The sequence below is a fragment of the Choloepus didactylus genome, chromosome 2 (genome assembly GCF_015220235.1).
Source record: "Choloepus didactylus isolate mChoDid1 chromosome 2, mChoDid1.pri, whole genome shotgun sequence".
Lineage (NCBI taxonomy): Eukaryota > Metazoa > Chordata > Mammalia > Pilosa > Megalonychidae > Choloepus > Choloepus didactylus.
Genome location: NC_051308.1, coordinates 101,459,114 through 101,531,202, shown reverse-complemented (window position 1 = coordinate 101,531,202; position 72,089 = coordinate 101,459,114). Strand labels below are relative to the sequence as shown.

Genomic DNA, 72,089 nt, shown 5'->3' with positions numbered 1-72,089 from the left:
GGATAACTGCATTTCTAATCTTGTCTTCCACTGATATGGATGACTGGATCCATGTTCAGGCACACACTCTTTAGCAAAGAGTGGTTCAGTCAAACCCTTACAAGGAGCCCTGACAGTTAGGGACTCCATTCCTGACAGCTCAGGGAGACCCCTGATAGAGTGCTTCTGGTCTTAGTGTCTATAGTAGTTTTATGCTATATGTATCCCAGAAAACATGTTATTAACTTGAGTACAAAGCTTGGGTGTAAACCATTGTAAGGGGGATCTGATATAGTTTCCTAGGCTGCTAAATGCGGATAACATGAAATGGGTTGGCTTATAAAAATGGGAAGTTATTAGCCCAGAAGCTTACAGTTTTGAGGCTGTGAAAATGTTCCAATCAAGGCATCATCAAGTGATGTATTCTTCCTGAAGACTGCTGCTGGTCTTTCCCTTCTTCCAGGTTTTGTTGATTTCAGCTTCTTGTTTCCGTGGCTTTCTCTCTCTCTCTGTAGTCATCCCTTTGATAAAGGACTCCTGTAAGAGGATTAAGACCCATCCTGAATGAGGTGGGTGTAGACCCATTGTAAGTAGGATCTTTTGATGAGACTACTTCAGTTAAGGTGTGACCCACCTCAATCAGATGGGTCTTAATCCTTAATTCTATTACTGGAGTCCTTTTTAAATGGAATGAAAAGAAAGGAAGAAAGGAAGAAAGAAAGAAAGAAAGAGAGAGAGAAAGAAAGAAAGAAAGCTGAAATCACTGAGACCTGGAAAAAAAGGGAGAGATCAGAGTATGCTACCATGTGCTTTGCCATGTGACAGAGAAGCCAAGGATTGCCAGCAGTCTTCAGAAGGAAAGCATAGCCTTGATGAATCATTGATTTGGATATTTTCCTGTCCTCAAAACCATAAATAAATAAATTTCCATTATTTAAGCTGAACCATTTCATCATATTTGCTTAGAGCAGCCTAGGTATCTCAAACAATCTAGCTAAGTATTTTTCAATTTTGTTGGTTTTTTCAAAGAACTAATTTTTAGTTTCATTGATTTTTCTCTATTTTTTTTTCTATTTCATTGATTTCCATTTTGATCTTTATTATTTCCTTCCTTCTTCTTGCTTTGGGTCTGATTCCACTTTTCTAATTTCTTAAGGTAGACACTAATGTTTTTAATGGGATATCCTACTTCTTTTCTGATATGTTGCTGAAAGCCATACATTTTCCTCTAAGCATTGCTTTAGCTGCATCCTATAAATTTTTATGTGTCTTGTTTTGTTTTCAATCATTCAAAATATTTAAAAATTTTCCCTTGTGATTTCTTCTTTGAACCATGGGTTATTTATAAGTGTGTCATTTAATTTCCAGCTATTTTGGATTTTCCCAGATTCCTTCCAGTTGTAGAATTCTAAATTAATTCTGCTGTGGTCATAGGATATAATATAATTTAATTTTTATTAATTTATTGAGATTTATTTCATAGTTGAGCATGTCATCTATCTGGAGAATGTTTTCATAGATGCTTGAAAAGAATTTGTATTCTAAAGACTTTGGGTAGAGTGTTCTGCAAATGTCAGTTATGTCAAATTTGTTGATAAAGTTGTTCAGGTTGTCTTTATCCTTGCTGATTTACTTTCTAGTTGTTCCATCAATTATTAAAAGTGGGTATTGAATTGCCTATTTCTTATTTCAATTATGTTAGCTTTTCATTTCATGTATTGTGGGCCAGTGTTTTCCAGTGAAAATGCACTTATAATTGGTATATATTTCTGATTAATTTACTCTTTTTTCATTATAAAATATTCTTCTTTATGGCTAGTAATATTTATTAACTTAAAGTCCCTTTTGAGTAATATTAATTAGCTACTTCAGCTCTCTTATAGTTATAGTTTGCATGATGTATCTTTTTCCATCCTTTTACTTGCAGTCTATATGTGTCTGTGAATATCATGTGCATGTCTTGTAATTGGTTGTTTCTGCTTCATAGTGCTGGTACTGTTTAAATATACTTTGTTTTTTTTACTGTGAGCATATCTTTGCCATTGAGATTACATGGATATAAAATTCTTGGCTGGCGTTCTGGTTTGCTAATGCTGCCATTATGTAAAATATCAGAAATGGATTGGCTTTTATAAAGGGGATTTATTAGGTTACAAATTCACAGTTATAAAAGTGTCCAAACTAAGGCATCAATAAGATACCTTCACTAAAGAATGATTGATGGTCAGCTGGGAAGGCACATCACAATAGTGATACCTTCACTAAAGAATGGCCGATGGCATCTGGAACACCTCTGTCAGCTTGGAAGGCACGTGGCTGGTGTCTGTTGGCCCTTTGCTCCTGGATTGTGTTTCAAAATGGCTTTCTCCAAAATATCTCTGGGATTTTGTCTTAGTTCCTCTCTCTCAGCTCCTGCGTGTCCTTGCTTCTTTCTCCTAGGACATTTCTCTCTAAGCATCTGGGGATCCTCTCTTAGCTTCTCCAGGGCAAACTCTGCGCTTCATCTCTTAACTTAGCATCTCCAAACATTCTTCAGTTTGCAGCTCCCTGCATCTCCAAGCATCAGCGAGCATCTGGGTCGGCTCTTGAGTTCTCTTAAGAGATCCAGTGAGCCAATCAAGACCCACCATGAGTGGGTGGGGCCCACACTTCCAAGGAAATAATTTAATCACAGGTATCACACACAGTTGAATGAGTCACATCTCCATGGAAACAATCAAGAGGTCCCACCAACAAGATTGGGATAAACAATCATGATTTTTGTGGGGGACATAATATATCCAAACTGGCACAGTTGTATATAAAATACTTAAGTCATAGTTTCTTACTTTTAGACCCTTATGAACATTATGCTGTGGTACCAAATGTAGCTTTACAGATGCCTGGAGTTAATCCCATTTTCCTGCTTTGGAGATAACGTTTGTTTTCCTGCTTAGATGCCTTAGAATCTTTTTGTGCCTTGCGTTGTCTTGCTTTGCTTGCCTGCTTGACCCCCTCTTGTGCTCTCTCTCTCTGTCCCCTTCCCTTCCTCCCTCCACTGTCCGGCGCCCTCTCGATCTGTCCCGCGCGTCCTGTCCTCGGCCGGCGAGGAGAACAGAGGGAGAGAGAGAGAGACACAGACAAACTAACACTCGAGGCACACAATGGCTGTGAGCGCAAGCCTTTTACTGGAGTCAGGAAGAAACTTTCTCTGTTACATTTCCCACACGAGGCCTCATACCCCGTGGGAGAACAACCTCTGTGCGGCCGTCAGGCACGGCTCCTTGTGGGCTGTCTCTCCGAGGCTAGCCCGGGTAATCTCTTATATACAATAGTCACAACCAATAAGCTGGCACTACGTAAGCGTGTACAATAGGCTAGCAGCAACCGCTGCCTCATGCGTCATATGCGGAAGCAGGATGTGAGCGCCATCTTGGCTCACTCGATGGGAGGGGTGTACTCTAGAGCAGGCTGCAGCGTGTCCACTAGGCCCTAACCCGGAAAGCGGCTCTCCACATCTCCCCCTTTTTATTTATTTCAACCCAGTGTCTCCATTGATGAGTGTACTCCCGTGGGCCTGAGTGACCCACTACATGTTTTTGTGCTTTGGGGAGTCTGGACTAGGCCCCTGCCATTTTACGGCGGAACCTCTGGCACCGACCAGAATGCTTACCTCATATAGAGACCGGAGAGCCCGTGAGCTGGAAACAACGTGACTCTCCGTGCAGTACTTTACCTCGCAACTGGGGAAAGACGGTTGGGGCAGGAGAGTGGCAATCAGCGTCAAGGACGTCACTAGGCGTCTCTGTGCAATGGCCAGAGTCCAGTCTGGCCACAACTGGAACTCCACCTAAGAGACTCGCCTGAGACAAAATTTAAGACTGCTGGAGTCATATGCTATATCCGGGATACGGCCATGGACTTTGCTGCGAACCTAGCCCCAGAGCGCCCCACCCCGAGTGGTTGGGATGGGGATTGATCAATAGAAGCTACTGTCAGGAGTATTATGGGTTGAAGACATAGCCATAACGCGCAGTCGCTGCTGTGCTTGAAACAAACGTTCTAACAGGCATTTAACGATTACTAAACCCACCAACAATCCTATAGCGAGGAGAACCCAAGAAGTCAGATTGGGCCATGAAAACCAAGAGGTGACTTGGTCCCACAGATTTTTTACAGTCTCGCCCAGTGTGGAAAGGTCGAAACTAACAGGCTTCAATTTCCTAATGTTCTCAAGTCCCTGAAGGTCGGATTTCACTTGGTCGGAGAGATTGGTGAAGTTGGGGAGATAAGTGTCCTTGAGCCACTCGGCGACATCTTGCTGCTCCTCTGTCAAGTTCACCCTAACCGGGGTGACACAAAGCCTCCCGAATAACCATCGGGTATCACACGTCTGCTGGAGAACTCTCCAGAGTCCATCTATTTCTAGTCCAAGTTCATCTATCTCCGCTAGGAGTTTCTGAATGGCCTGGAAATTTAAGTTCAGCATCTGATTGTGGCGGCGTAGCACGTCTCGGGTAAGGTATGCCTCTTGGACGCCTAGACTTAGAGAAGGGGATATTGTTAAGTGAAACAACTTGAGAAACAGGGCCAACCCAGTCGGTTGCCTTGACGGGGAGCCAGACATAACTTGGGCGATACACTAGGATAGCGGGGCGGCGAGGCATCCGGGTCTTTGGAACGGTTGCAGACTGTAGGAGCAAACCCCGGAAGGAAAAGGCACCTTTGAGTCTCATTTTTACTCAAGATCCCTTCACAAGACTGGCGGCTCTTCCCTGTAACGTTAAGAAATTCAAGCAAGACTCCCTTACTTAACTCGCCATTACCAGTTTCACAAGTAGCATTCGCCGCAACTGTGGTGTTGACAACCTTGACAGAGAGGTTAGCAAAAGAGAGGATGGAGGAAATATTTCTGTCAGAAGGCAGGTGGTGGAGACCTAGAGACAGGGTACGAGTGCCACTAAAAAAAGAAAAAGGCAGATGTGGTCAGTCCTACTATTATCGTCTTGTCGGTCGTCGCCATCATCAGCAGGGTCGGAGGCTTGGTCTAATGGTTCAGGTTGTATATTCGTTGGCGTTTCTGACAGCTGTTCCTTGGCTTCTTCAGGTGATGTCACGGTTCTCACCAGTCTTTCCGGAACCCACACTGGTTGACGTCCTGGTTCCTGGGGAAAAACACAAACAGAGCCTCTGGCCCAGCTGAGCACCGGGTCAGGGCCTTTGTGGCAACGGCCACACGGCCTGGTTACTGCACCTGGTTCGCCAAACCGTTGAGTGGCAGGGGGCTGACGTCTATTGGGACAATCTCTCTTAAGGTGCCCTGATTGGCCACAGCCATAGCACCCGTTAGACTTTGCCCCTAAGGTTCTCGGGCCTTTTGTAGCCACCTGTAGGGAGCTAGCTAGCATGGCAGCTAGACCTGCATTAGTTAAAGGGCTGCCAGTATCTCTACAGAGCCTGACCCACTCTGTCAAATTTTTTGCTCTGTTTTGTGCCAGGATAACTTTGCACTCCTTGTTGCACTGCTCAAAAATCATTTGCTTAACCACAGTCTCTGCTACTCCTGGATCTGAGAAGATTCTCTCAGCTGCGGTTTGCATCCTGGCTACAAAATCCGCAAATGGTTCTGTGGGGCCTTGGTGTATATTGCTGAGTGAGGCCTGAGCCTCTCCCTTACCTGTTAGCTTTTTCCAGGCACCCACAAAACAGCGGAAGATCTGGGCGTAGACCTCTTGTGGGAAACCCGTTTGGTTCTGGGCATGGGCGCCTCTCCCCAACAGCATGTCAGCATTCCACCCGCCACGTCTCCCCGCCGCATTCCTTGCGGCCTGCTCTTCAGCTAACTCCTCAAACCATGCTTTCCAATCTATGAATCGGCCTGACGGCAAGCAAGCACGGGCTAGCTGAAAAATATCTGCGGGTGTATGATTTAGAGCAGAGAGGTTCTCGATCATGTTCAAGGTATAAGGGGCATTGGGACCGTACTGATGAACGGCCTGCCTCAGCTCCTTCAAGAGTTTGTAATCATATGCCTCATATTGGTTGTTGCCTTGGTGGCTAATAATGACCGGGAACATTTCTGTGGTTGATTCAGGCTTAAGCGGTTGATACCCACCTAGTACACCGAAAGGTCTAAAGGTTAAAGAGGGGACCCATTTCCAGAAATGCCTCCTCCCATCTTTTATTGATATGGGGTCTAAGGGGCCTGGGTACTCTGGTGGGGGAAGCAGTTGTGGATACCCCTCCCCCGGCCCGTCTGCAAGGGGTTCCCGGCTCCGCAAAGGCGGATCAGCGAAATTACCGGATTCGGGCACTAGGGGGAGCCCCCGGTAGGAGCCTTTAGCGGGGCCGCTCAACCCGCCCACCGGAAGCTGCGGCGTTTTTTGTGACGCGGCGACAGATGCCGGCGGGGCGGAAGGCCTCGTGGGTGGGGCGGAAGGCTCCTCCCAATCAATTAATGGAGGCGCTTCCGCTCCCTCACCGTCATCGCTATAGGCAGAGGTGTCCGAGCTACCACCACTCAACTCTGGCTGCTTGCCTTTATGGGAGCCAGCCGCAGATGACACCGACTGGGCTTCCTGGAGAGCGTGCCGCGCCTCTTGCAAGGCGGAAGACGGAGTTAGGCCTGTAGCTGACTCCAGTTCAAGGACCGCGCGGACGGTCTCCCATATAGGGACTAGAATCGGATCTAAGCAAATGCCCGTCTGACGCGCCCGGTCTATATCGCGACCAAGCTTCATCCAAGAGGGTAGACTGAGGCCGCCGGTGGAGGGAAACCAGGGGGCAAAAGTTTCAATATCATCAAGAAACCTCTGTAGGGAGTTTTTCTTAACTGAGATACCCCTCTGCTTCAGGAGGGTTTTTAAAGGAGCTAACAGAGGTGAACTTCCAGACTGCCCCATGCTTGCAGTCGGCACTGTACTTTAACCACTCGGAGAGCTCTTCCGAGTCCCCGGGATCGCCTGAGAACCCACGGGCCCTGACCCTCACGTAAAAGAAACACTCACCCTCTCGCGCTGATCAGGCGCGGGAAGTCCGCTGGTGCCGAGGTCCCCGTACGGGCCACCACTTGTCCGGCGCCCTCTCGATCTGTCCCGCGCGTCCTGTCCTCGGCCGGCGAGGAGAACAGAGGGAGAGAGAGAGAGACACAGACAAACTAACACTCGAGGCACACAATGGCTGTGAGCGCAAGCCTTTTACTGGAGTCAGGAAGAAACTTTCTCTGTTACATTTCCCACACGAGGCCTCATACCCCGTGGGAGAACAACCTCTGTGCGGCCGTCAGGCACGGCTCCTTGTGGGCTGTCTCTCCGAGGCTAGCCCGGGTAATCTCTTATATACAATAGTCACAACCAATAAGCTGGCACTACGTAAGCGTGTACAATAGGCTAGCAGCAACCGCTGCCTCATGCGTCATATGCGGAAGCAGGATGTGAGCGCCATCTTGGCTCACTCGATGGGAGGGGTGTACTCTAGAGCAGGCTGCAGCGTGTCCACTAGGCCCTAACCCGGAAAGCGGCTCTCCACACTCCACTTCATTCTTTCTTTCAAATTCAGTTACTTCACTATAATCTGCCCAAGTGTTGATCATTCTGAATTAACTTTTCCTTGGATCCAGTGTATCTTTTAAATTACTTAATTTCATTCTTCGTGTGTGTGTGTGTGTGTGTGTGTGTAACCGTGGGTTATATATATATATAGGATGCTATTTTTGAAATTTATTATCTATCTAATAACAGTTTCCTTTTATTCTTTCCTATTTCCTTTTAAGGTATTTTATCAAGCCTACACTCTGTATCACTGATCATAATTTTTTAAATCACTCTGTTATTTTTTAATGCTTCTAATTTGACTTTTTTTGGTAATGTTTTATTTCTATCTTCCTTTTTTCTGTAATCTCTGCCAGCTCAGTTCTCATTCTCTTTAATCTTCTGAATCTATTTTTAGCCGATATTTGCAGAGCTATATGCAAATTTATTTATTTCAACATTTAAAATTTTTTTTTTAAGTTTTGTTTCTTTGGAGAGGATATCCTTATTCTACATTGTTGCTTTCATCTCCCTATTTTGATAGTAATTATACATATTTTCTGTTCTGTTTTTAATTTATCTTTGAACAGGAAATCCATTATTTGTGGAAGCAAAGTATGGGGAGGAGGGTCAAGCTGGGGAAGACAAATGCTGAAATTTATGTATTGTCTCAAGCACTTTTTCACAAAATCTTCATTGTTCCTCTGCTCTGGGAACATATCTTTCAGTTTTCATATTTCTTCCTCTGAGGTAAGTAAAAAATGAACATGGCTCACAGTAAAACTGTATGTATCAGAGGTTCCCCAATGAAAGATTTACTGATTTTGGCCAACTACTGCAAAGTTATTTGTTGTTACCCTTCTCAAACTTTCCCTGCTTCATCTTGAAGCAGTTTCTCTGTGTAGATGGCTAAGTCAAAGAAAACACTGGAGGAAGTCTGCACAGTGCCCTTTTCAGCCTTACACTTACAGTGTTTGAGCTGGAACCTGGTCTTTATAGAAACATTCCCCCAAGCTTCCCCTATCCTCCCAACTGCCCCCATTGCTGCTTATGGGTCCTTCATTCCTGCATCTCATTGATTCAATTAAAGAGTCACTGATGAGCTTTCAGGGCCATGCCATTTACTTTAAAAATAAATTTATACCCTAGCTGAGGTCTAAAATAATGACTATCCAATCCTGACCTCTGAAAGTTCCTGTTTGATCCATGCGATTGGATTACGTCCTATAGCTTGTGGCTACAAGCATCAAGTATCCGACAAGCACTTACAAGTCCCTTTTGGCCAAAGATCTATCCACCACATTTCTTCCATATACTTTCTGAATAGGCAAGCAGCATGTGTTGCTTTAATAGGGCTCACCTAAATTAATGGAATAGTCATTCAATCAGTTTACACCTTTGTATAACTGTTGTGGTGCAATCATAGTCTGGTCAGCCTCTCAGCATGAACTTCATTATATTTCAACCATAACCTTCACATTAATTTGTCCAAATGTTAATGAGTTTAGTGGGTTGACTTCATATTTTAAGACTTCCTTATGGTCTTTCTTCTTTTTACTAATGATGGAGTTTTATTCTAAATTTTTCGTTGTTGTATTTCCAGTGCCTTTCCTGCAGGGAGATTAGTAACTTGAAGACATAAAATTGATTTTTAATGTTTTCTGATCTTCCTGATAATTGATCACCTTGTAAACCTATAGCCAGAAAATGAGTTAAATTTTTCCTTTGGATCTAAATAAATTTAAAAGCACATAGTTTCTATAAGACCTACTTTTTCATTTCATCTTATTTTCAAGTAATAGATACAGTAAAACCTATAAAGTTAGGTCCAAGAAAACACTGAACTTACAGCTCTGAAGTTATGTCCAACAGTTCTCTACTGTTTTCAAACAAAAAACATAATGTGCAAATGTAATCTGCATACTTGGGATAGAATAGAAAAGATAGTATAAGACAATGTTTTGAGGACTATGTGGTGTAGTGAAAAGAGCTCTGGACTAGAAGTCATTGTCAGTCATTTGGTGTTGCACTGTGTAGCCTGATTTTCAACATCATGGTTCTGGCAGAGATTACCAAACATGTCTATGTGGACAAATCCAATGATGCTTTTCAAGCCTTACCTTCCTAGACCTCACTGCATTTAACATTGATGACCACTCACTTCTTAAAATTCCACTCTCTTCTTTAGCATCTATAACAATACTCTACTGATTCTCCTTTTTTCTTCTCTGATTTTTTGTGATAGTTGTGTGTGTGTGTGTCTGATTTACAGGTTTTTAACCAGAACCCAATAGTCTTTGCTATTTATACAGCCTCTTCAGTAAATTCATCTACTCTGATCGTTATAACTAAAACCTATTGATTGATGACTCCCGCATACCTAAACCTATTCCTGATTCTATCCTGAACTTTAGATTCACATATCCTGTTGGACTAGTCAACTTGGATATCCCACAGGCACCTCAAATTCTTGTTCAAAACTGAATTCATTTTTCATTCCTAACATTTTTTTATGCTCCAGATCTTAGGCACCAATCAAATCAGAAACATGGAAGCAATCATAAACCCCTTACCTCTGACAATTCTACCTACTGCTATTTCTTCAATCTGCATTTCCTTGGCATTCCTACCAAAGATCACTGTTCATATCACGATCTCATCATCTCTTGGACTAGATGCTCTGGTCACTTTTCCTACCTGGTCACATATCCTCTATTCTGCAACCAGAAGGTGAATTAAAACTATATGCATATTTATTTTCAGGCTTAAAACCCTTAGAATACCCCATATTACTGTTCTAAAGAATAGAGCCCAAGCATTTGCCAATGTTGCCTTACAAGATCTTTTATCTCTCTAGCAAACCTCTTGCCACCTCCTATCTCAACAATTTCTTCTTGTTAGTTCCTATATGCTCAATACCTCTGTGCCTTTGCTCCTATAGTTGTCTGTCTTTCTGGAATGCCCTTCCTAATTTTCTTTGTTTGGCCAATTCATATGTCATCTTCTCCAACAATGCTTTTCAGAAAATCCAAGTTGGGCACTTCATACATGTGTCTGTCACAAAACCTATGATAACTTACTCAATTTTTAAATTAGAAGAATGCATAGCTCTCCAATAAGATAGGAAGCTTGAAGGTAGTTACTGTGTTGTTTTTTTAAATCTTTGTTCCCTGAGCACCTAAACACTTGACACATACTAAGTGCTTAATATAATTTTGTTGCACTAAACTGAATTGAGATGTTAACTCTAAACTAATCGTCTGAACTTGGAAAAGTCAGTAAGTTTCTGAGCCTTGTTTTTCCAAAGTTTAAAATGCAAGAGTTGGGCTAATTGATCTTTTAGGTCCTTTTCTGATATAAAATTCTGATGATATAGTCCTATTATCTTCTGGCTCAATGCAACTGTAGCCCATTTTATATTTAATTTCACAAACAACATCTGAACATTATTTCCTTCTGCATAAATCTTGCCAGAATCATTGCAAAAAATTTCTCCATTGCTTCCTAAGCCATACCAATGTATTTATGGAAATACCTCTTTATAATAATCTAAATATGCCTTTATTTGTTGTTAGAAGAGGTTTATTTATTCTTATAATAAATCCCATATTAATATTATGTTCTCCTCTCTCATGGCAATAAATTCATATTCAAGTATCTTGTCCAAAGACACCTGTAGCTCATACAGAGAAAATGGAGGTCTCAAAGATCTCAGACTTTAGGGTTTCTATCATTAAAAGAGAAAAAGAGAATTTCAAATACAAGAAAAGGCGCTTCTCTCAATTCATTCATAACTTCACCAAATAAAGGATGCATCTGATATTCTGTGAAATCACCCCAATCTAAAGCCTGCTACTTATCATGAAGTTCAGTCCTAAAAGAGCTATGTACTTAGAAATATCACATGAACAGAATTCTTCAGGTTTATGATTAGGGCGGAAAAGGCCAAAATTCTGCTTATAAATGGCAACCACAGGTGTTTAATAATTAAAAATAAAAGAAGGGTTAAGGCAAACTCCAGGTTGTTCTTCTGCTCCACAGATTTTACAGGCTTAACCAACTGAATCAAATACCACATGGATCCCCAGTGCTGCAGATAGTTTCAGAGCATCCATTCTGAGAAAAAGAAGCCTGCACATTTAAAAAACCAGGGTCCTCCATGGAATCATAAAACTGTATGCTACTGCATGTCAAATATTTACAGTGTACCTTCATTATTTTATTTTATGTTTTGTGAATTCCAAGGATAAAAGGCATAAATTTGCCAATGCAATCTCCTTTCAAACTTAAATGGAAATGATTTGGATGTTATGCAACATTTAGGGTTGGACTCATTTCTACTTCACCCTTACTCATTATTTTGAAAAATATGGGGTTTGAAAAATATGCCAATAGGCCCAACATAGAATAACCACCTTATTTGTAGGGCCAATACACAGATTCTTTGTGATATGTACTAAATAATATTAAGAGAATATACCATGTGTTTAAGTTCCATCAGCCAGGTAATTCTGATAAGGAAATATTTCAACCATATTGGTCTCCTCTCTTTCCACTCTTCAATCCTTGACTGGCAGTAAAAACACTGGCATTAGTGATCTGGAAAACAGGTTTAGTTTAGTTTTTCCATTTGTAATTTGCTTCTGAATAAGTTTCCTTTGTTAGAAACAATATTTTGTAAGGAACACAGACATTTTAAATACCATTTAATTATTTATCAAGGTAATCTAAGGATATTATGGTAATTTGGAAAATATGCAAGAGCACAAAGAAGTTACACAAAAGTTATCCTTAATCTTATCCCAGGAGGCAACTACTACAAACAACTGAAGTTATCCTGTATATAAAATGTTATGCTCTGCCTTTTTAAAAATGTAATAACATATGTGAGCATTTGCTTTTTAACAGCACTTTAAATAAAAAGAAGCAAAGATTTTAGGTTAAAAAAAAGAACTTTAATAATAGGAAAATAACCTGTTCTATTAATGAAACTAGTTCAAGAAATAAACACATGTGTATTTTGAAAAAAGGGGAGGGCTTGAGCTATTTCCTAAAACAAAAACAAAAAAAACAAAACAAAACAAAACAAAAAACCCAACCCATAGACTCAGAAAAGATAGTGTTGGTCTATTAGTGGGAAAACCAGAGACATTCCTCTATACTACAGGGACTTTGGAAACCAAATGATATGGAACATCATTTAGGATCATAACACCTGAAAATTATGTTAGCTGATTCAACATATATATGTAGTCCAGACATCTTCCTCATCAAAATACCCACCAATTCAGCAAAGTCTGCTTCAGATAATAATGGTTAACATCTATAAAATGATTATTACAAGGCAGGCACTAGGCTAAGCAATTTAAATGGACTAACTCATATAATTCTTAAAATAAACTTTTGAGGGCAGGATCATTTATTATTTATTATTTATTTCCTCATGTAACAAGGAGGCAGATTCAAAGGGGCAATATGATTCCAGAGAACCTGGCATTGACCTCTATAATATACTGCTTCCCAGATGAGTACACGTGCAGTTGCTCTCTCTTACTCCCCCTTTTCCTCTTCGCTGTATGCTTCTAACTTTTTACCCTTTTGTGTATCACCACACCCAACCCCAGTTTCTTGGACCCATTCTGGAGGGGCATCTTCAGGGCAGCAAGATTTCAGGCAAATATCTTGGCTCTTTTCTTGATTCATGATATCAGATTGAAATTGCAAGTCATCAGAGGAGGCTGTGGGTTCTTGAAATCTTCAGAGAATGGTATTTCCAAGAAAAAAATGCCTTTCTCTTGCTTATACTGAATGCCTCCTCATTATACTAATCAAGCCTCTCTCTCACTTTTTTTTTTTAACAGATCTCTCACAGAAATGGGCATAGCAGAGAGAAATCAAGAAGGCAGAAAGAAAATTTCATCCTGCTACAAGTGTAATTGAGAATAAGGAGCAATATGAAACATTTTCCCAGTAGTTTCATACAAATACAATTTACTTATAACCAAATTTTTGATGACCATATTATTCTGAAAACATTCATACAACAGAGGAAATGTTTATTTATTTTATTATTTTATCTTATTATTATTTTATTTTTATAGTATTTTATTTTGCTATTTTATTTTACTTTATTTCTTTTAATTCATTTTATTTTAACTTATTTTGAACTGAGAATTGTTGTTTGCTGAGTCATTAGGAAAATCTCCAAGATTTTCTTTGCTTGCTTCTTTGAAAGAAAAATACTACAGCTACAATTTCCTGTCAAATGTATTCTTTCTAAAAACCCAGATAGATTTGTAGATAGGGCTTTTTATTTCTTTCATTTCGTTTGTCTCATTTATTTAACAAACATGTATTGAGCACCAACAAGATGCTAAGCATGATGCTAGGAATGAAGGGAAACAGGAGAAAGAGATGATATAAATACACACACACCTGTATCAGTTCATTTGGAGTGGTAGGACATGTACATGTGTGCAGTCTAAGTGGAGAGTGCAGTTGTACAACCTTGGAAGAACAAATTGTCTTCTTCTATCAGAGGAGTGAATTCTCTTTAAACAACAGCTCAGTGTTTAAAATGCCAGTCTTCTTTCTTTTATTGCTTTAGATTTTAAATATTGGGAGGAGAAGGCTGTGGAGAAGCCAGTTGTGGAATGGCAACTCACCTGCCTCCCTTCTTGCATGTCTTTCTCAAACTTTAGGTTTTTGCAGTACCACAAGAAGAGTGCCCCTGAAGATCTCCAAGAGGCCAATGAAGGCTAATGGAGGTGGCCTGTGGCAGGAATTTTTGGTTTTACCCCAGCTCTGCCACTATAACCTAAATATATTATGGAGGACTCCTATTCTGTCTCAGCTGCCTCATTTTAAAAACGAGGAAAATTACAACAGCACAGTGTTATTACTCTAATGAACAACTGAGAGAACATGTGTGGAAATGCTTTGAAAAGCTGGAAGGACAATACATGTGTGCCAGTTTGGATGTATTATGTCCTCCAAAATGCCATGTTCTTTGATGCAATCTTGTGGGGACAGACGTATTAGTGTTGATTAGATTGGAATTCTTTGATTGAGTGTTTCCATGGACATGTGACTCAATCAACTGTGAGTGAAACATTTGATTGGATAATTTCCATGGAGGTGTTACCCCACCCATTCAGGGTGGGTATTAATTGGATCACTGGACTTGTATAAAGGAATTCACAGACAGAAGGACCTCACTCAGAGCAACTGAGAGTGACATTTTAGAGAGGAGCTGCAGCAACTTACAGAGACATTTTGAAGACAGCCGTTGAAAGTAGAGTTTTGCTGATGCTTTGGAGGTACTAGCCCAGAGTTTGTCCTGAGAAGCTGACACAGAGACATTTTGGAGAATGCCATCTTTGAAAGGCCACCTGTGAGCCAGCTGACACCAGCCACGTGCCTTCTGAGCTAACAGAAGTTTTCCAGACGCCAATGGCCATCCTTTAGTGAAGGTACCCTATCGTTGATGCCTTATCTTGGACACTTAATGGACTTAAGACTGCAACTTTGTAACCAAATAAACCCCCTTTATAAAAGCCAATCCATTTCTGGTGTTCTGCAAAACAGAGCAACATGTACAAGGTGCTATTCTTCTGCATTGATGGAGACTCTAAAATGAACACTGGGATATTTTCTCCTGGAGAGAAACTATCTTTGGGTCACTGGAATGAAAATATTCAGAAATAATGGTTTGGATTCTCTGTTTTCTAGTGGCCAGAACTATGACTTCTGAGTAAACATCATTACCCTACCATTTTGATCTAGTATGTGCTATACTTTGCTAACTAAAAAACAAAAGACAGTTGTCTTTCATCAATTGTATCCTCAGTGTTTCAAATTAAAATTTTATTGGCATTGTTTTAGGAATATTTTGAGAGGTGTCAGAAATGAACCTTTCTAAAATGACTCATACGTGTTTTCTTTTTAAAAAGAGCATACATTACTCCAGAATATCCCACTTTCCACTTTATAGTTTCCTATGCTGGCTTCATCCACCATTTATACATATTATATTTAACTTTGATGTCTCCCATCAGTACGCAGTAAAACTCTCCCCTTTCTAAGAGAGAATGACAGGCAGAAAGGAGAGGATCACTGTGATCTTCTTCCTTATGGTGTTCTAAGGCTTGGAGAACAGATGGAATGGAGAGCAATGGACTTGTAAGAGTCAGAGTGTGTCATGCTGTGTGTGGAGGTCACCAAAACACCTCAGAGCTAAGTTCTAAACAAGTGTAATTTTCTCAGTGTCCCCAGACATTGAGCCAAATATTTCTATACTGAATATTACTGGTCCTGATTCTGGAGTCTGTGATTTAGCTTCCTTCAGTTTCTCCATCTTACTTTAAATTCACAATCTCTTAATGCTCAAGCACCAACCAAGCTATCAAAGTCCTAAACAAAATAATTTGATAAAAATGTTAGGTGATGTGCCTGACCATTCTATTCGTCCTTCATGCTGAAATCTTACTTTTCTGTTAGCTCTTTTAAGGTGGACGGTGTTTTAAGAGTTAACAAATGACAGATGTGATTGGCCTCAACAGGATTCATGGGCCTCATGGAAGATTCAGCTTGAGAGAAGGGGAATGTCACCTCTATCTTATTGTAAATAAATCTGAAAGTTTCACAAAAGTGAATTCAGAACAGTATTAAAATAAAACAAAGAAAGAAGTGCTGCCAAAGATGTTACCCAAGCAGATCACTTAAGAGCTTGTCTTCTGGGAGTGATAAAATCACGTACATTTGCTTAAAGCCTGGAGGGACCCTACTGTGTCACAGCTGTGCACTTACCAAGTTTATTAACCCTGAATACAAAGTATGAAAATAAACCTAAGACATAACTCGTGTTGTGCTGTGCATAGAAATAAGCTTGAAAGTAAACTGCAAGCCTGGTGAGGAAAAACAAGGGAACAGGTAGATTTTCTTCAGCTGCAAATCTATTTTAGAAAGCCAGCACTGGGGACAGAAATGAGTTTGAAGAGAAAAGATGCGTATAAATGCAGCTATTAGTGATCATTCAGTTTTGAAAGAAAACTGCCAAAATAGGGAGACATTATCTGCAAACACACAATTTCAACAATGGTGGTTATTTCAGACTTCGACAGGGGACAGGACACTTCCGATAACTGTTCCTCTTGGTGCTATTTTCAGAGGACAAGTTTATCATCAAAATTTGTGGCCTATTTTACATAAACAAACAGGAGATAGGATTCTAGGAGACAAAGTCGAAAACAAGTATCCAGAATGACTACTTACACAGAATAAACCATCCTATTACTATTCAACTGTCCCCTTAACTCTGGCTTTCACAGCCGATGACATAAGTGCTCTGTTAGTCTGTTAAGCACCAGGCATCCATGAAACTCTTTGGTTCACCAGCTGAGCTACACTTTCACTTTGCTTGGTCAGGCCGTAGATAATTAAAGAGAAATACATTTTCACTTAAAAATTACCCAAAAGACAACCTGAGCTTTCCTAGGGGACCTGATCCAGCCATGTGACATTTCAGTTAGGAAAGAAATCTAACATTACTTTGGTAGTGAGGAAATCAATTAAAGGCAATATTTTGCCCCAATATTCCAAACATTAGCTTCTTGGTTTTTCCTTCTTTTTCATTCCAGATTTATTTTTTACAAAGAGAAAAAAGTGAATAGTTTGAATAGCATCTTCACCTGTGGTAGTGAAATGAAGATTAGCTACTCTGGGGCTAAAGGGGAATAAGCAATAAGTAAAATAATAACTCCCTTAATAATTAGTATTAGTGAGTACCCTGCTGTGAGCCAGGCAAATGTTGGTATTTACTCATAACCTCTAAGCCTAACAACAACACTGTTAATCTCTTTTATAAACAAGGACACCAAGTTTCAAAGACAGGAAATAACTTCGGATCATTGTGGGGGTGGGGAGAGGATGCAATTTTGACTCAGAAACTTTTCACACCAAAGCTTGTGATTTCTCCCTTTACTGTATTTCCTCTCCACTAAATACATTTCTTAAGAAACAGATTTTCTTTTGTGAATGAAGACAACACTAATGTCCTCTGCATTTCTCTTTGACGGTGATTGTTTTGGGATAATCCTTCACACTTTCCCTTGCCTTATTGGTGTGCAGTGTCACCCTGGACCAAAAACCTTCAGCAGCCGTCCAGCATCAAGTCCAAGCTCATTAGCCTAGTCAGACATCTAGCCTCCATCCCTTATACCTCTGGCCAGGCTCCCATGAAAGGGCTCCACCTTACTTTTCCAATCTTTTCTCCCATTATTTCCATTTAGCCACCCAGGCCACACACAGTCAAACCAGATGACTAGCCTGCTCTATCTTCCTCTACACTTTCCATCTTTATGCCTTTATTTAAGCCACGCAACCTACCAAAAATGTCCCTTCCCCTACCACATTCCCATGCCTTAACCCCCCAACCTTCGCAGCTCAGCTCAGATGCTTCCTCTGGTTCTCATGACAGGAAGCTATTTTCTCTTGTGGAATCTTTTATAGCATCCTCTCTGTATATTTTCCATAAATTTACCACTTTCCACTTTGTAACTTAGTTATTTAAATTTAGTCTCATTTGACCCTCTAGGCAGGATCTATCTATGCCTGGTTTACTGCTTTATCTTCTGCAGAGCCTAGCTTCTAATAGTAGGGTTGCCAGATTTAGAAATAAAATAAAGTAAAAAAACAGGACAACAAATTAAATTTGAATTCTGGATAAAGAATGGGTACTTTTTTTAGTACAAGTATGTCCCTGGGGTTAGCGCAGACTTCACAGTTTAAGGGCACAGACACACAAGACTGTCCTTATTTCAGACACCATTTCGGGGGTTCCCAGGCCACCCACACTTCTGACCAAGTGGCTACAAATTCAGGGGTACTCCCCACCTCCTTATGCTCTATAATTTGCTAGAGTGATTTATGGAACTCATTGAAGGCACTATATTTTTTATTAATTTTCGTACAACAAAATGAATACAAATAAGAAGAGACACATAGGGCAAGGTGTGGGAGGGTCTCACATGCAAAGTTTCCATGTCCTATCCTGGTAGATTCAGGAAGTATCACCCTCCTGGCAACTGATGTGTATTACCAATCAGGAAAGCTTAACCAAATTTCATTGTCCAGAGTTTTTGGGGGGTTTCATTAGCTACGCATGATTTATTGAATCTATGCCCCACCTGGTTGAACTTACTCTCAAGCCCCTCCTTTCCCCAGATATGGGGCTGATACATTGTGGCTAAAAGCTCCAACCCTTTAATCACTTGGTTGGTTTTTCGGGCCAGCCCCCAACCTAAGACTGCCAGTGTGACTGGCCCCACCCTGAGTCATCTCCATAGCATAAACTGTCAGGTGTGGAGTCAGGGGCCCATCACGAATAACAATCCAGAACTTTTAAGGAGGTAGAGGTTATCCCTCAGTAGCCAGGACAAAGGTCACACCTTCTATTGGAAGCCAAACTCATTATTATATACAACCCCCCACTAGCCAATACTGAATGAATTTCATCTAAATGTTCTAATGCTGTGACTATGGTATCAGACTGAATTAACCTCAAATGGTCATAAATTATAGATACCTTGGAAATGATCTTGATAGTCATTTGGTTCAGACTTCTGGTATTAGGATTATTATTTTTTTTAATGGGGATTGCTCAGAGACTTGCTCCAAATTACATAATTAGCCAATGTTCTACTGCACACCTTATCAAAACAGGAACTGTTGAGAATGTAAAGAAGATCATCAAAGCTTCAGAAGGCTACAAGATGAAGAGAAATTGAACTGTACTTCGGAATGTGCTCATTAACTCAATTTGAGGCTAGCAATTGCAATTTTATAGGCCCTAGTTTTATTGATCTATGTCCCTCTACACATTTGTACACATTGCTTCAAATTTTAAAGTCTTGAGGTATGGATTGTCCTGTCTGTTAGGGCACTGATCAATCCCTCCTGCTAAATGAAATTCAGTTATAAAAAGACCCCCAAGATATATCAGTAGAACCAGGGCAGACCTAGATAAAATTACCTAGATCACAATTTTGGTCCCCCTTCACCATACTTCTAGCAGCACTTTCTTTTACATCCCATATATTTCCCCTTAAGATACTCAGTGACCCTTGCCTGCCAGGTTTTCCTCCCTGTAGGATCTTCTCTCTCTGGCACCTCTTCCTTCTATCAGAATATTTCTGCCCTGTTCTCATCTACCTGTCAGGTAGAAAAGCAACCTGGTGAACTAATCTGAACAAATGTGTTAAAAGCTGATATGGATTAAACAGGCTTAATGTGCACCTCTTCCAAACAAACTCAAATGTCATATTTTCTATGAAGACTCTACTGATTTCCTCAGGAGGTTAACTGCTTCCTTCTGGGAGCTACCACCACACTTCTATCAACCCTCTATTTTAGCACTTCTTTGGTTGAAATATAATTAGCTATTTATATACACATGCATACATGCATACACGGAGAGAATGACTTCTTCAAGGACAGAGATGATGTCTTTTTCATCTTTATATTTCCAACCCCTAATACAGTATCTGCTTCACTATATGCACTCAATACATATTTGTTAAATAAACATTTTTGTTAAATTTATTGAAATAGGGGTTTTCTGGATACTTAACAGGAAATGCAATGACTAATGATTAGAGAATCAAACATTGGGAATAGCCAATAAGGAAAACTTTTATTTTAGATCTTGAAGTCTGACAAGTAGTGTCCCTAGTATGTCAGCCCTGAAGATCTCTTCAGGCACCTTCTGAGAATAGGATTATTACTGCTTCAGGGATATTTACAATGCAGAGTGTTATAAACCGTAGACTGTTTTCTTTCCTCTAATTACTGTCTCCAACAGTGCTGTTGGAGATTGAATCATGTCCCCCACGAAAGTCATGTTCAAGTCCTAACTTCCACCCTGTGGGCACCAACCCCTTTGTGAACAGGACCTCTGGATATGCTATTATCATTTAAGGTGTGGATCCTTTTGTGACTAGGATCTTTGAAGATCCTATTTAAATGAGGCCAAATTGAATCAAGGTCGGCCTTAATCTATATGACCTGAGTCATTATAAGGCAAAGGAAATTGGGACATAAAAGTCAGAAGTCAGAATTAGCCAGAAAATGAGGCAGATCATGATGTGATAAAGGCAGAGATGCAAGTCATAGAAACTTGAGGATTGTGGAAAGCCAGCACCAGAACACTACAGACTCCAGGAGAAAGCATGGCCGGTCGAGTCCTTGACTTTGAACTTCTAGCCTCCAAATCAATTTTATTGAGGTATATTCACAAACCATACAATCATCCACACTGTACAATCAATTGTTCACAGTACAATTATATACTTGTGTATTCATCACCCTATTCAATTTTTGAAACTTTTCATTAACACAAAAAATAAGAATAAAAGTTAAGTGAAAAAGAACACCCAAAACATCCCATACCCCCATCCTCCCTATTATTCATTTACTTTTTGTCCTCATTTTTCTAGTCATCTTTCCATACACTGGATAAAGGGAGAAGGAGCCACAGGTTTTCACAATCACACAGTCACACAGTATAAGCTATACAGTTATACAATCATCTTCAAGAATCAAGGCTACTGGGTTACAGTTCAACAATTTCAGGTGTTTCCTTCTAGCTATTCCAACACACTAAAAACTAAAAAGGGATATCAAGATAATGCATATGAATAACTCCAGAATGAGCTCTCAGTTCTATTTGAAGTCTTTTCAGCCACTGAAACTTTATTTTGTTTCATTTATCTTCCCCCTTTAGGTCCAAGGCAGGCTTCTCAATCTCAAGATGCCAGGGCCAAGCTCATTCCCGTGAGTCATGTCCCATGTTGCCAGGGAGATTTACACCCCTGGAAGTCATGTCCCACATAGGGGGGAGGGCAGTGAGTTTACCTGCAGAGTTGGCTTAGCTAAGCAATAGAAGAGGTTCCCTGGGGGTGAGTCTTAGGCACAATTATAAGCAGGCTTAGACTCTCCTTTGTAGTAACAAGTTTCATAAGGGCAAGCACCAAGATTAAGGGCTCAGCCTTCTAAATTGGTAGTCCCCAGTGCTTGAGAGAATATCAGTAATTACCCAAGGTGGGGTGGGGTTAATATTTCCACATTTTCCCCCAGTCCCTCAAGGGGGCTTTGCAAATACATTTTTATTCTCTGCCCAGATCACTCTGGGATGTATCAGGGCTTTACACTAACCTGTACAAACCAACCAGATTTCACTCCCTATTCAAAGTTCCATGTAATTATGGTGTTTGAAAATACTGACCATACAAAATAAATTATATAGTGTGCTACAAAAAATATAGATTTTGCACCTAACAAACATCACTTTTTTTGATCTCACATAGAAGTTGAAGTTTTAAAACACTGTCAATATTATCCTTTACCCTTTTGTCTGATTTACCTTAGTCCTAACTAAGTCCATTTCATTCATATCTCTAATTGAAGTCTGATCTCATTTTCAGACTCTTTAACATTTGCTGTATAGGGTAATGTTGACATTCATATCTGCCAGATTGTGGCAGTGAGTCTCAGGTGTCACACAGATACCCAAAGTTCCAGGGACCAACCAGGTTATACACAAAGAGCTCAGCACCTCAGAATTTAGAAATAGCCATTACAAGTCAGGAACAGATGTAACTGCTGTAACAGCTTACAACCTAGGTATCTTTACAATTAGCCTTCCCCTGATACTTGTACTTATATTCTCAGAGTTTGCACATTAAAGTTAGTCCATATTAGTGAGGCATTATAATGTTTGTCTTTTCATTTTTGGTTTATTTCACTCACCATACTGTCCTCAATGTCCACTCATTTAGTTGCATTACTCATAACTTCATTCCTTCTTGTAGCAGCTCAATATTCCATTGTATGTATACACCATAGTTCACCACTTCGTTCATCAGTCAATATACCCTTAGGCCATCTCCATCCACTGTGAATCGTGAACACTGCCACCATAAACCCCACTGTGCAAATGTCCATTCATATCCCTGTTCTCAGTTTTTCCAAGTGTACACCTGTTTCGGTTTGCTAATGCTGCCATCATGCAAAATACCAGAAATGGATTGGCTTTTATAAACTGGGTTCATTTGGTTACACAGTTACAGTCTTGAGGCCATAAAGTGTCCAAGGTAACACATCAACAATCGGGTACCTTCATTAGAGGATGGCCAATGGTGTTAGCTGGGAAGGCACGTGGCTGGTGTCTGCTCTGGAGTTCTGGTTTCAAAATGGCTTTCTCCCAGGACATTCCTCTCTAGGCTGCAGTTCCTCAAAACTGTCACTCTTAGTTGCTCTTGGGGCATTTGTCCTCTCTTAGCTTCTCCGGAGCAATAGTCTGCTTTCAAAGGCCATCTCCAAAATGTCTCTGCAGCTCCTCTCTCAGCTCCTGTGTGTTCCTCAAAGTGTCCCTCTTGGCTGTAGCAAGCTTGCTCCTTCTGTCTGAGCTTATATGGTGCTCTAGTAAACTAATCAAACCCCATGCTGAATGGGCAGGACCATGCCTCCATGGATATTATATAATCAGAGTTATCACCTACAGTTGAGTGGGTCACATCTCCATGGAAACACTCAAAGAATTACGATCTAATCAACACTAATATGTCTGCACACACAAGATTGCATCAAAGATAATGGCATTTTGGTGGACATGATACATCCAAACTGGCACAATACCCAATAACAGGGTTGCAACACCATAAGGCAAACCCATACTTAGCTTCCTGTGAAACCACCACACTACCCTCCAGATGGGCTGCACTATTCTTCTTCCCCACCAACAGTGATTAGGTGCATCCCTCTCTCCACATTTTCTCCAGCACTTGTATTCCTGTTTATTTTTTAAACAGTTTTATTCATACACCATACATTCCCTCCTAAGTAAACAATCAATGGTTCTCTGTATAATCACAGTTATGCATTCACCACCACTATCTATATGAGAACACTTCCATTACTTCCACAAAGAAAGAGGAAGAGACAAAAAAAGAAAATGAAAGAGAGAAATGGTGACAAAAAAAAGAAAAAAGAAAAATACAATACAATACAATAAAAAGGTCAGACAACAAGGCCAACACCAAGAATCCCATACCCCTCCCTCATATCCCCCTCTTATAGACATTTAGCTTCGGTATATTGCCTTTGTTACAATTAATGGAAGCATATTACATGTTACTGTTAATTACAAACTGTAGTTTACATTGATTATATTTTTCTCCAATACCATCCCATTTTCAGCACCTTGCAAAGTTGACATTCATTTGTTCTCCCTCATGTAAAAACATTCTTTAATTGTTCATTTAATCATAATCATTGACCACTGCAGGTTTCACTAAGTTATACCATCCCAGTCTTTATCTTCTCTTTCCTTCTGGTGTCCTAGATGCCCCTAACCTTCCTCTTACAACTGTACTCACAGTTATTTTTGTTCAGTGTGCTTACAATATTGTGCTACCATCACATAGTATTGTGCTATCTGTTTCTGGCTCTATACCTGTTGAACATTCTGTACTCCTTCAGTATCAAATGCCTGATCTTTACCTTCTTTCTATCTCCTGGTATCTTCATTTCTACATTCTTTTCCAAACCTCTCTTTCCTGTCTTTTCCTATCTGTCTGTAGCATTCCCTTTAGTATTTCTTGTGGAGGAGGTCTCCGGTTCATGAACTCTCTCAGTGTCTGTTTTTCTGTAAATATTTTAAACTCTCCCTCATTATTGAAGGACAGTTTTGCCAATATAGGATTCTTGGTTGGCAGTTTTTCTCTTTCAGTCTCTTGAATATATCATACCACTGCCTTCTCGCCTCCATGGTTTCTACAGAGAAATCCACAATTAGTCTTATTGAGCTTCCCTATATGTGATGGATTGCTTTTCTCTCGCTGCTTTCAGAATTCTCTCTTTGTCTTTGACATTTGAAAATCTGATTGTCTTGGAGTAGGTCTATTTGGATCAATTCTGTTTGAGTTACACTGCACTTCTTGGACCTGTAATTTTATGTCTTTCATAAGAGTTGGAAATTTTCAGTAATCATGTTTTCTGCCCCTTTTTCCTTCTCTTCTCCTTCTGGGTCACCTATAACATGTATATTCATGTGCTTCATGTTGTCATTCAGTTCCCTAAGCTCCTGCTCATATTTTTCCGTTCTTTTCCGTATCTGTTCTTTTGTGTGTAGGATTTCAGATGTCCTGTACTCTAGTTCAGTAATCCTTTTTTTTGACTCTCCAAGTCTGCTGTTGTGTGTCTCCATTGTGTTTTTCATCTCTTCTATTGTGCCTTTCATTCCCATGAGTTCTGCCATTTGTTTTTTCAAGTTTATGAATTCTTCCTTATGGTCAACCAGTGTCTTCTTTATATCCTTCATCTCTTTTGTCACATTTTCCTTTAACTCACTGATTTGATTTAGATTTGTTTGAACATCTTTAATTAGTTGTTTCAACTCCTGAGTATCAATTAAGGTGTTAGTCTGTTCCTTTGACTGGGCCATACTATGTGTTTCCTGGTGTGGCTCATGATTTTTGCAATCTAGACATCTGATTTTCTTGAGTAGTGTATTCTGCAGGTTGTTTCCTTTCTTTTGCCTTGGGTTTCCTTGTTGGTTTTCTTTCATTTCTATATTTCTTTGTTTTTCTCACTGGCCAGTTGTCAGATTGGCTCTGCCCCCCATTTTTCCCCCAAAATCAGGCACCCACCATGGCCTGCCACAGGGATGGGAGGTAGGCACTGGGCACCCTAACAAATTCACTCTGTGTGGTAATATAGACCTGCTGGCTTCCAATGGTGCTGTTTTCCACCAACCAGCAAGACCTGGCTTTGTTTTAGAGCCCTACTTTAACAGTTGGGTTGTCCGTATTTCTCAGCCAAAACAGGGCTGGGATTCTGTGAAGGGCATGTAGATCAGCTACTGTTGTCCTAATAAAGGGTCTGGAACATCTTTTTAAGTGTTTCTATTCCCTTGCACTTTCCAGACTGTCCAGCAGATGGTGCTGTTCGGTAACTTAATTGTCCTCAGAGGCTGCTTTGCCTCTGAGCACAGGCTGTGTCTACACAGGTGAGCTGAAACTGCAGGATTCCTATGTCTTCACTTTGCCAGCCAAAATCTGGCTCGATGGAGTGCTATACCTGTGGTAGAGTACTACCTCAGTGGACCTAGTACTCCAGCTGTCCTAAAGGCAAGGAAACGGCTGTCGTCTGCTGTTTCCCTCAAGGGTGGGGGAAAGGTTTTCAGACCCAGAGCTGGAATCACAGTCTCTGTCTACATTTTCTCAGTCTCTTTGTCCCACAGTGACCTGGGCCTTGAAATGTTCTCCCCTGTCTCCCGGGTCTTCAAACAGTGGGACTATTTCTCACTGCTGTAAGAGATTTTAAAATATGTGTCCCTTGTGAGAAGGGACCTGTCTGCTGATTCTGTGCCTTTTCCACTCAGAGACCGAGTCAGGGGGAGGGGAGGGACCGGACCGGCTGGTCTGGGATGAAGATTCATACCTGATATTTCTTCTTTTTCTTCCATTTGGCATCTGAAGGGTCATTCTCTGGTCTATATCCTCCTCCACAGTTTCAAACAATTCAGAGCTGTCTTTTTTTTTATTGAACCTCTGGAGAGTTTTTAGTAGCTGTTTATGTTGCCATGTTGATGATGTCACCCTTCTTCACATATGCTCTTTCCCCCAATTCCTTGCCAAGCTCTCCCAAGGATCCTCTCACCATCTCCACTGTGCTCCAGTGGGGCGTGTTCCAATGGGGTCTCCACACTGGGCCTCTATGTTCTCCAGATCAGCAAGGAATGAGAAATCAAACTCTCCCTTGTGTTGACATCTCTACCTCTATCCATGATTCTCTTGGAGTTGGGATGGAGGATAGCCCTCCCTCTTCAGTCCTCTCCTTATAATGCCAGTTCTGCCAACCCTAGTTGTTGGTGGCTGTCTTTAGAATGGAGTGGAACAGAACAAATCCTAGTCATCATCCTATTAAAGAATCATTCTCTTTACTCCTATATGGGCACTTGCTGCACTGTATTGAAATTACCTGTTTAACTGTTTAGAGCTTCTGCAAGACCATGCTCACCATGAGGAAAAAGACTGTGCTTATCTTTTTCACAGCTTTTACTGTTACTCTGTTACTCCTCATTTCAATTTTATCTTTGTTTATTCACTAAGAGCAGTTTTAGAATTCACAGACACTGTCAGTCCTGAGAAAATTAGGGTCATCCTTTATGCTCTTTTAAATGAAACCTTACTTCTATGACAGAGAACCAAAGTGTCACTGATTCAATTAACATAATATTTGTTCCCTTAGAAGATATCCAGACAGTGCTTTATTAAGAGCTGTTTCTATGAAAATTAAAATGAATTACATGTATTCAGCATGTTGCACTCAAGGGGCATTGGTAATTTAAAGTAAGTGATTAGTATTCAATTTTAAAGGGGTGTGTAGATTCTGGGATCATATACTAATCTTTTGGGAGCAGATCATTTGTCCTGGCTTGAGTCCTCAGGCTATTTATAGATCCTGCCCAAGAGGAGTTTTGGTTCATGATGCTGTCAACATTGCATTATTTCTAATCTCTTAATTTCTGAATTCATATACAAAAACCACTCACCTCACACTTGGGAGCCACTCCTATCGGGGTGAGGCTAAAACAGAGGAAAGAGCTGCTCAGATCTGATGTGGTAAAGCCACTTGAAGGGTGACTTCCTCAGCCTTCCGTCTCTAGCTCCTGCCATCTCTCTCTTGCTCACCCCCTTTCTTAGCCAAAGAGATGGCTTAATATCCAGTAAAAAATGATTCCAGTAGCTACTTTACTTATCCATTTAACTGAAATGAAATGGCTTTCTCCAACATAAACCTAAGATTGTACATTGTCAAAGTGGTAACTAGTTGGGGAATTTAATCCAGTCTTCTCAATTTTATTTGGGAAGTAATAATGAGAATTCTTTTTTCCAGCAGGAAGGACCTATCAAATAATCTAGAAAAAATTCCTCATTTTACTAAATAGAGAACCAATACTCAAATGTGCTCTAGTCCAGTGATCTTTCTACCTGGTCCCTTGCTGTTAAAAATGGAAGAAACAGAAGAAGACTGTAGGGGTATTGTAATTCAATTAAGATAATCAAATTTACCTGCATGGACTAACTCATGAGCAATATAAGAGAGTACATAATTACATGGTACAGATAGTAGGTACGTATAATGGGAGATGAAATAAAAGTGGAAGAATTGGTACCTGAACTGAATTTAGGTAGGCAGGAAAGAAGGAGAAGAGAATACCAAAACACACAAGGGCAAAAGTGAGCTACTGAGGGTGACAGTGATGTGAGCTGGAATTGTAAGGAGACCGATCTGATTAGAACAGAGGGTATATTTTAAAAAGTAGTGGAGAATTACATTGGATAAGAAAGGTGGATTTGGATGATGTGAGAAATGACATACTAGATTAAGGAATCTGGACTTGAGCAGATACAAGGGTACTGTGGTTTTTCACATAGGGAAGAATCCAAAGTTAAAATACCACTTTGTGCTGGCAAATAATTTGTCCTAATTTTTGGTTCTGACACATTCAAGTACTCAGTGAATTCCTATTGATGGCATGATGGCCTATTGATGGCACAATTACATTTATAAGCTTTGTAAAATCTTTGCAATACCTATCAAGTCTGACTTATAGTGGGTTCAGAATTTTAGTTTGAATTTCTGCTTGCTACTTAGCCACATGTCTGCATGCTCTGTTAGTCTGCTTTCTATCTCCAAGCCTAAAATGAAAATGTAACAGGATGAAATAAAATGTCCTCATCCCCCCTATACCACTTACCTCCTTGCTTTGGCTAGGGGAGAAACAGTCATTTAAGATAAACAAATTAACTATAATTCAGGATAGGAAAGGTGGGAATATTTTCTTAGCCTAATACAGTCTGGCTTATTCCCAAGAAATAAGGTCAAAATTATGTTAATGTAGTGGTTATCGATTTTTAACGTATAGTATATAGGGGTTTTCTTAAGGAAATTAACTCTCAGGGTAGGATAAATGTGTTGAATGTATTTTGATTTATTTAATATTAACTCCAGGAGAAAACCAAAGGCTTACCCTTTCCACAGGAGAAGCAATCAGACAGCGAATCCCTTTAGTCAATGAGTAGAACCAGAAGCAACTGGCAAGCAACAAATAGCTAAAACTGTAAAATGTTCAGGATAAAGGAAGAAACTAAGAGAGCCTGAAATGTTATTTTCTCTTTGGAGTGATGGGAGAAACCCTGGACGCTGCCAGGAAGTGTGGGAAAAGAGGGTTAAGGGACTGAGACAATACCAAGAAGGACAGTTCTGAAGCTCTAGGGACAACCAGCCCACCCAGGGGTCTGGGAAGGGAGAATTCATCCTTTGAACAATACAAGGGAGCAAAGCAGCTAGATCAAAGAATCCAATCATCTAAATGTATCCCAGAAGAAATGCTTAACCCTTCATAGGTCTCAGTGATTAACTCTAAAAATACTCTACACATACATATTTAAGCTTATCTTTTTTTTTTCCCCTATGTGTAGAGTATTTGCTTCCAAGTCCTCTAGTTGCTTCTTTTTCTTTTTCTATTTCTTTGTTTGTTTTTTGTTTTTTTTTGGTTAGGGTTGGTCTGTAGCAAAAAGCAAACAAACAACTTCAATACCCTTGCATTCCCCTTTTCATTCTTTGAGTACTCTCTCTTTCTCCCCAGATATCCAGAATCCAGGACCCCTTCTGTTAGGAGTAAATGTACTGGCCTTCTCCACTTCTTTCTAGTCTCATAGTCTCACAACCACTGAAGAGATCATTTTATAACCCTGTTCCATAGCTGAACTCTTTCTCTTTTATTGCTATAACCACAGCCTCCTTGCCTGTCACCTCTACTACCTGCCAGACCTGCCCCCTAATGCTGCTCTCTCCATTACTCCAGCTTCCTCCATTTCCTCGGTCTATTTAACTTATGTGTCATCTAGACCACCTATTTGGCCTGAACTTCATTGTCTGCTACTTTAGGACTTCTCTCTCTAGCATTCTAGCTTCAGTTAAACACCTTGACATTCACCTTGGACCAATATTCTCTCTCCTAGGACTGCAGGGGATTGCTGAATGAAACCAGAATGCAAGGCTGGCCAGGCCCACTGCACTAAAACTTCATGTCCTCAAACTTCACCTAGGTCCTCATTACTCTTAGTCTGTTGAGTTTTTTTCAAAATTATTATTTTTTTTAATTTTACAACAAAAATTACTTTTGTGATCATTTTGTGTGTATTATAGGAAGGTGGTAGAAGATAAGAGGTGTCTAGGGATAAAACCCTTGCTAGAAGGACAACCTGTGGAACATAAGAAGAAGGGGTCTCCTGCACAGGTTATAAAAATTACAAAAATTCCCAGTGTTTTATTGCCACAATACTGTATCAAATGAAATATATCCAAGTGCCTGAACATCCTAACATTGTACACCTTGGGTAGAGTTGAAAGGAGCTGGAGAAGTGCAAAACTATCAAGCATGTAAAAGCTACTCATGTGATAGCTTCTGTGACCGAGAAAATGACTCAAAGTGTTTCGTAATTTTGGAGTATAAACTCAGCCCCTGGGTGCTGACGGCTCCTAACTTCCAGAAAAAAAATGACGACAAAAATTAACACTGCCCCCAAAAGTTGCTGTTAAGGGTTAACATTTGGCAGCATAGTAGAGTGGCTAAGGACAGCACTTCTGCCATTAGATTATTCAGGTTCAAATTTTGGCTCCCTAGTTTACTAGACACATGACCTTGAGTAAATTAAGTACTCTTACATAATTTAAGATTTTGGTTTTTCACCTGAAAAATGGGAATAGAAACTACTTCATGCATTTGTGAGGATTAAATGAGATAACACATGTAGAGAACACGGCACTTAGTACTGCTGTAAATGTGAGCTATTATTATTATCATTTAAGTACCATATGCAAAAGGTACACATATGGAAATTATCTTAATGGGGTATCCTAGGAACATTATTCAGGTATTAATTTTGAATTTATATGGAGAACTTATTTTACAAAGCACTCTGAGACTGCTTAAAGAACAGTAGGAAAAAACTGAGAGGTGACATTTTTTCAAATACCAAGCATTAAATCAGATGTTATTTGGTATTTATATAGAAATGCTTGGATAAAACACTCTGATAGAGTTTCCTTTTTGAGAGAAAACAGGATTCAGAGTTATGAAAAGAAGATGTTGAGAAATTAGATGTGATTTCTTTCTAAGGGCTAATAAAATAGAGTCCATATTAGGTGATTTATTATAGATGAGAGAAATCACTAGCATAAAAGCATCCATGGGATTAACATGACCCCAGTGGCTAAAAAAAATGTATCCCCAAACTTTTCTGATTTATGATACTGTTATCATTGGTTTCAATTGTTAATATCCAAAATTGATGTCATAAAATTGATTAATTTTAAAATTAGAGTTCATTAATATTAATAACTGACTCCTGGGAATCTCATTAACTCCTTTGAAATAACTGGAAAACCATAGGATACTGTAATAGCAATATTAGAAATACCCAGAGTCTACAAATTGAATTTTAAAAACAGAACTGGACAAATATTTTTGTCAATATCCAATCTGTTTGGGGTATTAATTCCTAAGATTTTCACAAATGTATTAAAATGATACAGCTTGTTGTAAAAGTTGGAAAAGGATAGTAAAGGGATTTAGGCATAACATACGAAACGTTTGCTCCCTTGAATCTGCTTCAGAGTTCATTACAAATTAGCAAAAGACATATATTTTATGGTTTTAAACAAGAAATTCCATTTTAGTCCTTAACAAATACACTGTCTAAAGTTTCCAAATCCGATAATAAAGATGAACACAGCTAAGGAGTGAAGTGAGCTGGAATGATTAAAGGGTAATAAAGAGCGCTTACAGCTACTTTGAATTCAATGCTATTTTTCTTCTTAGGCTTGAACTCTAAGCATGCATTTTAAATCTAATAAATTTAGAATCTATTTTTTTAACCCAGAACATTTTGTTCAATGTTTATTACTTAATTCTGTTTACTTATGTTAAAGAAAATGAAACTTTCAGTTTGTAAGGCTAATGTTAATACAAGAGCGCCACCCAGTGAACATGCTGTAAATACAAAAATGTTACTAGAATTTACCATTTTCCTTAAATATTAGTGTATTTTTGGTATATTTATAGCTTCTTTTTACATAAAATTAAACACTAAAACACTAATTCAAAAACATATAAAAGCATTATACATTTTTACCTATTTATTCATAATTAACTATAGTTTGGACATTTAAAGGATATTCCTACACTTCTGAGTAAAGGTTTTTGCATATTAAAGATTACCTGTATAGTAATTAAATGTTAACAGCAAGCAATTAAATGTTTGCTGATAAGAGAAACACATCATTGTTTCCTCCCACATGAAATGTTAGACATTATTTTAGGCATGTCATAAAATGATGACCCTCCTTTTCTTAAGTAGGTTTCATCTACATCTCACAATACATTCAAAGATTTTGTCTGATGCCATGATTATAGAATGCATGTTCATGGTTCCACTTCAGCCTGTGATCCATAATTTTTAAGATGTCATAATTTTTAAGAGGTCACTAAACATTATTCAGTATTCACATAAGTGAAATGGATGATGACATCAATGATACTGCCACAGAATTTGTAAATCAGTTGATAATGCGATGTGGCCAAAAATGCAAATATGATCTCAAAGAGCACTAATATTCCACCCTATATCGATCAGTCCATAGTTGGAGTATTATTTTCCGTGCTAAGCCCATACAAATTGAATGAACATATTTTTGTCATCTTTTTATCTCATACAGGAAATATAAGGTCATGGGGTGGGGGGGAAGAACCAAAGTATATACAATAAAAAGAAAACTGTTTTCACTCTGACCCCTATTTCCCTCTTCATAGGCTAACATTATAACTAATTTCTCCTGTTGAATGCAGGATGCTTACAAAGTAGTGATTCAGCTGGACAACAAACACTGACTGGGTGACCTCCTTGAGGCAGATACTGTGTTAGATGCTGGGGAATCAATGTAATCATGAACCCTGTGCAGCAGTGGAAACAGACACAACACAGACCATTTCAATATTATATAACCTTTTTATTTTTTTTAATATGTAAAGAAACTACCCCGACAAGAACTATACACCCAATTGCCATACATGTGCACACTGTCATGTGAATGTCTCACTGGCATCTCGAGATAGACACACCCAACACTGCATCACCAGTCATCTCTGTAAATGAGTTTGCCTCTGTTACCTAAATCTGAGAATGGCACCTCATTTCTCTAGGTGCTCAATCCAGAAAACTTTCCTTCATGTCACAAATATTTAGAGTATCTACAATGTGTAAGGGCTTGCGTTATGCTGTGGGTATATTATGGCAAATAGGGTAGTCTCTGTCTTCACTAAAGCTTGTTTTATGGAGCTCCATCCTTGATTCACCCACTTCTGCACTCCCGATTCAATCAGACACCAAGTTCTGCCACTTGAACTTCCTAAATTCCACTGGAATCTATCTCTATCCACAATGGTAACATAGTATAGTCTGCCAGCTTCTTTTCCATGGATTACTACAATGATTTTCTAACTGGCTTCCCTCCCTCTAGTCTTACCACTCTTCATCTCCTTTTCTTCATGGCAACTGGATTCATCATCTGAAGTATACAACGAATCAAGTTGAAATCCTTCAAAATTACTATTACCCTTAGGAAGAAGTCCAAACTTCTTAACATGACTAGTGATGCTCTTCATGATCTGGTCCATGTTTACCTCTCCAGCCCTAGGTTTAGAATCTCTAGTTCCTCGACTGCTCTCTTCTCAGGTCTGGGTCTTCATGTGCTTTGTTAACTCAATCTGTAACCCTTTAACCTGGTTATTCTTAAAAACACAGAATCAACCAGACTGAAGTGAATTTCTTTTTATTACATGTCTTTCTCCCCTACAAGAATACAATCTCTGTCAGGTCAGTTATTAGATTGGTTATTACCACATTTCCTTTTTCATTATATTCCCAGTATCTAGCTCAGTGTATGGTACAAAATAAGGTGCTCAACAAATATTTCTTGAATGAATGAATACCAAGAAAGCCAAATGGATGCCTGACTCAGCTTTTGTAGTAAAGAAAGCTTCTTGACAACTGAAAAATAAGTAATGATGAGTCAAGCAAAGAAAAGCAGGACAGTCCAGACAGAGTTCACATGAATGAAAAAAGGTCTCAAAATATAAAACAGCCTCAAGTTTGGGAAGTGAGTATGATGGGAGGAGAGTGGAAAGATCAAGAGAGGCATGTACAAAAAGTACAGAGGCAAGTACATAGGATTCCAGGCGATGGAGTTGGACTTTATCTTGGAGGTGATATGGGGAGGAAGGGATGTAGAGATTTAAGTTGGTGAGCAAAATTGTCAGATTTACAATTGAGACCAGCCATTCTGGCTGCTACTATAATATGGATTTGGTGGTGCAGGTATGTGTGTGTATGTTTAGGGGTTGGGATCCTGGTGGGGAGGGTGGCAAGACTGGAGACAATGAGATAGAACCGGTAGCAGTGGAAATGAAAAGACAAATTTGAGTTTAAACAGCTCAGGAGCCATTCCAAAAGGACCCATCCAAAAGTATGCAAGTAAGTCTGAATCTCAAAGAAGAGGTCGGGGCTAGCAGCAGTTCTGAGCAAACAGGTTAAAACAAAAGAGTGGATGACACTGCTCAATGTGTAAGATACAGACAGAAAACCAACTTAAGGTTGGAACTTTGGGAAATACTGTTCAAAGGGCAGGCAGAAATAGTTCCTTAAGAAGTATGAGGCAGGTAGAAGGACCAAGACAAAAGCAAACGGAGTTGGATTTCAAGGAGGGTCTGATCAATGATATGAAATGTAACAGAGAGGTCTAGAAAGAGAAGCATTGAGAAATAGCATACATGGAGGAGCTACATTTAATCTTCTGAGACAGACAGATGCAGTAGATAAATATGGCAGTGAGGGAAGTGGGTAGGCAGGAAATTAAGGTAAAGGTTGTAGGATGGCTTTAGTTTTCCCAATTAACCAGGAAAAAGGCCCCTGAAGATGTCTGTGGCCCCTAGGGAATCTTTATTCAAATGAATGAGTTCCTTATGGTAACTAGAGATTAGGACCCTGTTTTAGTATGTGACCTATTCCTACCACACTAGACCAACTGAATAAACTTTTCATCCTTACTGATCTGCTAAAAATAAAGCAGAAATAACAATTCCTAAGACCTGTCTCTTTAAAAAGACATTTGTTTGTTTTAACCAAAAGCACTGGCACCATAGAACACCATTTGCATTAAACATAGAGTCCCTGCTGCAGGCAGCCATGGTCTCAAAGAGCATCCCCATCTTGTTACTCAAAGAGTCACTCAGTCCTTATAGGTCTGTCACCCAGCCTCTAAAGTACAATCTAGAAAGGAAATATAGAATTAAAATTAGAAAGTAAACAGGCATAAAAAATTGCAGATGCATGTGGGTGTGAGTTAAGTACTTGAAAAATACATTAGACTATCTTGGTAACTTTCTAATAAAGAGAGAAATTAAGGTTGGGATGGGGGTTGAGGAAAGTGGTAAATTCCTGAGAAATCACTGAAAGTTGTAGGACAGAGAACTGGTCAAGGATAAATTAAAGCACTGTCAAGAATCAGAGGGCCCAGCTGAAGTTAGAGATCAAGACGTTGTGGTATGTCACTCTGTGTAATTTTCTCCACAGTACCCAGCTAGAGATTTACTGGATAGAAATATGGTTAACACTCTGGAAGACATATGGGTCAAAGGCATCAGACATAAGGTTGTCTGGATGCTGATAAACCACAGACTAGGCTGGGAAGGGAAATAATGGCAGGGAGGGCTGAAAGGGGAAACAAAACAGAAGGAGCTGAAAAATAAGATGACACTGTCAAAAAGAACACTGGAGTTTGATTTTCTATTATAGTTAGTGTCTTCATGTGTGATTTAAAAAAATCTCCAGAAAATCTAAAGTGAGAATCCTGCTGTTCTACCCTCCACCTCACACTGTTCACTACTAGGCAACCAAACTGTTAAAAAGACAGATTTATCCTTGCAATTGAGATAATATAAACAAACACTCAATAGTTTTTTCCCATAATTTTAATTCTAATTTAACTACCAATTTGCGATATCGATAGTAAAATTATCCCCAAATAACCAATTATTTTATTGTAGACACAGTTGTCCTGACCTTTCTTCCTTCACCTCATTTTTCTGTCTCCCTGTGGTCTACTCTATTCTTGGCTTATATATGGGTCACTGTTTCTTGTTTAGACTCTCAACAACAGTTCAGACTTATGTTGAGCACTTACCGTTTGCAAGTTATTTTATTAGGGACCATGTATAAATAATTATGTTAAAATAATAGCTAATACTTGTCAAGTGCTCACAATTCTGCCAGACACTTTCAGCACATTCCATGAATTAATTCATTCAATCCCATAAAGCAGATAGGACTTTTATCACTATTTTTAAGATGCAGAAACCAGCTGAGTCGGTTTAAACACTTGTCTAAAGCTATAAAGGTGGAATGGTGTAACCAAGGGTTTAAACTGAGCTCTTTCAGACTCCAGAGCACTGCTTTCAGCTACTTTTCCTGCCTCTAAAGTGGGGGGTTTGCATGCAATAAGTAATATCAATATCAATTTGATTTTCAATAAGAAAAGTCTCTTTTTTTCCCCCTCTTTTCTTCATGGATTCTGATATCTTCCTATCTATTTTCCTGATCTACTTTTGAGTTTTACTAGTTTCTGGCTTTGAGACGTGCACCAGTAAATGGATATGGAAAGGGAAAAAGAAAGGTATAGACCTCTATACTAATTGGTATAATCCTTCAGCCCACACAACAAAGCACCAAAATTTGTGTCTATTTTCAACCAAACCTTTCTAGTATTTTTATTTCATCTAGTGCAGACTCCCCATCTAACATACAACCTTCACCAGATAATGCTCTACCTATAACGATATGCAAGTCCTAGTTTGTTCTCAAATAAACCTCAATAAAACTTGGGGGTTTCACCCCTGACAACTAGTTCTGTCATGTTTTCCGCTGCTAGACCTTGACGTCTGATATATAAAGTGCGGTGTTTCCACTCTTGCCTGGAAACTCATGTAAAAAATATAGATTTGTGGGCCTATTATTCAAAGTCTAACTCACTCGGGTATAGGCAAGTTTGGGAAACAACTCACGGTGGAAAGCACCTGGAGTGCCTGGCTCCTGAGGAAGGATGAAAGAAGGGAGAGAGAAGCCAGGATTAGCAGATCTGGGGTTTACTCCAAACAGTGCTACTTACCGCATAACGGGGAACAAATCAATTCCTTTGAGCCCCAGTGTTGTTGCTTGTAAAAGTGAGATTTTACCAAACGAACTGTTAAGTTCTTAACACTTTTCGATGTCCTGTTTATGAACGCTGAATCAGTGAACTTCAGTTCCCATCTTGGCTATGCTATTTGTGACCTACTGTGCGCGGCCCTGGACGGGTTGATGATGTCCCTGTGATTTCGAGTCCTCGTTTGTAAAAAGCACATAATGACAGTATCTATCCGCAACCTTCGCACCCCTTTTTTAAAGAAGCCCCAAAGAAACAATGCCTATGAATCATTCAACACAGAACTGGGCTCATTATCAGTGCTTAACAAATATCGGTAATATTATTATTACACTGCGACTCTCTGACTTACCCCTGACCCCCTAAGAGACCCACGTCCTCTTTCCGTTGCCACTCTGAGCTTTGCCTAAGTATCCCAAAACCCTCCATTAAATTCTGCTTTTCATCTCGGACCCCAAAGGTCTGGAAGAACACCGGAGCAACCCGGAAGAGATCCCACTTCCTGCTGAATTCAGGTTCCGACTAGACACCAAATCCGCGGCAAATTGTTCCGCCCTGGGTTTTCCCACCAACGCAAGATCCATTTGCTTTAAGTGTATTGAGCCCAACAGGCATCCGGCGCAGGGGGGCGGGAGTGGGCTTGCAGGAACGGGGCGGGGCTTCCCGTAGGAGGCGGCAGGTTTGAAAAGTGACAACGGTCGATATTTGTTGGTTTTTTACTTCGCCGGCGGCTGTTTGCTGAAGTCGCCGCCTTCCTGTTGATCACTGGTGCGGTAGGTGAGAGCGAATCGGCGCGAGAGGACTGAGGAAGGTAGAATAAGGGCGCCCTCTCCCTCTGGAGACATGGGCAAGAGTCAGGATTCCTGGCCTTGCATGTTTTCGTGGCGCTCAACAATGAGGTGAAGGCTGGAATCCAGCTTCTGGGAGGTGGATAGTTCCTTTTTATTTTATTTTAGCTACAAAAACAACTCGAACTCAGTTCTTTCGAAACAAATGGATGCAGTATAGACAGTAGTAGGAAAAGAATTGACCTGATGCTGCTCAATTTAAGCTTGTATTTTTAAATCCATTTATTTGGAAGGGTGGTGGTAACGGGGTTTATTCGGTTGCAGATGCTTATCAGCTTCCTCCTAGATCTCCGTTGCTCAGGCATTGCTTCCACAAATCTAAAACCAAGAATCAAAAAGCAAAAATATCATACTTAATCCAAAATTTAAAGGAAGAAAGCGATGTATGCATGGAACTATATATGCCGGACACGATCATTTTCCCTGAATGAGTTCAAGGAACTTGTTACTTAATTCATTGAGGCTGGACGTTATTTCTGTTCTCCTTTTAATCTCTCCCTCTTGGAATTGTATTTTCACAAACCAATTTATTTTAGCAAAGCATAATGTATAAAACTTAACAGCTGTTCTTTCAATACTTATTCTGCTCATCATCTTGGTGTTGCAAATGAAGTGATAATGAGCAGTTAATCTCTGCTACTTACGAGGCAGTCTGAGAATCACTTTAATCATTTATATACTATTTAGGTAAGATTTAATAATTTATATACTTTATCCTACTAAATAGCTAAAATTGTAGTTGGAAGATGTCTTTCAATCTCTCTCTCTCCTTCTCTCCCTCCCTCCCTCTCCCATCTCCTCCTTTACATACGTGAATGAATCAATTGGAACTGAAATTGTACTATGAAATAAAGATAGAAGTTGGATACGGAAAGAGATTCCAAACAGAAACACTGGAAGTTTGGGAAAGGAGTTGGAGGAAACTAACTTCGAGCTGAAAGTTCATTAGGCTATTAAATTGTAAAAGGTTTTAGAAACCAAGCAGAAAAATTTGTGTTTGATGTGGTGGGTAGGGGGAGTAGCTGAAATATTTTTGTATGGACGTTATGGGATGCATTCAGTGTCATATAGATTAATGTGATAACACCATACCAGACATTGAGAAGAGAGGAATGTATGGTGTTATTAATTTTGAAGATATTTTATCCCTACTTTTTCTCTCTACTATAACAGTCTCCAATCCAGATGTAGTCTGTTTAAGAAGAGTGACTTTTTCTGTGGTCTTTCTTTGGCCCATTCCTATTTCTACAATTTTAAATCTATGACTTAGATGAAAATATAGAATATGTATTTATGATGAAATGTACATTTAGTATGTGAGGTGGCAGAATCTAGATTCAAAAAGATCCTGACTTGAGAATAATAGCTTGGAATTATTAAATTTAATAGTAGAAAATGCAAACCCTTGCTCAAAGTTCAAATAATCAATTAGTAAGAAAAAAGATGCGGAAGGTCTGGCTTTTTATAAGTGGGTCACATTGAAGAAGTCCTGGGGTTTAAACTGATCATACATATATATTTGTCAGCGATTGCCCACGGGAGCACATTGCCTCTTGTATTAATACTGTGCCCTAGGCAGACCATATCTGGAATTTTGCATTCATTTTGGGTATTGCATTTTAAAAGACATGGTCAAAAAAAGTGTTTTAGAGGCAGGTGAGTAGGATAGTAAAGTTTCAGAAATAATATTATATGAGTGTCTATGCTTAAAGAAATTATACTCAGCCTTAGAGAAGAGAGGACTGAGTAGAGGCAGGATAGCTTTCTTCACATTTTGGAAAGTGGTATCATGTAAACAAGGAATTTAATATATTCTGTGTAGTCACGGTGATTAGAAATAGGACTAGTGTATAAAAGTTATAACAAAGCAGATTTTCTACACTGCATGAGGAAGAGTTATTTACTTACTACAACCATTCTAAAATGGAAAAAGTTGCCTTCTGAGTTTAAGCAGAACTGAGAAGTCATTTGTCAATCATCTTTAGAATAGATTTCTCCATTTGTTAGAGGTTAGGCAAGTTGCTAAAGCTTCTTTTTAATCCTAATATTCAAAGAAATGTTAGCAGCCTAAAGAAATCAATTTTCAGAATTATGGGTTATTTCAATTTGTTTGCAAAACTCAGTATATTCACACTGAATCTCTGGGATCATGCTGTTTCCCGAAGAGTAAGGAGAGCTGTAAGAATAGGTGTGTGTTGCCTGAGTGGCTAAGGCAGTGCTGCTGCTACTGTGGCTGCTCTTCCTCTTCCTCCTCCTATTACTATTCTAGTAGAATATTCTGCTGATGGTATTGCCTCTAAGCCTTGCTTTGAGGATTCTCAGGGTCTGCTTAACCTTCCTGCTGCTCAAGTTGAGGAAGAACAAAATGAAACACCACATGGTTTCTCATATGTCTATTCAACCAAAATCCTTCTTCCCAAATGAAAGAGAGCAGCATTGGGAAAATTAGCAGAAAATTACTGTGTCATTTTGGAAAAGAATTTTCTGTTTATCTTGCTAGGATATTTGATGATAATTAGTACTACTATAATCAAGTTAAATTTGCCTTGCTAATTTTGTCTTCTTATCAGCTTCCAGATAATGAAAACTGTGTCATGCTTCTCATATATGTTTATTACTCCTTCAGACCAGCAGGAAACTCCCAAGATGGAAACTTTGTCTTTCCCCAGATATAATGTAGCTGACATTGTGACTCATGTTCGCAACAAGATCTTAACAGGCGCTGATGGTAAAAACCTCTCCAAGAATGATCTTCATCCAAATCCAAAGGTAAAATGTGGTGGTAGTTACATGTGGTATGATGGTATTTGAGAACAAAGTAAGCTGCTAGGTCTGTAGTGCAGCAAGAGAGCATGTACCCTACTCTTTGCTACAGGCCAGTCATTTTAATCCAGAGAAAATCTCTCACATAGTGTAATATAAAAATAACATTAAGTTTATTCATGGTGCTGCTTCTTTATTTCCATTAGGAATTCAATTCTTTAATATGGTTGTTTTCTTTAAAAATAGTCCCTAAACCTTAGACCTATTAAGGTATATTAAATTTTATTATTATTACTGTTATGGAAGTGATGGTCTGAGTATGTTACTTATTGGTAGGGCATGAAGGAACTTATTCCAAGTAGTTTCCAACCACAAAAACACAAAACAATCCTCTTTGGAAAATTAACAGATTAATTTTCTTGCATTATATCCCAGGGGTGAATTGACTTGTTTTGATAGGCATTGTTCTTTATCTCTTTAGTTATCCAATGCAAAAATAAACTATAATAATAATAAACTATTATTTCTCTAATAAAGAAAAAAAAAATTTAAAAAAGAATTAGAGAAAATCCCAAAGTCTCCTTCTAGTTTCCTATATTGGTAGTAAAAGCTGGTTTAATGATATAGAACTCAAACCTTTTTGGCCTTGGTACCCATTAATTCTTTAATATAGAAGTAATATTCTCAGAATAAAGACAGGTCTTTAAATTGAATAAATTCAACTTTATTAAAAAATTACTGTATTTTTCCTAATTTTTCACTTTACTGCTCACCCAATAGAACAGGTTCACAGGCTAGCATTTGGGAACCACTGATTTAGAAGATCAAACTAAAAATTCCTGTTTTAACCCTGTTAAATTTATACCCCTTTCTTCAAAGTGTTCACTTATAAATTTTAACATCTGAGGCATCAAGCAAGGTTTCTCATGGCTTTTTTTGAAAATGCATCTTCACTGTGCCATTATTCCTGCCACCTGCTGACTGCCTGTTCTGAAAGACTAACCCTGCTTTCTCAATTCCCTAACACAGATAGGTTGCTTAGATTGGATTTGGATATATTTGCTCATATTCTGTATATACACTTAAGCAACTAATCTCTTTGATATCTTATTACATTGAGCAAACTGAAAAGTCCCATAAAGTGTTTTAAATTTTGGAAAAATTAAGAAATATTTCAAGGGGAATTTTAGATTCCCTTTCCTTCTTTTCATTCACTTACTACAATATTGGATGGTAATGATGACAGAAGTAAGACTTGCAAGTCATTCATCAGAGTATTGAAAGTTGTTTTCTCTTATAGCCTGAAGTCTTACACATGATCTACATGAGAGCCTTACAAATAGTGTATGGAATTCGACTGGAGCATTTTTACATGGTGGGTTTAAGATGAGGGAAAATTATGTTCTTTTGCTGCATTTCTCCTGTTCACAATGCATTCCTGATTTGCAGGAGAGGGCGCTCCTGACTATTGAAAAGTTTATTGTAGTAACCTATGTATTAACAAAATCTTCTTTTTTTAACTATTCTTAAGTATACAAGTCAAGGGAATTCATTACATTTATAACTTCACTTTATTTTTAATGAATTCAAAGACTTCTGTAAAATTAGCATCAACTTGCAAAGGAATTTAGCGTAACAATGGTTTCTCTACATTTATAGCTTTAGTTTACTTTTAAGCTAAGATGAAAACTATAGTAAAAGACCAAAATGATGCTTACAAATTATTCATACTATACAGTTATTTTCACATTTACAGGTTTGTCTTCAGAGATTATAGTAAACAGCAGCAAAACCTTCATAGATATTGTTCTCTTCTCAGTAAGGACTCACAAATTAGAGTAGAAGATAGGCAGCAAGATTGAGAACAATTGAAATGAGGCATCTGTACTTTTATCAGATTAGGTATTTCCAGTAAGAAAGATCATTATTTATAATCGTTCTTGTTAAATCAACAACACATCATCTGAAGATGCACTAAAAAATGCAGTGCCTTTGGTATCTTATCAATATAATTGCGTATTGTTTAAAATCAAAGGCTTTCCACTTACTAGCTTTGAAATTGTTAAGCTTAGCTTCTTTGTCTATAAAACAGGGGTAATACTGTCTCATGGGGTTCTTGTAAATACTAAAAGAAAATATATGTAAAATGCTTGGCATAGTACTTGATACTTAGTAAATGCTAACCATACTTTTATTTTTTTATTCAGTTAAAAAATCTTTATTGAGCACCCACTGTGAGCCTAGCATTATTAATATTCATGGGTACTCTAGCTTTGTGTTAATATCTTTGTTAATTTTTTTTAAATTTAATGATAAATGAATATATTTTCTTATTAATGTATGTTTAAGATTTCTTGAGGTTGAAAATTTTTTCTCCTTTTGTTTCAATGTGTAACTTGGATTTGTGATTTATTACAACTAGATGCCAGTGAATTCTGAAGTCATGTATCCACATATAATGGAAGGCTTCTTACCAGTCAGCAATTTATTTATTCATCTGTGAGTAGAGAATGGTTTATTGTCTTAAGCTACAAAATTATTTACATTATATTAAGCTTTCTTAATGACATGATTTTCTTTGTGAAGGAATTTCTCCCATCTCCTGCTCCACTCCCATTTGTATACATTTAAAATTGTAGACTTCTACGCAGCATACCTAACTTCCTCAACTGCCAGCAATTTCTCAGGATACTTTCAGTTGAAGTTCAAAGATGTTGTGAATCTAAAATTGTTTCCTATCTTTGTGGAAGGTTTTTAGTTCTTAAAGAGGCTTAGTGCCTACAAGAGCGTATGTTGTTTATTAGAATATATTACAGAAATACTTGTGTAATATTCAGAAAATAGATTTCTGATTTCAGTGCTATAAGATTATGCATTGTAATAGACTCTGACTTAGTCGTTTTACATTGAGAAATATATTCATAAATCTCTTTCTGAAAATAAATGTTTATATCCTGTGGCTTAGTATATAATTTACAAAACATTTTTCAGTATTCTTTCTCCGTTTTATCTTCAAGGGACTCATTTCTGCCCATCTGTCGGGTGAATGACTTTGAGATTGCTGATATTCTTTATCCAAGTAAGTTAGAATTTAAAAGTTTTTAATATCTAATGTTTCATCCTTTCATTGATAAATATTAAAAAAAAACTTGGAGGAAACTACCATGTAGAAATTCATATTTATATCACTTATTTTCTCTAAATGATTGTATCTATAACTGGCACATAAAGATACTCATAAATGGAAGCTAGGTAGAGCTTTAGACATGAACCATTCCTTGGTTTCAAATATAACATTAGCATTTTATATTTTATGATATTTTAGAATTATTTTCTAGGATAGAGTGCTTATTTAAACTGGCTTTTAGATAGCTTGTCAAATTCTTAAGGATGATTTTTTTTGTATATTATTGGAATTTTTTCCTTTATGTATCCACATAAAAGCTGTTTTTGTGATTATTTTTTCTTAACTCCTTTCATCTAAATAATGTTCTGTAAATTTGAAAATATGAATAATGTGTAAAGTGTGATGTTGCACAGTAGTTTCATCATACCAATTTTATCAAATGTAACAATTCCTTTTTATTATCAAGAGTATCTTTTAGCATTGTGTTAAGAGTAGTCATGATATATTAGAATGTAAAATTCTACCTCTATTTAAGTGTCCCTTAAATTGTTTGACTCTGATATTATATATACATTATTTTAAAAGAGATTTGTGTGCTATTTTTAAAATTTGTCTTTTATTTTTCAGATCTCCTGCTTTATTTTTTAGTTTTATTAATGTATAATTTACAATATTTTCCAATTTTCTGTCTATAATTGGATGAGTTTTAATAAATGTATACATTCATGTAACCACCACTATAACATTTCCATGACCTCCAAAAGTTCTCTCAGATTCCTTAACATTTAGTCTTCTGCAGCCACGCTCTGGTCCCTACCAACCATTCAGCTGCTCTCTATTACTATAGTTTGTGGTTTTAGAATTTCATATAAACAGAATCATATAGTCTGTAGGTTTGGCTTCTTTAAGTTAGCATAATGCTTCTGAGATTTCATCCATGTTATTGCCTTTATTAGTACTTTTTTCTTTTTATTTCGAAGTAGTATTCTATTGTGAATATATACTATGATTCGTTTATCCATTTTTGGACTTTGAATTGTTTCCAGTTTTTGGCCATTATGAACAAAGCAGCTGTGAATATTAGCATACAATTAGTGGAGACATGTGGTTTCATTTCTCTTGGGTAAATACCTAGGAGTGGAATTGCTGGTTCTTGTAGTAAGTATATTCTTAACTTTTTAAGAAAATTGCCAAATTTTTCAGTGACTGTATCATTTTGCATTACCACAAGCAATGTATGAACTTTTCAGTTGCTCCACATCCTCCACTTCATATTTTCAGTTTTTAATTTTAGCCATTGCAGATGTGTGGTGGTATCCATTTTAATTTGCATTTCCCTAATGAATAATAATGATAAGCATATTTTCATATGCTTATTTGCTATCTGTACATCTTCTTGGTGAAGTGTCTTGATAAAAATCATTTGCACGTTTTTGTTGATTTTTTTTTTGATCATTTAAAAAAAATGAATTGTCTTATTGAGTTGTAAGGCTTCTTCAGGTATTTCAGAAACAAATTGTTTATCAGATATATATTATGCAATTATTTTCTCCTGGTCTATCACTTGCCTTTTCAATTTCTTAACAGTATCTTTTAAAGAGGAAAATATTCTTAAATTTTGAAGAGCCTAACTGATAAATTTTCTATTTTATATCTCATAAAACTATATGTGTGTGCGTCCAATCAAGAAGTCTTGGCCTAATTCAGGGTCACTAAGATTTACTTCTATATTTTGTTTTAAAAGGATTACAGTTTTAGCTCTTATTGTTTAATGTTAAAGTTTTGTATATGGTGTGAGGTAAGGTTAAGGTTCTTTTTTTTTTTGTATATGGATATCAAATTATTCCAGTACTACTTGTAGGAAGATTATCCTTTCCCCTTTGAATTACCTTGGCACTTTTTGCCAAAAATCGGTTGTTCGTGTGTGTGTGTGTGTGTGTGTGTGTGTGTGTGTGTGTGTGTGTACATGCGTGCATGCATTTCTGGGCTTACTGTTCTGCTCCACTGATCTGTATATCTATCTTTACACTAGTCAGACTACTTTAATTATTTTAGCTTTATAGTAAGTTTTGAAATCACAGAATATAACTTCTCCAACTTTGTTTCTTTTTTTCAAAATTGTTTTGGCTATTCTGGGTCCTTTGCATGTCCACATAAATTTTAGAATCAGCTTGTCACTTTCTATCCCCCCACACCATCCCAACCCACCCCCAAAAAAGCCTATTGAGATGTTACTTGAGATTATGCTGAATGTATGGTTCATTTTGGGGATAATTAACAGTTTAATAATGGGCCTTCCAATCCATGAGCATATTATATCTTTCCATTTGTTTAGGTGGTCTTTAATTTCTCACAACAATGTATAAATTTCAGAGCACAGGTCTTATATGCATTTTGTTAAATTTATTCTTAAGCACTTCAAATTTTTAGTCATATTATAAATTTTTTAATTTAGATTTCTAATTGGTTATTCCTAGTACAAGAAATAAATTGATTTTTGTATATTGACTTTGTATCCTTGATCTTGCTAAAAATTCACTTATTATTTCTAGTAACTTTTGTATATTTCTGAGGATTTTCTACATCAATGATTATGTTGTTACAAAGTCAAGGTTACTTTTTTTCCAATGAAATGACTTTTATTTCTTTTTCTTGCCTTCTACACTGGCTAGAACTTCTCTTTTTATATTGAGTTGAAATGGTTGAGTGCAAACATCATTACCTTTTTCCTGATCTTAGAGGAAAAGCATTCTTTCATAATTAAGTATGATATTAGTTGTAGGATTCTTTTTAGATGCCCTCTATCAGGGTAAGCAACATCTTTTCCAGTCCTAGTTTTTTATAGTTTTTATGATGAATGGGTATTAAATTTTGTCAAATGCTTTTTCTGCATCTAGTGAAATTATCATGTAGTTTGTCTTTTTTTTAGGTTAGTGAATTATATTTGATTTTTTAATGTTAACCAACCTTGCATTCAGGATGAACTCCATTTGGTTATAATATAGTATATTTTTAATATCTTGCTGTATTTGATTTCCTAATATTTTGGTAAGGGTTTTTTGTGTCTATGTTTATAATGGACATTGGTCTGTAGTTTTCTTATAAGATCACTTAGTGAATGATCTGGGTATTAAAGTAATGCTGGCCTTTTAGAATGAATTTGGAAAGTTTCCCTCTTCCATTTTCAGGAATAGTTTTGTAAAATTTGTATTATTTCTTCCTTAAATGTTTGGTATAATTCACCAGTGAATCTTAGTCCTGGAGATCTGTCTGTGGGAAGGTATTAAATTATTAATTTAAATTTTTAGTAGGTAAAGAGGTATTCTGGTTCTTTATTTGTGAAGCTCCTGAGTGAACTTTGGTAGTTTCCCTTTTTCAGGGAGTTTATCTGTTTTACTTAAGTTAGCCTACTTATTTAACATAAAGTTGTTCATAATATTTCCTTATTGTTTTAATGTGTGTGGGGTCATTAGTGATGTCCTTTCCCTGTCTTATTCCTGACATTAGTAGTTTGTGTCTTCTCTTTTTTTCCCTGACCAGTCTGACTAGAGGTTTATCAATTTCATCAATCTTTTTAAAGAACCAGCTTTTGGTTTCATTGATTTTTCTGTATTATGTTTCTGTTTTCTGTTTTATTGATTTCTATGCTTATAGTTATTCCTTCTTTCCTTGTGCTTATTTTGGGTTTCATTTGCTCTTTTTTTCCCCTAGTTTTATAAGATGGAAGCTGAGGTCATTAATTAGAGATGTTTGTTCTTTCCTAATATAGGAGTTTAGTGCTAAAGATATGTCTCTAATCTAGTGCAGTAGCATGCCATCAATTTTGATATATTTTTGTTTATATTCAGTACAAAATATTTTCTAATTTTTCTTTTAATTTCTTCTTTTATCCATGGGTTATTTATAAGTGTGTTGTCTAATTTCCAAGCATTTAGTGAATTTTCAGCCCTTTGTTATTGATTTGTAATTTAATTCTTTTGTGATCAGAGAACTTAATTTATATGATTTGAATTGATTTAAATTTATTCACATTTGTTTTAAGACCTAGAATATGGTACATATTAGTTTTCTATGGCTGCTGTAATTAATTAACACAAACTCGGTGTCTTAAAACAACACACATTTATTCTCTTATAGTTCTGGAGGTCAGAAGTTCAAAATGTGTTTCACTGGGCTAAAGCCAAGGTGTCACTAGGGTTGCAATCTCTTAGGAGACTCTTGGGGAGAATTCATTGCCTTGCCTTTTCAGCTTCTAGAGCTACATTCCTTGGATTCCTTGGCTCATGGGCCATATTCCATCATCAGAGCCAGAACTGGAGCATCTTTAAATGTCTGCTTCCACTGTTGCATTGCCTTCTGTCTTTTGTCTGTAGTCAAAACTCCCTCCACTCTAATAAGGGCACTGGTGATTGTCTTTAAGTCCCACCCCAATAATCCAGAATAATCTTGTCATCTCAAGAGCCTTAATTTAATTACATTTGCAAAGCCATGTTGCCATGTAAGATAACTTGCACAGGTTCCAGGGATTAGGACCCAGATATCTTTGGAGGCTGTTATTCAATGTACTTTGTGGTCTGTCTTGGTAAATATTCCATTTACACTGGAAAAGAATATGTATTCTGTTATTGGGTGGAGTGTCCTTTACATTTCAGTTGATTCACTTATTGAATAGTATTGCTCAAGTCTTCTGTATCCTGTCAGATTTTCTGCTAATTGTTTTATGAACTGTTGATAGACAGATGTGACCTTCAGATATGATTGTTTTTTCAGTTTTGGCTTCATGTATCTTGAAGCTCTTTTATTAGAGGCATATACATTTAGAATTATGTCCTTTTGTTGACATATTCTTTACCTTGAAATCTACTTTGTTTGATATTAATTTAACCATTCTAGTTTTCTTTCTATTCATGTTACCATGACATTTCTTCCTTTTACTTTTAACTTATCCATGTCTTTATATTTAAAGTGGATATCTTATAGAGAACATTTAGTTAGGTCTTGCTTTTTTATCCAATTCCACTATCTCTGCCTTTTAATTGGACCGTTTCGTCCATTTATATTTAATATAGTTATTGGTATGTTTGAGTTTAAATCTGCCATTATGCTTTTTGTTTTTTATTTGCCCTGTTTTTTGTTCTGGTTTTTCCCTTTTCCTGTATTCTTTTGTTTTGTTGGAATATATTTTATTTTAGATAGTTATATATATGCAGAAGATATATTCCATTTATCTCCATTATTGGCTTATCAGCTATATAATTTTTTTATTAGAGAAGTTGTTGGTTTACAGAAAAAATCATGCATAAAATGCAAAGTTCCATATATTAACACCTTGCATTAGTTTGGTACATTTGTTATAATTCATGAAAGAACATTTTTTAATTGTACTATTAACTGTAGTCCATTGTTTACAGTAGGGTTCACTGTATTGTACAGTCCTATGTTGCTTTTTTTTAAATTCTTATTCTAGTAACATAAATACAACCTAAAATTTCCCCTTTTAACCACATTCAAATATATAATTCAGTGCTTTTAATTATGTTCACAGTGTTGTGCTACCTTTACCACCATATACCTATTATTTTTATTTTTTAATAAATGTTCCGAAGTTCTGTGTGTGTGTGTGTGTGTGTGTGTGTGTGTGTGTGCGTGTGTGTGTGTATCTTTAACATTTCATGGTCTAGCTTCAAAAAATGTTGTGTCTCACAACAATATACTTTTATTTTTCCCACTTCTGGCCTTTGTGCTATTTGTCATTAATTTTACTTCTATAGATATTATAAACACCTTGATGCATAGTGTTTTTAGATTTGCTTCAAACAGTTATCTTTTAAAGAGATTTTTTAAATGAGGAAAAATGGTGTTTTATATTTATCTACATTCTTTTAAGTAGATCTATAATCCTATCTGGTATGATTTTCCTTATGCCTGAAGAATTTTCTTTAACATTTCTTATAGTGCTGATAAAGAGTGTGTATTTCACCTGTATTTTTGAAAGTGAAATGTTGAGTGGAGAATTCTAAGGTGACAGTTTCTTCTGATGCTTAAAAGATACTGTGTTGTTATCTTCTGGCTTGCATTGTTTTCTGATGAGAAGTCTGCTATCTTTTTTACCTTTGTTACCCTACAGGTAATGTGCCACTTTCTCCCCTCTGATTGCTTTTATGATTTTCTCTTTATTGCTAGTTTTCTGTAATTTGATTATAATGAGCCTTCTGCCCCACCTTCCACCTCTGCTTAGGGTTTGTTCACCTCCTTGGATATGTTTATAGTTTTTGTCAAATCTGGAAAATATTCAGGGATTTCACACATTTGTTATGCTACTTGGTATTGTTCCACACCTCACAGATAAGTCTATTCATTTTTTTTTCTTTTTTCTCTGTTCTCTCCCTGGGCTTCATTTTAGATAGTTGCTATTGCTAGGTCTTCAACTTCACTAGTCCTTTTAATCTTCCCTTTTTTCTCCTCATCATGCTCATGCTGTTCTTTATCTTCTTGAACAAATGGAATATATTTATAAAGCCTGTTTTCACATCCTTTTCTACTAAATCTATTATTGTGTTTTTCTGGGTATGTTTCTATTGATTGATTTTTCCCCTTGTTATGGATCATATTTTCCTGTATCTTTGCATACCTGATCATTTCTATTGGGTGCCAGACAGTGTGGATTTTACATTGTTGTGTACTGGATTTTTCTGTCATCCTTTAAATATTTCTGGTTCTTTTCCTGGCTATCACAGTTTCCTCACATTCATGCACCAATTGGTATGCAACTGAAAACTTCCCTCCTACAATTATCCAGAGCTCTTTCTCTTTGTAGTTCCCACCTGTTCATTACTCAGTCCTGTAATTCTAGCTGCCTTGGCCTTTCCAGACTCTAAACTCTGTCTTCTTGATTCAGCCAGCCCCCAAGTTCTGTTTGTGTTCTTCCTCCCAGTGGTACAGCCTAAAAACTTTCCAGTACTTGAGCTGGCACACCAATAGGCTTTATCTCATTTGTTTCCTTTCTGTTGTACTGTCTGTTGTCCACTGTCTAAAATCTGTTATTTTCATTTATTTTACCTGGTATTCTATTTACTTAAGGGGAGGAGGGTAAATGAGGTCCCAGTTGTTCCCTCCTGGCCAGATGTAGAAGTCCTAGTTTGCCTTTTGTTTTTAGTTATTGGTGCAAAGATAATACTGAACTTTAAGTTTGAACATGTTTTCTGCACTTTGGTTAATTATAACATATAAACAGTTTTACTCTATACTATGAGCAGGATATATGGTTAGAGAGGATGGATTTTCACTTTTATATTCTGTTGTTTCCAAAGAGATTTAAGTCTTTCTTTCTGTTTTAGAAGCAAAACGGACTAGTCGATTTTTAAGTGGCATTATCAACTTTATTCACTTCAGAGAAGCATGCCGTGAGACATATATGGAGTTTTTTTGGCAATATGTAAGATTTGAATATATTTTTGCATCACATGTCAGATCAGTAACATCATTACTGAAACGTGGATTTGCTTTGAGATGTTTGCCATAGTTGTCAAACTGTTGTATGGCCTTTAGAATTAATCTTATTTTTATATTTATAAAAAATTGCAGATTTTATAATTGCAGATTTACTGGAAAATATATTTCAGAATGAGATTTTCTTTGATATTTGGTAATATTAGGGAAATGCTGGGTTCTTTGTTTATTTGTTTTAATCTTATAGCTGGGGTTCCTCTTCCTCTGTGAAAGTATAAGGGAAGAGAATACAGAGAATATTGAAAATATCCACATTTTTTTTCTTTTGAGTTTGGATGCATAATATAGTATTCTTTAAATAATTATTTTAAATAATTATATTATAAATACAATTATTTGCCTTTTAAATAATATAAGATGATTAATATTATTAATAATATAAGATTCAGTCCAAGGCAGTCACTTTAACAGATAGAAATTCATTCTCCATCCTTCAGCAAATTAGGGAATTCGGAATGATTTTGCGTCATCTATGTGATTTATTCCAATTTTTCCTCAGTTTTGGTGAATCATACTCTTAGAAAAACACCAGAATAACACCAAACCATTAGACCTTAAGTTCCAGCCATACTGAACTATATAGATAAATACTTTTTTGCACAAATCATGCTAACTTCATATCCCCTAAACATCACATGCTCTCCAAAGCTTACACATGCATGTGCTAATACACATACACACACACAACACACACTTACACACTATTTTACTTGACTAATATTTCCTCATTTTTAAAGACACAGTTCAGATATCTACCATCACCTCTAGGAAGCCCTCTATGCTTCTCCTCCCTAGCCTTCACCCAAGTTGGAATGGATGTTACTTTTATTTGTTTCCGTTATAGTCAATACTGTAACAGGTTGCTTGTAGCTTTTTATTCATGTATCTGTCTCTTTAAAGAGACTGAACTCCTTAAATGTAGAGACTTTCAGTCTTTTTGGAAATTCCCAGAACTTAGCAAAGTGCCAAATTATGGTAAGAACTCAACATTTGTATTAAGTAAATTTCTAATTCACTTAGGTATTTTACAAATGTCTAATTCTATCTTAAATTTCTTATTTCTGTTGTTGAAAACTATAGAATGAATGAGTATTTTTAATCTTTGCTGGCAGATTTTTTTAATACATTACTGATCATGTTGAAAAACACTAATAAGAGATTATTAAAATTGTTTTAATAGAAATCCTCTGTGGACAAAATGCAGCAGTTAAACGCCGCATACCAGGAGGCATTAATGAAACTGGAGAGACTTGAGTAAGTGGAAGAATTACAAATAACATTCAGTTTCAAAATGCAATATGGATTGTAAATAATATTTTATAACCCTGTAGTCCACCTTGCCTTTTTTATTTTGTTCCTTGCTAAATAGCAGAGGACTTCTTATCTAAAAATGAAAAAATCAGTTTTTCTTCTAACTCTTTATATTAGTTTCCTTGCTGCTAAAATAAATGTCATACGATGCGTTGGCTTAACAACAGGACTTTATTGGCTGACAGTTTCAGAGGCTAGAAGTCTTGCTTCCTCCTGCTGTTGGTATTGTTTAACTGGCTGGCAGTCTTTAGAGTTCCTGGCTTTTCTGTCATGTGGCAATGCACACCATGATGTCTTCTACTTTATTCTCTAGGTTCTGTTAACTTCTGCCTTCTGGCTGCTCTCTGTGACTTTCTCTCTGTGTCCAATTTCCTTTGCTTATAAGAACTTCAGCCATATTGGATTAAGGCCTACCCTTTCAGTTAGGGCACATCTCAATAATAACATCTTCCAAGGTCCTATTTACAAATGGGTTTACATCAACAGGACTAGTGGTTGGGAGCTGAACGTGCCTTTTATGGGGGACATGATTCAATCCCCAACACTCTTTTATGTGATATATTCTTTTACCTCTTTCTTTTTGTTAGTGTGTCCACCTAACTTGTTTAAAGCTGTTAAGTTATGCTCCTAAATTATTTCTGGGAGTATTTATCTTAAGTAGATGAGTAGTAACTTCCTGGATTCTTTTTCTTCCTTCAAATCAGTTAATTCTGGTAAAATGTTTACTCATTCAACATAGAGGTTGTTTTAGTTTCCTAGCCTGCTTAAGCAAATATCATGAGATGGATTGGGTTAAAAATTGGAATTTATCCACTCATGTTTTGAGGCTGGGAAAAAGTCCAAAACAAGGCACCAGCAAGGCTATGCTTTCTTCCCAAAGACTGTGGTGTTCTGGGCTGGCTGCTGGTGATCCTTTGTTCCTCTGTCAGATGGCAAGGCACATGGCAGCATCTCCTGGTCTCTTCCTTCTCTTCCAGGTTCCCTTTCAGCTTCTGTGGCCCTCTTCTCTATCTGAATTTCATTCTCTTTTAAAGGACTCCAGTAATAGGATTAAGACCCTTCCTGATTGGATTTTACCACACATACCTTAACGGAAGTAAAACGCCTCAAAAGGTCCTATTTATGATGGGTTCACACCCACAGGAATGGTTCAAATTTAAGAACATGTTTTTCTGGGGGACATAAAGCTTCAGACTGTCACAGAGGTTTTTTTGTGCTTTTTGATTTACGGATCAGCTAGGAGAAAGAATCACTCAAGTTGTGTTTCTTGGCCTTATATATATTCATTTTGAACAGAAGAATTTTTTTATCCCCTCTAATTTGTTGATGTATTTGAGTTTTAACTATTTCAAGTGAAAGCTTTTATAATAATGCCCCTGGTAAAAATTGACTTCAGAGGCAGCAGTAAGATGAAAAGACTGGGGATAGGAGGGAGATATTATAAATCAAAAGAAGAGTGGCAAACCGGGAGAGAATATTTGCAATATATGCAGCAAAACATTAATATCGCTATTAACAAAGCCCAAGTAATATTCCTAGTGTATGCAAAGAGCTCCTATTAAGATAACTAAATAGAAAAATGGGCAAAGGTATAACTGGGGAATTTATAGAGGAATAAATGCAAATAGATAATTAAAAATATGAAAAGATTAAACTCACTAGCAGTCAGGAAAAGGAAAATTAAAATTTGAATTCTATACGAAATTTCCTATATCTGATAGGCAAAAATTAAAGTTGTTAACACTCATATGGAAGTTACTTCAACCTACAGCATTTAAATGCTGATAAGAAGGACTAGTAGAATGGAAGAAATGGATAATACAGGAATGAGAGATGTGAGATGAGAGCCAGAGTGGAGTAATTAGCATTAAACAGGAGAAGGGACGCCATAGGCAGAAAGGGTAGGTTTGTATGCAGATGAGTCCATAGATTTGGTGGTAGAAAATTGAAGGAGCTCATCTGATTTTTATTCTCTTGTGTAGTAGAGACCAGGTAATCTATTTTAAACGACCATCATCTGGGAGGATGATAATTCAGAAACATAAAAGGAAATGATTTCTTCATTTAAGTTATTTGGGGACAGAGATTTCATCTTGACCTTTCAAAACTAAGAATTTGATGAATGGTATTTTTATCTATTTTGCTGTATTTAGTTCTGTTCCAGTTGAAGAGCAAGCAGAATTCAAGCAGCTTTCGGATGATATTCAGGAGCTGCAGCAATCACTGAATCAGGAATTTCGTCAAAAAACAGTAAGTAACTTACCATTTTTTTTCTTTTTTCAATTTTTTTGTAGATATAGCGGGGCATATAATAGGGATAAGAGCACATTTCTTTTAATTACTGAAATTAGTATATGTTGCCTGTTAGTGTCCCTTATAATGGATATATGCTTCTATCAACCATGATAGTTTATTTGTGTTGTCAAAATTTTGTGCTATTTTGTTGACTAGAACATTTTAGAATTTTCTTATGGCCAGTCCTACTGTTTCTAAGGTTTACACTGAGGCACCCTGGACACCACAGCATATCCTGAATGGTACCACAGAATATTTTAAATTTTCAGAGGAAACACTCTTTTAAGACTTGGCATCTGTCAGATCTGCTTGAACTAGTGCTCAATGTAGCTGACAGTGTCAACATTAGTTCAGGTGAATGTCCTTTAAAAGACACCATATCTTTGTGAAGCTGGGCTTTGGTATTTGCTGTGATTAAAAGCAAGTATCACATGAAAATCATTATGGAGCAGGAGATAAAAATGTATATCTCCATTCTGATCCAGGATTTGAGAATTTGTGCAGTGCCCCATAGGTACACTTATCCAATTAAGAAATAGTTGTATATTTAAGAAGAAATTAAAATATTTTTTCCTTTAATTTGTATGCATTATTTTTTTCAAAGGACTAAGTTGTTAGGACCTAAAATATTAATGCATTTATTTGGACTTAACTACTTAGTAAAAGAACCATTAGATATTTCTTTTTGCCTATAGATATTATGAATGGAGTAAGTTTGAGAATCTTTGTTCTAATCCATTTAACTTTTCTTTCCTACCTTTATTTTATTAGAAAACATTGAATTGCTAAATATAAATCCTTTTTGAATCATTATGAAACAGTTGTTTGCTTTTTCCCTAAGATAGTCCTGCAAGAAGGAAATTCTCAAAAGAAATCAGATATTTCAGAGAAAACCAAGCGTTTGGTAAGCATCTTTTAACTAGCATTCGAGGTATTTATTGTGTGGAGGAGTGTTTTAAATGTGTGATTGTTTCTCCTTTATTTTTTTTCCCTCAAAATGAAAATAATTTATTTCAATTTAAATGTAATAACTTGTTTAAAAAAATATGCCAACACAAAAGTGTATGAAGAATGTAAAAATCACCTGAAATCTTGCCACACAATATAATATTTATCATAGATTATGTTTCTCTATGCATATGATTGTGTGTTATATATGCCATGCTATTGATCCTTCTAATCCCCTATTGGTGGCCATTCACATTATTTCTAATGTTCCAAATTTTTTTGTTTTTGAACATAAATATGTGTATGATTATGCTATACACATAATTACATATAAATTTGTTCACCTGGCTGCTTTACAGCTTGGGATAAATTCTTCCTAGGTCTAAGAGTATAAACATTTAAAACTGACCCACACTGCCAAACTGACTTCTAGAAAGATGCCAGTTTACATTTCTACCAGTAGAATATGAAAGTGTTCCTTTTCTACACCCTTGATAAAATTGGCTCTTTTTTTAAAAAAATACTTTTCACACTTACAGGAAATGAAGAGACCTCATTTTAATTTACATTTCTTTGATTCTAATCATTCTGACCATCTTATTCAGTGGTTGTTAGTGTTTCTTATTTTGTAAACTACCTGTTTGTATACTTTGCTAATTTTATTTATTTTTTAGAAACTCCATAAATTGGGGCTATTAACTCTCTATTTGTCTTTAAAATTCATATTTTTTTCCCATCAGAAAGTTTACATTTCTTATGTAATAAATTTTATAGGTTTGGTCTTTAATTTTATACACAGAAAGGCCTGTGCCATTCCTCAGATTATTTTTTAATACCATATTTACTCATTGGACTTTCTTGGTTTTCCTGTTATTTTAACACTTAAGCTTTAGCTCCATCTGGACTTTACTTTGGTATAACATATCACTTAATTTTCTTTTTCTTAATGCCAAGTGCTTCCATCAGAGTAGTATTAACTATGGTTCGATATTATTATTCCGTTTTTCTCTGTCCCGTTTAAATCTAGGTTAAAGCAAAATCACTTTTTAATCTTTTTAATTGTAAATATCAAGTTTAGAGTTTTTATAAAAGGGAAGAAAAGTAATGAAAGTCAATGCCATCTCAAGGAACATGATCTCTAATTTTGTGGGGCATGAATAGCTAGTGTCATGATTTGATAAACTCTAAGAGTAAAGTAACAGAAATGTATTGTTTCAAGCATTTAATTTTGACTTGTGAGTTAGCTGATCAAAAGTTAAGCACCTTTTTTTTTAGTTAAAAAAAATCCACAGAAAATGAACAGAGGTGTTGGTAGCAAGATGTGAGAATAACTAACAGTGCTGAATGGTGCGTGAATGAGGTGGAAAGGGGAAGCTCAGAGTCATATATGTCACCAGAAGGAAAGCTGGAGGTCAAAAGATGGGAATGTATAAAACTGAATCCTATGGTGGACAATGTCCATGATTAACTGTACAAATATTAGAAAACTCTTCCATGAACCAGAACAAATGTATGACAATACAACCAGAAGTTAATAATAGAGGGGCATATAGGGAAGAAATATATACCTATTGCAAACTATATACTACAGTTAGTAGTATTTCAACATTCTTTCATAAACAGTAACAAATGTACTATACCAACACTATGAATCAGCAATTGAGGGGGGTTGGTTAGGGATATGGAAGGATTTGAGTTTCCTTTTCTTTTTCTTTTTCTTTTTTTTTTTTTTTTTTTTTCTTTTTTCATCTTTCACTTTATTTCTTGTCTGGAGTAATGAAAAGTTTCTAAAAATTGAACAAAAATTAAGTGCAGTGATGGATGCACAGGTGTATGAGGGTACCAGGGGCAACTGATTGTACACTTTGGATCTTTGGATAATTGTTTGGTATCTGAACAATCCCAATAAAAATTAAAAAGAGAAAAGAAAAAAAAAAAAAGATTAAATCATTATTCGGTTTCTTTAGGCACTTATATACCTAAGTCCACAAATAGTAGAACCCAAGTACAATAAATGTAGAAAAAAATTTAGGCACAGTTCACACATTGACTAAGTACACTTAGAAGTAAATTTTTTCTTTTTTTAAATTTGTTCTAATAAATATAACACAGCATCAAAAAGGCAAAAAAAAAAAAAAAAAATCCACACATATTTTACATGCAGTATCAGTTATAGAATCTCAAATGATGTAAAGGCCCTCTTCTCAGCCCACTTCCCCATCTAGAGGTGATATCCTTTCAGTCCTTTTTCCATGACATTGCATGTACATATAAAGCTGCATGTAGTCATGTGTCATTATTTTGCTGTGTTGTTTTTATAGAATTGGGTTTGTCTTTTGTACTGATCTATAAATTGCTTTTCTCATCTAATATTTCTCATCTACAACATAGAGGTGTAGAGTATCCCAATGTGATATAAACATGTTTTAGCAACAACTATTTGGGAAGGTAGTTCATGTGAATTGAGATTTTTAAACATAATTTCAGACTTCTGGAAAAGTTTTAAGAGAATTCCCCATATAATTACATTCACTTTTCCCCCCTTCCTCCTCCAGCTTTTTTGGATAGTTTAAAATTACATTTTTATTTTCTAGGACTTCAGTTGCTTTTTCCATCTGACTTTTAAAAACTGATTACAGCAAATGAAACACAGTTGTCTATATGATATAGTATACAAAAAATAGCATCTTGAATTCTCTGCAATTCCTGAATAGCTCCAAATTACGCTAACTCTGAGTATCGATGTTTACTCTAGGTTTTAGATTTAGTCTTTGAAAAAATGTGTTCTAAACCTTTGCCATCACCGTCTGTATATCCAGCATCAACACTGTGATGAAGATGTTCTTGTTTAGGCTTTTATCTCGATTTCTCTCTTGCACAGCCATTAATACGCATGTTTGTCTTTTTATTTTCTTTACTGGCAGTCAACTGTATGCTCTATGGAGGGCCTGATACAGATGTTACTTGATGTTATTTAATAGCTACTGAGGTCAGACAATCCAAGGCCATCATTATGCTAAAATTAAAGTTACTTATGGAAGTTCATAGACACTTTCAGAATTGGTTTTACCTCCTATGTGGGAACATATTCAAGAAACCCAGAACGTGCTTACTGGTCTGACTCAACTCTTCCCATTCATTAATCCCTAATCACCAGTGGTACGGAAAGGGGGTTCTTTAACAAAGCATTTTACATAACACCTCTACCAAACTAAACATAAACTTTTTTTTGTAGTTAAATGCAGAAAGAAGATTTTTTCCACCCCTTTCCTCCTTTTACACGGCAAGTAAAGCTCACTGGCCTGGGAGTAGCCTCTATCTGCCAACCTTTGGCCAGTGAAAAGGATTCAGAGAAAATAATACAACCATCAATCAGAAAAAGGAAGGGCGACAAAGGAAAATAATTAAGCCGTAGCCTCAATTGTGCATTCCCGTGCAAGGTACCCTGACTTGCCACAGCAGTAACAGTTGACTTCACTTGTCTTGCTGCAGTTGATGCCTTCATGACCAGTTTCACCATAGCTATAGCACTTTACTTTGGTGCAGTCTTTTTGAATGTGTCCAAAATTCTCCACAAGAATAGCACTTCTGCTCATCCGCATGGTCACAGTCACGAACCAGATGGCCTGGTTTGCCACAGTTGTAGCAGCACTGCTCTAGCTCTCTCTTGGGCTCCCTGCAGTCCTTGGCAATGTGGCCACCTCTGCCGCAGTTATAGCAGGCCATCCTCTTGAAGATCACAATCCTTGGCAAGATGACCAGACTCACCACAGCGATAACATATGTCTGGAAGAGATGAGGAAACAAACTGGAAACCTCTATCCGAGGTAAAACCACCTCTGCCCCAGCTTCTCATTCCATGACCGCAGCCTCCTCCGGTAGGGCATTCCCCTGGCCCAGTGGCCAGATCGTCCGCACTTGAAGCACTCATTTGCTGCTCATGGCTGCAGTTAGATCTTCCGCATGTGAGCGGACCCGCAGCGGCAGAGACTTGGACGCAGCCCTGAGGAAGAAGGCTCGCAAGAGAACGGCTGTTTATTTTCAGGGTCCTTGCCTGCGCCACCTGCAGGTCTGCACATGGCTCACCTCTGCCTTGCCCACTCGGCCAATCCACATTCACTTTTGAAACTGAGGAGAAGGGAATTTGTTTGAATCAACAAGCATTTATTGAACACTATCTCAGTGCTATTACTTTGTTGGGTACTGGGAAAACAAAGTTAACTGTTTCTAATCCCTATTTAGTCAGTCAGGAAAGGCCTATTAAATCCATAATAATAGTACAGTGTTGCATGTGAAATAATCATACTGTTTATAGAAGGAATGTAGTGGAACTGGCAGCAGGATTTTCAAGGATCAGTAGAAATTTACCAGGCAGATAGAAATTGAATGATGATATTCTAAGAGAATCATACTGATCAAAGAGAGAGCATTTTTAGTTACCCAAACATAAGACTATTATTACCAGATTGTGGGGTGCAGTAGGGAACTGGTAAGAGATAAGAGTAGAAAGGAAAGTAAGAACCAAATAATGAAAGACCTTGAAAATCATGCATAGCAGCTTGAACTTTGGCCTGTAGCCAAATGTGAGCAATTAAACGAGAGAGTGATATGGTCAGAATTTAATTTTACCCCCATCACAGTGAATGTGGGCCTGATTTCTCTGTTCTTTGTTCCTTTCCATCACTGGAATAGTAATACTATTATAGCTAATATATAAAAATGTTTTCTTAACAGAATGAACTAAAACTGTCAGTGGTCTCTTTGAAAGAAGTAGAAGAGACTTTGAAAGCCAAAATTGTGGATTCCCCAGAGAAGCTAAAGAATTACAAAGAGAAAATGAAAGACACGGTCCAGAAACTTAAAAATTCCAGGGTAAGTTTCCTTTTTATTTTAAAGCTTTTCTTTTTTTTCTTATTAATTAATACTTGTTTAATCAGGTGTTAATTTTCTGATTTATGGATTGTCTATAACTGTCTTTCTTTTAACCTTTTGCCCTTACTCTAAAAAAGAAATAATTTCAAGATATTCATTCAATTATGCAACAATGTTTTGAGACTTTGCATTGGATAGTCAAAACTGACATGCCCCATCCTTATGAGTCTTTCTTACAAGGAAGAAAGGTATTAAACAAATTTGCAATCAATTATATAATTATGAATTATAGTGCTATGAAAAAGTATAGAATACTTTGAAATAATGTAACAGAAGAAACCTAATTAAGTATTTTCAGGATTGGATTGAGAAGGGAAGGAAATGGACATTTTTGCTAACATCTGAAGGATGATTAGAGGTTATCCAGGTTAATTGTACATGGAAGAGCTTCTGAGCAGAGGAAATAACACGTGAATTCTGTGAGGCGGTAGGGAGCAAGGTATGTTCAAGGAACAAAGCATGGTAAATAGTGGCACAATATGAGATGGAGAAATAGGAAAATGGGCAGATTATGCAAGTTGCTGCATATATCTTAAGAGCAAGCTACACCATTGATTAGTTTTAAAAGGGAATATAGAGACATGGTAAGACTTATGTTTAAAGTTTATGGGTTGCTATGGGAAATGGGTTACAGTGGGGCAAGGCAAAAAGGAAGTGGGTAGACAATTTATGAGTCAAGGTTTTTAAAACCATTAATTAAAAAAATAGTTTTTGTTGGTCTCTGAATTTGTTATCCAAGTCATTCCTAATAGTTAAGAATTATCACACAGGAATAGACAAAGTTTAGCAAAACAGAAATGAGAGCCCAGAAATAGATCTGAGTATTCACAGGAGAAGACTGGTTCATCTAGTAGAAAAGGAAGTTGAGCCTGCACATTGCAGCATTTAGAAAAATAAATTCCATGTGTGTTAAAATTTAAAAAAAAAATAGCAATTTTAGAAATTTTAGGAAAGTTTGTGTATGCTCTTGAACTGGGATAGAGTTTTTAAATCAAGATTGAAACCCAAAAGCTGTAGACAAAAATACACCTCTTGGAACATATTTGCAATGGCTATGTCAAGGTATTATACCCATGATACTCAAAGATATAAGAGTATTTACAAATTAGTAAGAAAAAGACAACTGAAACATGGGCAATAATATGGCTAGGCATTTCATCAAAGATGAAATCCAACAGGCTAATACCCATGGTGGGGGATGGGTGGGCTACTGAGGAGAAGAAAAGAGTTTGGAGAGGGATTAAATTTTAAATATGTATTTTTATATTACAGTGTTTGTGGTAAACATGTTCATTTTATAATTTTAGAAGAGGAATTAATCTTTTTTAAAAGAATTGGCTGTAAATATTAGTTATTAAAATTTACAAATAAATAGAAAAACTATAAATGGGTTTTACGGTTGCCCAGGAGCAATTAGTAAGTCATGTGAATAGTAGCCTGGATGAAATCTTGAAATCTTTTCATATCATCCTGAATACCCTTTGGAAGGTACTTCAGTGAGTAATATAGAAAAATTATGGCAGTTTTCCTTTATTCAAGGATATTTGACAACTGAGAGGTATAATTATATGTGCTTAGACAGGTGTCAGTAGTAGTGCTTTGTACTGACCTAGAAACTTAGTTGTTCTCTGCTCTTAAGCTTTCAGTATTAAATATAGAAATTGCTTAAGAGCAAACAAATTGACATTACTGCACTTACATAAAAGAGAATATCAAACTGTGGTTTCTATTTGTTTTTTCTTTTAAAGCAAGAAGTGATGGAAAAGTATGAAATTTATCGAGACTCAGTTGACTGCCTACCTTCATGTCAGTTGGAGGTGCAGTTATATCAAAAGAAAATACAAGACCTTGCAGATAATAGAGAAAAACTAACCAGTACCTTAAAGGAGGTTTGTATTGTGTGGCAATTCTAAGTCTTCATTTTGTTGTATTTTACTATTGTTCCTTGGATTTGCTTTCACCTTTTGTTACTAGTTCAAAAGAACAGTATCATTCTATAGTATAATAGATGTAGCAATGTATGCTAGGCAATACAACACTTTTCTTTTTAAGTAGAGCAGTCATAAGAGTCATTTTAACCTTCAGGTAAAATGAATAATAAATTAACATAACACAGTTGTTGCTGTATATATATATTGGAAAATAATAATGGAATTTTAAACTTTTTTCTAACAATTGGAAATAATCTTGTAATCAGTAAGTATGAAGTCCCAACTGTGTGCCCAACAGTGTATCTCGCCCATATAAAGAGATTTAAAATTTAGGACCTAGCCCCTGCCTTGAAAAACAAGAGCTAATGCCAATGTTATTTAAGTTTTTTAGGCAAAAAAATTGAAAGTCATTTTTTATTTAACTTTATCAGCCTAATCCAGACTGTCCCCAGGATGACTAATATTGCACTTGTATAAAAGATTTGTTGTTGTTAAAGGTTAAAAGGTGAAAGTGCCTGAGATTATCTTTTTCAACTCCATACTCCTTTTATCTGCCATCCAGAGTTACTGAAAAAAGATGATCTAAAAGATTTTAGTTGTTTTTAGAGTCTTCCCTTTTCTCTTTATTTCTGTTACCTTACTTAGTTTAGATACTAACCCCTTCAACTCTAACCCTTGCTGATAGAATAACTTGATAAAAAAAAAAAAAACACCACTCTAGTTTCACGTTCTTTCTCAGCACCCCGGTGCCTTCCTGTTGTCTCCTTTGTTTGGTCTGCATTCTTCTGCCTGGCTTCCCAGGTTTAAACAGTTGTATCTCATTTTAAAATTGTATTTTATTATAGCTCATCCTAGAAAATACTCTTTCATTTTGTTTATAAATTCTAATTGGTTGCATTGACTTTCAATACTTCTCATAAAATATAGAGCCTGAATTTAGAGGACCAAATTGAGAGTGATGAGTCAGAACTGAAGAAATTGAAGACTGAAGAAAATTCACTCAGAAGACTGATGATGGCAAAGAAAGAAAAACTTGCCACAACACAATTGAAAATAAATAAGAAGCATGAGGACGTCAAGCAGTATAAACGCACCGTCATTGAGTATGAAGTTATTTTCAATCTAATGTATTAGAAAGTAATTAGGAAAAACAAACACATTTTTCCCCAGGGATCCAAAACTGCTATGTTTTCAAAAAGACATTTTATTATATCTTGAGAATAGTTTTAGGTTTGTCGAGCAAATACTGACTGACACATGATCACTTTGGAATCAAAATTAGAGTTAAATGTTTGGCTTTTGAGATGCTTAAGAGAAATTATAATTTAAATGCCTCCTTTCTTTTAGAGATTGCAATAAAGTGCAAGAAAAAAGAGGTGCTGTCTATGAGCGAGTGACCACAATTCATCAAGAAATCCAAAAAATTAAATTTGGAATTCAGCAGCTAAAAGATGCCACTGAAAGAGAGAAACTGAAATCCCAGGTGAGAAAGTGTACATAAGGAATTAATTTCAGATAATCCCATAAGTTTAAAAGGTAAATTATAAATCTTACTATGAAGATTTTGTCAATTCTCTGGAATGGAAATTGTCCCCACACGGCTTTCTTACCTTTTTCGTACCATCAGCATGTTGCAGAATACCAGGCTTGTAGGAGGAGTAAGTGCTCCATAAAGGTTCAGAATTTATTTGGTAAATGAACTTGGGTACTGATTTTAAGCAATGTCCTCTAAAAACTTTCTGCATTTGATTATTTGATTTCTTTTCCCTGATAAAAAGATTACAAAATTATTTCTTAACATCAATGTTAAATGTGTTTGAGTTGTTACCTGAAACAAGCAGCTTGGATTGGTCCCTGTGTGTTATGAGACTTTTAATGATTTCTTTATCACTGTTACCTAAAATTATTTTATTTTTTGCCTGTTTTGAGTGTATGTATTTTAATGCTTCATTAACATTAAGTTTAATGAGGATGGATGTCTTGTCTTCTACATTTTTGCCTTTCAAAATGCCAGTACAGTTACCTGTTTCTTTCTTTTTCTGAATTCCCACTGTCTCAAACAAGTAGTCTGTTCCTGATGCATTTATTACATCTCCATTTGCTCCTTAACTTTTTATGTTTGACTTATCTCTTCAAGACTATCCCAAACTGCTGTACCAGAGGTCACTGATTATAGCCTCTTATTATCTAAAATCCTGTGGCCTCTTTTTTTTTCTCATTCTTGACTTTCCAGGTTTCCGAAACCCCTGATTCCCAATAAATATTTAAACATGTATTATCACTAGCTTCCACCATCCACATCCAATTTGCAAGTATTTCCAAGTAGTATTGCCACAGTAAATAATCCCCTCACCTGTTCTGAGGAAGTTTTCCTTGAAAGATTATATTATTAGCGCTTGCACATGTGAGTATATACATATATATAAACTGAGGGTTATCTGAAGTCTACTTTAAAAGGAAGGAAAGAATTAAAAAAGAAAGTAAAAGAAAATAAAATGATTATCATTCTCTTCCATTCTCTACCCAGTAAACTATCCTTTTCTGGTCTTTTCTTTTCATCCTTTGCTTCCTATATTCCAACTACTTTCCTTTGTCCTGCTCCTAAACTGGATATTCTCTAAGACGTGGTCCTTGTCCCTGTTCATCTCTAGAATGGGGTTAGAAGGAGCTCAGAAGATAATTTAATCCTACTTCCTAACCAAAAATCAACAAATATTTGTCGTGACAGGGTCTAAGTATAGTTAATGAACTAGTTGCCATCCTTTGTCTATCAGTCACAGAAGATGTCCATACCTGCCTTATTTCACTGTTACTTTTGTGCATGCATGTCTCACCAATAATATTTTAAAGTTTCTTCACAATAGAAATCATGTCTTTTACCTTAGTATGTCATGCCCAACCATGCCCAGAATAGTGCCTTATATATAGTATACTTTCCATAAATACTTGTAAAATTGAAAGATCATCTAGCATAATGTCTTGTAAAACTGAATGTGTGTTAGAATTCAGTGGGGAATTAAAAAATGGAAAAAAGTTCCATGTAAATATATATTGAATTAGAATCTCCAGCTATAGGGCTCATGAACCTGAATTTTTTAACATGGTTTTTGAGATCCACTGATAGGTTCTGCTTAATTGCTTCAATAGTAGAGACCTCATTACCACACAAGCTGTTCTAATAGGACAGCTTTATTTGTTTAAATGTTATTTCTTATTTTAGGTTTATAATACTCATTTCTCTACTGTATGAGCCAAGTTCTGCTGCTGCAACAAATCTATACCCTCTTTTATTTAATAACCCTTTGGACATTTGAGGATAGTGATCATGGGTTCTTTCAGCCTTCTTTTATTCAGGTTATTTAGCCCCAGTTTTCCAGCCATTCTTTATATAGCTTAATTTTCAGATTCATTACTATCCTGTTCACTGTCTTCTCTACTCTGTATTTCCTGCTTGACATTATTCTGTTTAAAATGTTGAGCTCAGTACTGAATACAATCTTTCCAAATAATGGTGTGGCCAGCCCCAGAGGGCAATGGCTTCTGTTAATGAAGCATGATATTGGGTAGGATTTTTAGCAATAGCATCTTGTCCTTGGCTCATATTAAGCTTATAGTCAAGTAAAGGACCCCTACCTATCTTTTTCACAGGCAGCTCTGCCTGGTTAAAATTTTCTCTCCCTATTTTAATGCAATTATTTCTTTGAACTATTAATTTTAGGATTTTACTATTATTTCTTTTAGGTTTCATTTTATTTATTTCAACAAAGATTTTGAAAATATCTCAGTCAGTTTAAATTATCATTCTGTCATACACATTAACTATCTTTCATTGCTTGTTGTCACCTGCAAATTTGATCAACATCAAATTTTTGTCAGTCAGTGTTATCCAGAGAAACAGAAACAACAGGGTGTGTGTATGTGCATGTGTGTGTATGCATGTGTATGTGTGTATTAAGAGATTTATTTTAAGAAGTGATTGTGGGGGCTAGCAAAGTCCAAATTTGTAGGGCACACTAGAGGCTGGGAATTCCAATGAGAGTGAAATTGAATTCTTTAGTCTGAATTCTTGAGTCTGAGGCTAGAAACTCAGGAAGGATTGGAGGGTGTAGTCTTGAGTCAGAGTTCCCTCCATCTCTGGAACCTTCAGTTCTTGCTATTGAGACCACCAACTGATTTGATGAGACCAACCCACACTATTCAGGGTAATCTTTACTTAAAGTCAGTTGATTATAGCCACTAATCTCATTTGTGAAATACCTACACAGTAACATCCAGGCCAGTGTTTGACCAAAAAACTGGACACCATAACCTAGCCAATTTGACACCTAAAATTAACCATAACACCAAGATAAAAATGCTAACTAGAACTCGGCCCTTTGCTGCAATTGTATTCCTTTTCTTCAGAGTGGCATAGAATTATTGAGCAAAACTTGGTATAGTTGTTCAACCTGCTAAGTTGTTCTGACCATACCTTTACCTAATCCATATTCTGATATCTGTTTGTTCCAAAATAGCATGGGAGAGTCTGTGTTTACTTTGATGAAATCAAGATACATTTTGTTAAAGGACTGACTTGAACTTACTTCATAATCATCCTCCAAGAAAAGGAGAGCAGGATATGTTTAGAATGCCAAATTGTTCTTTGTGCAATTCTATTGGATGTTAGTGATCACCATATCTTTTTTCATTAAGTATTCTTTCCCATAAATAATTAATCTCTTTGAGTTTCAATTATACATTTATTTAGATAGCTTTCAAATCCATATTTCCTATTTGGGCCACTCCTATTCTACTATTTTAAATGCCTGATGGATATTTTTAATGAGTTATCACAACAAATGGCATTTACAAAACTGTAGTCAACATCTTCCACATCCTCCCCTTTCTTAGATTTTATTCTCCAACCCCCTTCCCTTCTCCTCCTTCATCTCCTTCCCTCCCTTTCTCTGTCTCTCATTCATTAAGTTTCTTCATATTTCTCAATGGTGTCATCATTTTCAACCACTAAGAACTGAAATTTTACACTTGCTTTAGATAATCCTGGCATTCAAACAATCACCAAGTTAATTTCATACCTTGTTTTAAACAAGGTATGTTTATCTATCTCTTTCTCTGTTCACACTCCTGTCACATAATTTTGTATCACTAATGTATTGCAACAAAAACTAGTTAAATTTCTTCCTGTCCTTAGATTCTCCTGCGTTAAATATGCCCTGAATACCAAGTACTGCCAAGTTTATCCTGCTATAATATCATTCTTATCACTATACTTTCATGTTCAAAACAGGAGCTCCTTGTTTTCCTGCAGTGTATTCAGTCAGTCACTCAACAAATGGCTTAGACATTTACTATATACAAAGTTCAATAGAAATTGTATTCTCTGTATAACGTTCTCTCCTTCAGGTACCTTTGATTTCCCTCTTTTCTCAAATACCATGGCACCTGTGGTCTATTCCAAATAATCTGGATCTTTGTTATCTAATGGGGTAGCTGCTAGCAACATGTAGCTATTTATATTCAAATTTAAACTAATTATAATGAAATAAAATTAAATTAAGATCCTCATTCACTCTAGTCATATTTCAAGTGTCAGTATCCAGTCTGAACTGGATTACATGTTCCTTTAGGGTAAAAAGCATAATTGTGACTTCCATTGTACTGTTGTACTCTATACAGTGCTACTTGTAGAAGGTACTCAATAATGTATTTCATTGATGAATTAATTCATACTATGGATTAGATATCTAGACTGACTATGCAAATCCATAGATATTGTTCAGTCTTAAACTTCCCTGATTTGGAAAGTGAGATTATTACCTAAACCAACACTGTCCAATAGAACTATCTGCAATGATGGAAATGCTCTTCTGCACTGCCCAATATGGTAGGCACTAGGCACATATGGCTATTGTGATCAGTGCAATGGAGGAACTAAATTTTGAATTTTATTTAAATTTAAGTAGCTAAGTGCATTTGGTAGTTACCATATTAGCACAGAACCTAGACTTTAAGTTTAAAAACACTTAACTTTGTTGAGACCACTATAGTAAGACTATTATATGAATTAATATTATAAAGTTTCACTTGGATGTAGAATTCAATTGGAAACTCTTAACATTTATAGCATTGTGAGGGCTGTAATCTACTACCATTAAACCTACTGTGATGATTGACTTAGGATCCCAAATGCTTCCTTTGCTTCAGTGTTAGGTGCCACTGGAATTGGGCTTTAGTACTTTATTCATTTGTTCTTTTGGGGTGTTGACATTAACCATGCTTAGTTCAGATATTTACAGATTGTATCTCTTTATTTAAACACACTTAATTTTAAGTTTAGTCACACTTAATTTTAAGTTTCTTGTAAGTAGTATCTTTCTACCAAATTTATTCAGCTTTTTTTTTTAGTATGAATAAACATATACTCCTACAGAATGGGGAGGTAAAATTGATGTATAACTACTAAATGTGCTGTTTTTTAAAAAATTGAGTTCACATTTGCTAATAACTAACTCACCTTATTTTTTCTACCATATTTAAGAAATAAAGCCTTCAAAACTTTTTGATTCATTTTCCTCGTGTTTCGTATTCTTTCATAGTTGTAGCAATTAGGTACCTACTTAAGATCTTGAAAATCTAAACATACTCTTCTACTTTTATATCAGGATTGAATAGCTCTTTTTGGATTTTGGAGAATGTTTATACTTAGGCATATATTTATATTTGTTTAATCTAGAGCAGTAGTTCTCAAACTTGTCTTGGTGGCAGAGTCCCTGGAAATAGTGTTGCTCTTTTTTTGGAATACTGGCTTCATACTCTTTTAAATTGTAATCTTTATAATTTATTCAAAATAAGATATTACCTGCACTAGAATTTAAACTAGTAAGTAATAGCCAAAACCATGGGTTTAAGAACAATATAATGGGAGAGATACTTAAAACTGAGAACAGTGTATCCATTGACTGTTGTGTTGAAACACCTGTAACTTTGCAGAATACCACTGTTCCTGGTATGGTTTGAGAATTGTTTTGTCTAAAAATCAGTAATGAAAAGGGATAAAATTTTCATTGATAAACATGAGATAGAAGAAAATATATGCAGGTTATTTTATTTTATTTAATCTATAAAATTCTTTTTGCTCTCATTTTTTCTTAATTCTTAATACATCCATTATAGGTTTATATAAAAACTCTATCACTTATAGTAGAACTATCTGATCAGTTTGTTAAAATATCTCTAAAAGATACTAGTTTATTTTTCAGTCCTATAGGTTACTTATTAAGTCTGTTTACCAGTCTTTTAAATGATGATCAGTTTTAAAGGTAGAGGATATGGTTATGTACGGTATTTGCCTGGTAATGATAGAATGTTCCAAAGAAAAAAATTTTCCTTGATAATTATAAATGCATTTGGTACTAGTGTCTTAAAATCCTAGCCTTTACCACATCACTGCTTTGCTTTTTTCTAAGTAGCAGACTTTTTTGATGTGCCTGTATGGCTTGCAGAATGAATTTTTTATCAGAGCAGGCCCTTTGTGCATGTGTGGTATGTGTAGGTTTAAGATAGTTTAGGTTTTAAAATAGTAATAAATATGAATGAAACTATTGGAATTCATGTAACTCATTTATAGTTTATTGCACTGAATAATTATCTTATTCTATTTCATTTTCCATCTAGGAAATATTTCTAAACTTGAAAACTGCTTTGGAGAAATACCATGAAGGCATTGAAAAGGCATCAGAGGACTGTTATGCAAAGATAGATGAAAAAACAACTGAATTGAAGAAGAAGATGTTCAGAATTTCAACCTGATTAACAAAATTATATCTTTTTTGTGAATGGCTTACCATCCTTTAATTTTCTGTTCAGAAAAGGAATAGTTAAGGTGAAACTAATGGAAGTATCAGAATTACTCAATAATGTTGGCTCAATCAATTTTTATATACTCTTGATAGATGGTTTCATAATGTATGCATTTCATGTAGACTTTTATTAACTTGTAATTAAAATAGTTTGTGCAGGTATTCATGTCTCTCCTCTGTCTCTTTTTTAAAGTAGTATTGGGGTAAAGTAAAAATAGTTTCATTTGAAATATGTAACTTTGTTATTATTAGGGCTGTTATTGCTTTGTTTGTTGACATACAGAGGGAGGGCATATATTGAGCCCTGGCTATGTGCTAAGCATTATGGTTGGAATCTCATTTGATTGTCACTCAAGCAATTCTAGTGTGCTGGTTTGAAACTGTCATGTGGCCAAGGAAAGACTATGTTCTTTAATGTAATCTGTTGGTGGCAGAGTTATTATGGGTAGGATCTTTTGATTAGGTTGTTTCCATGGAGATGTGACATACCCAACTGTGGGTGTGACTTTTTTATTAGATTATTTCCATGGAAACGTGACCCCGCCCATTTAGAGTGGGTCTTGATTAGTTTACTGGAGTCCTTAAAGACCTCATGGAGAGAAGGAGTTGAGAGAAGCTAAGATATGTAATCCAGAGTTTGCCCTCAGGAGAAACTAAGAGCCGACACAGACCAGATGCTTGGAGACACTTGGAAATGCAAACAGAAAGACAAGTGGAGATGCTAAGCTAAGAGATGAATCCCAGAGTTTGCCCCAGAGAAGCTAAGAGAGGACCCCCAGAGGCTTAGAGAGAAATGCCCTGAGAGAACAAGCAAGGATGCCTAAGAGCTGAGAGAGAGAAGCTAAGAGAGAGACAGAAGCCCAAAGATATTTTGGAGAAAGCCATTTTGAAACCAGAACCTGGGAGCAGAGGACAGTAGATGCCAGCCATTTGCCTTCCCAGCTGACAGAGGTGTTCCGGACGCTATCAGCCTTTCTTCAGTGAAGGTATCTTGTTGATGCCTTACTTTAGACACTTATGGCCTTAGAACTGTAAATTTGTAACCTAATGAATTCCCTTTATAAAAGCCAATCCATTTCCAGTATTTTGCAAAATGGCAGCTTTAACAAACCAGAACATATAGGTAGATATTTTTATTATTATTTTATAAATGAAATAACTATGAAAGTAGATAAATGGCTAAGCCATAATTTGATCTGCGCCATGTATGATACCGAAGTCCACAACGGTTCTACTGTGCTGCACTTTACAGTTGAATTCTTTTGAAAGTTTGAATGTGGTAGTCTAATTCTTCCTTGATGCCACTGGCATTGTGATGAGGAAGAATGAGTTAAAACACATAAAGTGCTGAGAGTAGCACCAGGCACATGGTAGATGCTCTATGTATTGTCTATTAGATTTAGAGTCATAGGCATTCTGAATTCTTTTCTCTTTGTCAGAGATAACAAAATATTGTAGGTAGAAACCAGGCTTTCAATGAGAAGAAAAGCCCTAGAATGGGAGGAGTGGCAAAAACTAGCTGTCCAGGGAGAAATAGATGAGGGTACAAACGAGCTATTACCCTTTCCCTTCCTTCTTTTCAAATAGTCACAAATTTTAACAAATAGAAAGTTTTGCCTCTAAAACCAGGTTAGAGATATTAATATGACAATTTTTTAAAATTATATTTAAAGCAATTTTAACCCCCCTGGACC

The 72,089-nt window shown here is 36.7% G+C and overlaps 1 protein-coding gene and 1 pseudogene across 3 annotated transcripts; one reads left to right on the top strand and one right to left on the bottom strand.

Annotated features, from left to right (window-relative positions):
* The first annotated feature begins 37,530 nt into the window (after positions 1-37,530).
* On the top strand, positions 37,531-70,551 carry NUF2 (NUF2 component of NDC80 kinetochore complex). 3 transcript variants are annotated; one of them, XM_037813215.1, is made up of 14 exons: positions 37,531-37,645; positions 40,347-40,489; positions 41,784-41,858; positions 42,906-42,982; positions 43,501-43,562; positions 50,948-51,045; positions 52,300-52,373; positions 54,584-54,680; positions 55,567-55,629; positions 60,408-60,545; positions 62,354-62,494; positions 63,464-63,639; positions 63,884-64,019; positions 70,211-70,551. In XM_037813215.1, the coding sequence occupies exons 2-14, from the start codon at positions 40,367-40,369 to the stop codon at positions 70,343-70,345; spliced, it is 1,395 nt and encodes a 464-aa protein (XP_037669143.1). In that variant the 5' UTR covers positions 37,531-37,645; positions 40,347-40,366; the 3' UTR covers positions 70,346-70,551. The 3 variants fall into 3 exon arrangements, with proteins under 3 accessions (XP_037669143.1, XP_037669155.1, XP_037669150.1); XM_037813227.1 differs by having other exon boundaries at positions 37,550-37,649; XM_037813222.1 differs by having other exon boundaries at positions 37,625-37,683.
* On the bottom strand, positions 58,799-59,752 carry LOC119528132 (annotated as a pseudogene).
* Positions 70,552-72,089: the final 1,538 nt, after the last annotated feature.

Bases quoted from the DNA above. Each gene is read 5' to 3' on its own strand.
- NUF2 (XM_037813215.1), top strand. From the start codon at position 40,367: ATGGAAACTTTGTCTTTCCCCAGATATAATGTAGCTGACATTGTGACT. The intron at 40,490-41,783 runs GTAAAATGTGGT...TTTCTCTTATAG, and splicing joins ATCTTCATCCAAATCCAAAG to CCTGAAGTCTTACACATGAT. The intron at 43,563-50,947 runs GTAAGTTAGAAT...TTTCTGTTTTAG, and splicing joins TGCTGATATTCTTTATCCAA to AAGCAAAACGGACTAGTCGA.